Raw genomic sequence first — 72,089 nt, forward strand, 5'->3', positions numbered from 1 at the left:
TTCAGTCGAAATGTAAACAAATAAATGAACTACTTTTAATCTTAAAAACATAGTGTTTTACAAATTAAAAGTGACATTATAAGAAATAATCAAATTTAAATCTCTCTAGATATTTTGTTCTGTAAACTGATATGCACTGACTATACAATTTTAATGGTTTGTCTTCTTTACATCCTGTATAAATCATCAGTGTCAATTGCTTCTTAATAAATGTTTGCGATATACATCTGTAAATTGAAAATATTTATAAAAACGTGTTCTTCTTTATAGAATATGGAGTTAGAGACTGTTATAAAATGATATGAAGTGTTTTTGTTCGAATTGAAAACACTGTTTAAAATGGATGAAAATTCGATTAACCAGTCGATTAATCGATTAAAGTCATCCAGTTAGACTATCAAAATTTTTAGTCGATGGACACCTGTATATTTACGTGATAATCTCGAAATCGGTCCTCAATACACTACTTTATGTAACGAGAACGGTTAACTCCAATACATTGTGTGTGAACTTGGCCGTCGCATATATCGACGAATGCCGAGAGATTGATGGAAGTGAATGACATATGTAGGCAGAGCTGTGACAACGTGTTGTGAAAGTTCAATACATCACTTGGCTCAAATTATGTAAATGCATACAAATGGGCGGTCTTAGAAAATATTTTCTCTCAGCATCTAACCAACTCGCATACTTCAGCTCTTCTGGGAATGCGACAGAAGGCGTCCGTGTCGCACAGACCCGAGGGGCGGGGTGCGATCGAGACATGTCTTGTTCCCTTCTTAACTGCAGACCATATTCCAATTCGATATGACGCAGTGGAGCAATTGTGAAATGAAAATGATTAAGAGAAAATCTCTCCATGACCACTTTTTAACGTGTAACGTTTATAATCGAATATTACACCAATAGAAAAAAAATTAAACCTTTTTGTGGAATGGAAATTATGCTGACGTTTGCGTGAAAATTCTTACGTAATATCCGGTGAAATGAAGAAGTGAAGTTCGCATATTGTGGGGAAGTGTAATAAATCTGCATATTGATGTGGGCAATAAAATACATTAAAATAAATGAAAACCTATTTTGCGTTTTATAATTAAGTGCATGGTTAATTAGAAAACTCGGCTGTAAATCTGGGCAGGGGATAGTTGCGCCCCACGGTCAGATAAAATGCAGCAGATAAAAAAGGGTCCCAGTTTTGTGGGCATAGTTGCACCCCGTTGCCACCAGGTAGAGAAAAGGGACATGGCATAGTTGCGCCCCAATGAAATAGATAGAGAAAAAGACACTACAGAAACTCGAGCCTCGTAATCAACCAACCTTATTGATTGCTTATTCGATTTAATATTCATTATCGATACCGTTAAAATGAACACCATGAAGTTGGCAGTACTTTATTAACCGTTTTTCTACTGTTCATGCAGTGATTATCAATAGCCTACCGTTAAAATGAACACCATGAAGTTGGCAGTTATTAACTATTGCCCACTGACATATTCAAATGAGTGAGCCGTTGGAATATGGGGCCTTAGCAGTCTTGACATTTTATTAGTGATTTTCACACCGTCTGTGGCGTATAGTGAGGTTAATTTAAAACGAATGTTAAGTTTAGTGAAAAGGGTAAAGAGTTAATAATTCACCATGGTTCTAAGTTTCAATTTTCGAAACCCTATACCGTAGGGTTAAGATATCGATGTGCAAACAAAAAATGCAGTTCATTTATTGTGTGTGATCGATAAAAAAAAAGTGTTATTTTAAATAGCAAAATTGATCATATGCTAGGCCTAACCTGATTTCAATGCAGCAATTACTGTAATATTTTAAGTAATTTATTTATTTTATGACAATCACTTTCGTGTGTACTATGCCCATCGGGGCGCAACTATGCGATAAGCATTCTGCTACCTGATTTCTTCGGGGCGCAACTATGCCATCTCCCTTCTGCTACCTGATTTCTTCGGGGCGCAGTTATGCCATGCCTAGGCCTCCCAATTGACCGCGGGGCGCAACTATGCCATACCGGTAAATCTACGTGGTTTGGCAACAGCGCATCGCCGTCTCGTCTACTAAAACACACACGTACTCGGTCTGAATAGCAGAATTCTGTCCCTTAATAAGATTTCCAGACTTTCTAATGACAGGAATTAACGATACGTGTTAAATTTTTATTCACTTCGCAAGAAAACCGTCAAATTTATTTAGAAAATGCAGAGAGAGATATCATTATTCATCAGTTTCTTTAATGTTGTTGTTGTTTAGCCAACTGTCCCAAAATAGATTTGAACCTCATAAGCGACATCAGAGAGAAGGATTTGATTAAATCATCAGCCCTCCAGTGAGGGTAATCACAAGGATCCAGAATACAGAACAGTTATGTTTTTAAGTCGATTAATTAGAAAAATACTAAATTTTGGATTTGGGATGCGCTTGATGCCAAAATGTCATATTGACAAAATTACCTTTCTTGAAAATATAGATGATATTGAATTATATGTAAAGAGTTCCTAAGAATTTGTAATAAGATGTTTTGTATTTGAAAGACTTGGAATTTTAATTTCACTAATAGTTGGTAGGTAGACTGTGGAAGGGAACCTCTCGCTCTAAATAACATGCCTTTGATGACCCACTGATTAACAGGTATGTTACATTTAAGAGGGAGGAAAGGTAGGCATGGTTCATATAAGGCTTCAGTCATTAAGAAAATGAGCAAGGAGATAATGGGATAGGTTGGCCAGTTCCTTTCCCTCTCCATTACATACATCTCTGACTAGTAACACATTACACTAATCAGATTCAAGAAGTATTTATTGTTGTTTCTCCGACACACATCATCAAGCGAGGCGTATTACCTGATAATAGATGTACGTATCAGCCATAAACTCAATCAGAGATAGAATACAGTACAGTATTATATATGATTATTCGGAAGAGTTTATCTTTATGTGTTTAGTTTATTTTTTGTATTGATTATAATGCATAGGAGGTTGCAATATAATTACGCGTGCAAATAATCTTATTTAGTAAGTAATTGTGCTTTGACATGGATGTGGAACAAACGCGTGTAAACTACATGCGTCAACTATAGAAAGTTAATGCAAGCTTGACATTACTCACAAGGGAAGAGTTTCGGTTCGAACAGGAATTTCGTATCCAAAATTTGTATACGGGCCCATCTTTACATTTCTGTAAAGCTCCCAAAAGCATTCGTTTGTGTAATGTGTGGTTTGTCTGTTAGAGCACTGTACAAGTTGAGGGGTGGGGAGAGCACTGCACAAGTTAAGGAGATGGGACACCTTATCCGTAAGCCTAGCCTAGCCTAGAAACTAGTGGGAGTGGTAAAATGTCTAAAGCCCATTTAAGAACATTTTTCTCCAACGTTCCGTCTGAAAATATTGCAGCTAATTAAAAAATGTAGACTGTTGTGTGAGTCATTGAATGCGCACAAGGACACAACCTTAATAAATTAATCATTCCAAGCCTAGGACATGGAATGTATGATCAATCCACTAATATATATATATATATATATATATATATATATATATATATATATATATCCAGCCTCTGGATATCTATTTCCTTAGACAATACAAAATATAGCTATGCTCGGAGGATAACAGATTGCATAAGGACTCTTGCTGAGAATCCAGAACTTAACTTGGGAAATCGAGTGTTTATAATGAAAATGCACTCTGTTATTCATAACCAGTTGTCTGCTCCAGTGTAATGCCCTATGCTTCAGTATTCCTGGCAGTCAACTGGTTACGTGAATCCTGAACAAGTCTCGGATTTCAAAAATGTAATTCAGGTAGCATTTGATTTTTCAGCACTGGAGTGTGGTTCAGAAGATTGTTCAGGTGTTGCTTCTGCGTGTTGTGCTTATTGCTCTACTCCATGCTGTTTCATGCATTTTATAGAGAATCCTCATGTACATTTTTAAGAAGTGTATTGACCAATACCAGCCAAACGGAGAAATGACTGCTTTTACGGTCTTCATCACCTTTGTGAGGTAAGTCTCTGTACAAATTTTTAACCAAAAATTCCTGTTCGAGCCGAAACCCTTCCCTTGTCAGGTGCAGATGGATAAATAATAATATTTACAAAATAGTGCCACGTTCTTATATACAGTTTCCCAGTTAATTATTATTGTCAGGGCCTAATTGCCTGTGGCTCAAAACAGAGGTTCTTCCAATTTCCCTTTTATACCATATCCGTTTCGAAAAATGCTTAGAACTCAGAGATAAATAGCCCAATTGCATGTTTTGAAGTGCTTAAGGGGAGAGGATGGTATTTTTTGGTGAAAAATGAGTAAATTAAAAAAAAATTCTTTAAAATACTCTGTGATATGTGTGGAATGCATAGTATAACATTTTGTGGGTATTTGTGCCCTTATCGGATGTTGGGTCGCCATTTTTAAACGTCCTGCGTTGTGGATTTTTAAATCACTCGCCCACTTTTATTGTTGTTTCCGGTAAATTAAATTTTCAAAAAATTATTTTTCTTTAAAATACTCTGTGATATGTGTGGAAAGCATAGCATAACATTTTGTGAGTATTTGTGCCCGTATCGGATGTTGAGACGTCATTTTTAAACGTCCTGCGTTGTGGATTTTTAAATCACTCGCCCACTTTTATTGTTGTTTCCGGTAAATTAAATTTTCAAAAAATTATTTTTCTTTAAAATACCGTTTGATATGTGTGGAAAGCATAGCATAACATTTTGTGAGTATTTGTGCCCGTATCGGATGTTGAGACGTCATTTTTAAACGTCCTGCGTTGTGGATTTTTAAATCACTCGCCCACTTTTATTGTTGTTTCCGGTAAATTAAATTTTCAAAAAATTGTTTTTCTTTAAAATATCCTTTGATATGTGTGGAAAGCATAGCATAACATTTTGTGGGTATTTGTGCCCTTATCGGATGTTGGGTCGCCATTTTTAAACGTCCTGCGTTGTGGATTTTTAAATCACTCGCCCACTTTTATTGTTGTTTCCGGTAAATTAAATTTTCAAAAAATTATTTTTCTTTAAAATACCGTTTGATATGTGTGGAAAGCATAGCATAACATTTTGTGAGTATTTGTGCCCGTATCGGATGTTGAGACGTCATTTTTAAACTTCCTGCGCTATGGATTTTTAAATCACAAGCCCGCTTTTATCGGTTTCCAGTAACTTTATTTGTTTTGCTACATTGCCAGACAAAAATGGATATAATTTCTGAGCTATTAAAACTACATGCATGAAATTTATAACATACATTCTTTAGACTATTAGGAAATGTTTCTCTGTAACAGAATTTTGTTAATTGATTTCATTTTAAAAATACGTCCGTTTGTTTGCAAGAAAGGAAATCAGAAAATTGTTATTAAATTTTAATTGTTTATTTTACAAACGTAGGGAGTAATATCAAAATTCTGTTACAGACAGTTTGTAGAACATGCTTTTGCAAATTCATTGGAAAAAATTGTTTGAATCTATCTTTAAAAACTGTTTAGATATATCGGCTTTAGTACAATCCTGCATTGGGTATATTTTTTTCAAATTTTGGCCCCAAAATATTTTTTTTTCAAAATATTTTTATTTGGTTGAGTTGCAACAGCTCTGAGCTCTCTACGTACAAAAAATTAATATTTTATACCAAATAGGAAAAAGGTTTAAAAAAATGCCATCCTCTCTCCTTCAAATATTAAATTTTGAGTTATGTAATGTCTTCGTAAGATACATGCATGAAATTTAGAATACACATTGTTTAGTCTATTAGGAAACATTTCTCTGTAACAGAATTTTGTTAATTGATTTCATTTAAAAATACGTCCGTTTGTTTACAAGAAAATAAATAAGAAAATTATTATTCAATTTTAATTGTTTATTTTACAAACGTAGAGACTAATATCAAAATTCTGTTACATACAGTTTGTAGAACATGCTTTTGCAAATTCATTGGAAAAAAATTGTTTGAATCTATCTTTAAAAACTGTTATCGGATATCGGTTTTAGTACAATCCTGCATTGGTTTTTTTTTTTTTTTTTTTTTTTTTTTTTTTTTTTTTTTCAAATTTTGGCCCCAAAATATATATATATTTTTTTCAAAATATTTTTATTTGGTTGAGTTACAACAGCTATGAGCTGTCTACATACAAAAAAATTAATATTTTATACCAAATAGGAAAAAAGTTAAAAAAATGTCATCCTCTCCAATATTAAATTTTGAGTTATGTAATGTCTTCGTAAGCCAGCGCTCTGTCAACTGAGCCATCAAGGCGGCTAACGAGAGAAAGTGGAGAAAGAAAAATAAAATGTGGAGAAAGTAGAAGGGGAGGAAGAGGAAAGAACATGATCTTTAATAAAATTCAGTACTGTAGCGGTATAACAGCGTGAGGAGTGTAGATGAATGTGTAGTCAGTATCAACCCACATCAGCTGGATTATCCGGACGCCTGCTGACCGTTCTTCCGCTGTGTGTTGCGACAGGGAGAAGAGAAAACTTTCCGGCCGATGACATGACAAGACATTAATCTGCCTAAGAACTACGATGTGCCACGTGATACAAACAGTTTCTCAGTGTTACCATTCAAGTAACACTAGTAATAATTTTAACAATACTCTCGCCGAGGTGACATAATCTACACGTACATCTTATGAATAACTGCTTAAATTAAGTTCGCTGACAACCGCTATATATCAAAACTCTTTTCCGTCTTCCCTCTTGCGTGGTCATAGCTGTAGAAGCAGAACTGCCTTGCAGAACTAGCAAGTTGTTAGAAATTCGATCAGGCTGTCAGAATTTGTTTTCATTACATATGCTTATCAGTTATCACATGTAAGTGTAAATTACTAAACACCAGTGTGCGAGAAAGTGTATTTCTGACTGTTGTGTGCGGATACTTCGTAGTGATTTTTTTGACGTAGTACTGTCCTAAGTTTTTCTTTTCACAAAGGTTTGAACGGGAGTCACTTTTATTCATTTATTTCTCATCAATCTTGTCTGTACAAGATGCATTTCAGTTCAAATCTGTCATTTCCATATCAAATACAGAGTAAATATAACATAATAGTTTCACAAGTATTGTCGGACCATCGGATCTGTGCCCCTGTAAGATATGCGAACTGAACCCTAATTCCTTCTGAGCCTCGGTAATTTATTTCTCTCCCTGCATTCCTACCTCTCTCTTTTCTACCTCTCTCCCTTTCTCTCCCCCACTACTCACAATTTTCAGCCTTCTTGCGGGACAGTTTATTTGTACTTGCAGTCCAGTGTTGTCAACTCAACATGAATACTGTAGCACGGAGTGGTGAAAAAAATATTATTAAGCAAGTAATAGCATTTTTCGATGAAGAGAAACAAACAGGTCAATATCTGTTTCCCATGATTTATTGAATTATCGGCTTCTGTTTTTATGTGATTCATATTTGATTCTAATAACATTAATATGTATTCCACTACGTTTATTTTTATTTTATGAGGTACATTTTTATGTAACTACCTCTTTTGATCTCATTATGTACCTAAATTGCATCAGTATGTAATTACTTAATTCTGGTCCAGTTTTATGTTCAACTATGTAAGCAAGTTTTAATCCTGGTTGAGTGTAAGAGAAGGCCTTACGACCTTAACTCTGCCAGGTTAAATAAAGCTATTATTATTATTATTATTATTATTATTATTATTATTATAAATCAGGCAACGAAAAGAGCAGCTGCGATCACAGGTGAGGCTTATTTTATTTAAATTGATTACGTATTAAAATTACTTACTTAACTAATACTGATATAATACAACATTTTTATGTAATTTATATAGGCAGGTTAGAGCGCCTAATAAAGAAAATCAGAAGAAAGGGAGTCTATGCAGGAGATGAAAAGTTAGAATCACCAGGGAAGAACAGACACAGGGAAACTTTAATTCTTGTAGATCATATGAACCGATGTATTTTAAGAAGAAAGATACAAGAATTTTATACCGTGGAGGAAGAAGTTCTGACATTGAAGAAATTATTGAAGGTTACGAGCGAAATAATAATTTCCAAGGTTGGAGAGAAACGCTACGGAAAGTGATTCGAGACATGGGATTTAGGTTTCAAAAATGTAGAAATACAAGATATATTTTGATTGAAAGAAATGATATTGTAGCATGGAGGACCGATTATTTATGACACTGCTTGACGGAAGTTTGGCAACATCCGTATTCGGCAAGGTTCGTGGCCTGCTGTTTGACATGGTGGGAGGAAAGCGGATAGAATGGAGTGAGTACAGGCGTTAACTTTTCCAAAAACGACGACAGCGCTGAAGGGGCACAGATCCGATGGTCCGACAATACTAGCCTATGAACTACTTAATTTTACAGCTCCGCTAATAACAGTTTAGTACTATTTAATACTGTATATCTACCTTACTATACTACACTATACAACACAACACGAATTCAGTAATAATAATCAAGACGGAGATCACTTCGGAATTTGACAGTCTCATGAAAATAGTAGCCTCCTTGATCTAGTATTCCATTTCTCCTCCTTGCATTCCCACTATTATCAATGTATATTCTCCTTGTTGTCCTTGTATTCCACTTGTCTCTGCTTATCTTCCTTTGTTCTCTTTGTACCCCTTGTTCTCCTTCTATTCTTTGTGTTCTCATAATCTCCTTGTATCCCCATGATTTCTTTTGTCTCCCCTTGTAGTGTTTGCATTCCCTTTGTTCTCTTTGCATTCCCCCCGTTCTGTTTGTATTCCTACTGTTATCTTTGCATTCCCCTTGTTATTTTAGTATGTTCCTTGATCTCTTTGTACCCCCCTTGTTCTATTTGTATTGCCCTTGTTCTACTTGTATTATCTTTGTCTTTCTTGTATTTTCCTTGTTCTCCTTGCATCCCCTTTGTTCTACTTCTATTCCCCTTGTTCTATTTGTATTCTGTTTGTTCTACTTGTATTCCCTTTGTTCTACTTGTATTCCCCTTGGTCTACTTGTATTCCTTTCCTTCTACTTGTATTCCCTTTGTTCTACTTGCATTCTCTTTGTTCTACTTTTTCTACTTGTATTCCCTTCGTTCTACTTGTATTCTTTTTATTATACGTGTATTCTTTTTGTTCTACTTGTATTTCCTTTGTTTTACTTGCATTCCCCTTATTCTACTTGTATTCTCCTTGTTTTTATTGTATTCCCCTTGTTCTACTTATATTTCTCTTGTTCTACTTATATTTCTCTTATTCTACTTGTATTTCCCTTATTGTACTTGTATTCCCCTTGTTCTGCTTGTATTCCCCTTGTTCTACTTGTATTTCCCTTATTGCACTTGTATTCCCCTTGTCCTGTTTGTATTCCCCTTGTTCTACTTGTATTTCCCTTATTGTACTTATATTCCCCTTCTTCTGCTTGTATTCCCCTTGTTCTACTTGTATTTCCCTTATTGTACTTGTATTCCTCTTGTTCTTCTTGTATTTCCTTGTACTACTTGTCTTTCTTTTGTTTACTTGTATTCTAGTTGTTTTACTTGTATTCCCTATTTCCTTTGTTCTACTTGTATTCCCTTTGTTTTACTTGTATTTCCCTTGTTCTATTTGTATTTCCCTTATTCTATTTGTATTCTTCTAGTTCTAATTGTATTTCCCTTCTACTTACATTCTCTTGTTCTGCATGTATTCCCCTTGTTCTACTTGTATTTCCCTTCTTCTACTTGTATTTCCCTTATTGTACTTGTATTCCCCTTGTTATGCTTGTATTCCCCTTGTTCTACTTGTATTTCCCTTATTGTACTTATATTCCCCTTGTTCTACTCGTATTTCCTTGTACTACTTGTCTTTCTTATGTTTACTTGTATTCTCCTTGTTCTACTTGTATTCCCTATTCCCTTTGTTCTACTTGTATTCCCTTTGTTTTACGTGTATTCCCCTTGTTCTATTTGTATTCTTCTTGTTCTAATTGTATTCCCCTTCTACTTATATTCTCTTGTTCTGCTTGTATTCCCCTTGTTCTACTTGTGTTTCCTTTATTGTACTTGTATTCCCCTTGTTCTGCTTGTATTCCCCTTGTTCTACTTGTATTTCCCTTATTGTACTTGTATTCCCCTTGTTGTACTTGTATTCCCCTTGTTCTACTTATATTTCCTTGTACTACTTGTCTTTCTTTTGTTTACTTGTATTCTCCTTGTTCTACTTGTATTCCCTATTCCCTTTGTTCTACTTGTATTCCCTTTGTTTTACTTGTATTCCCCTTGTTCTATTTGCATTTTCCTTGTTCTATTTGTATTCCCTTTGTTCTAATTGTATTCCCCTTGCTCTACTTGTATTCTCTTTGTTCTGCTTGTATTTCCCTTGTTCTATTTGTATTCTTCTTGTTCTAATTGTATTCCCCTTCTACGTATATTCTCTTGTTCTGCTTATATTCCCCTTGTTCTACTTGTATTCCCTTGTTCTGCTTATATTCCCCTTCTTCTACTTATATTCCCCTTGTTCTACTTGTATTTCCCTTGTTCTGCTTATATTTCCCTTGTTCTACTTGTATTCCCTTTGTTACTTGGAACATAATTGATCTCTGAACATAAATATGTTATGCGCAGTAGAGAGGAGATTTTACTTTAAAAGCCGTAACGTAACGCAATAGCCCTAGCTATATTTTGGGTTGGTACAGTTACGCGCGTCCAGTACGTTTGCAAGATTAAGCCATTGCGATATAATCCAACAATGTGGCTGGTCGACACAATTCACGAGGCGGATACGAGGTACATTCTGAGGCTCCTATTGCGCATTAACGATTCATCTCGCCATCTTGGGACGTCACTGCCTGTGTGGTGTCTCGTGATTTAAGCCCAGAATGTGTGCTGCTTCAGCTCCTTGTAACTTGTCCAGCACACCTGGGGAGCACCCACCTCTCCGTCCTCCCCACACCCTCGCGTGAGCCGGGGTTATAAAAAATAACATGTAATTGAATTAGCTGAATATGTGTGGGTTCAGGAAGGCTGGATTAAGATTTACCTGCTATCGCCCCTCAATTTACGCTATATTAAATTCCCCATTAACGCGTGTCATTTTAGGTCTTTGCTATAGGTTGTTCCAAAACATAGGATAAACAAACCGAAATGTAACCCACTTAACTACGACTTCTTATAGAAGAGCATCGAAATATGATCTCAGATTCACAGATTTCTTTGTTCGTAAGAGTGTTGATTATAGTGGCCTCTTGTTTCCCATTAAAGTCAGTTTCCTTAATTCTTTTGAGAGTGATTGTATTTTGAACGGTTCCACTGTAGTGTCAGAGTATTATAAGGTGAAACCTGGGAAAGAAAAATAAAGTGAGTCACTTTACCTCCGAAATTATTATAACAGTTATTTTCAGATCCTTATTTGTAGGGTAAATAAATAAATAAATAAATAAATAAATAAATAAATAAAGAAGCGAATAAATAAATACATAAACAAATATATAAATAAATGATCTTTTATCTATTACACAATATAAGATGGAAGAAACGGTATTAAATTCCATCTTAGATTCCTACAAGTGTAACGTACAAATGTAAATCCCGAAAAGAAAAAGTATATGATTATGTCTCGTGACCCAGAACATTGTACGAAATGGGAACGTAAAAATTGGAGATTTATCCTTCGAAGAGGTTGAAAAATTCAAATATCTTGGAGCAACAGTAACAAATATAAATGACACTCGGGAGGAAATTAAACGCAGAATAAATAATATATGGGAAATGCCTGTTATTATTCGGTTGAGAAGCTTTTGTCATCTAGTCTGCTGTCAAAAATTCTGAAAGTTAGAATTTATAAAACAGTTATTTTACCGGTTGTTCTGTATAGTTGTGAAACTTGGACTCTCACTTTGAGAGAGAAACATAGGTTAAGGGTGTTTGAGAATAAGGTTCTTATGAAAATATTTGGGGCCAAGAGGGATGAAATTACAGGAGGATGGAGAAAGTTACACAACGCAGAACTGCACGTATTGTATTATTCACCTGACATAATTAGGAACATTAAATCCAGACGTTTGAGATGGACAGGGCATGTAGCACGTATGGGCAAATCCAGAAATGCATATAGAGTGTTAGTTGGGAAACTGGAGGGAAAAAGACCTTTGGGGAGGTGAGACGTAGATGGGAAGATAATATTAAAATGGATTTGAGGCAGGTGGGATATGATGATAGAGACTGGATTAATCTTGCACAGGATAGGGACCGATGGCGGGCTTATGTGAGGGCGGCAATGAACCTGCGAGTTCCTTAAAAGCCATTTGTAAGTAAGCTGTAAGTAAGTAACGTACAAATAGTTACAATTTCGTTCCCATTTCAACTGTTTTCGAAAACAAATTTCATTTTGAGTAAAAATTTTAATTATGGATTCCATGAAATTGTTCAAAATTATTAATCTTTTTGTAGGGTGGTGTAGAGCAAGCTATTTATTGCCATGTTTAGGTAGGCCTAGCAATTTTGTCTTAAATGGTATAGATTTGGATGAAATATCTGAAAATATTTGCAAATTTCATTCTTCAGATGTTGTAATGACTGTAGAAAGCTGGCAAAACTGCATCCAGAGTACGTCAGGTGGAATTACACCCATGTCTTTGCAAGTCAGTAAAGTCAAGGAGTACAGAGCTACTGTCTTTTGTCTTCTACAGCGTTCTAATGTTGCACTTAATTTTCTCGACAAATTAAAAATATCTCAATAGAGTACAGTAGGTACCTATTAGTAATATCAAAAGATTGTTTCACAAAATTTACTCGTAATGATTTAAACTATAATATGTCGTACTAATTAATTAGTACATTCTTCCTTATTCCGCCCTCTATCTCTCCAATTATCGAAACACATTAGATGTTCATGGTATAAGAAACTTGCTTTGACATGTTTCAAGCATGAAGCAAGGTCACTGCTAAAGACAACTTAGGACAAATATAAAGCAATGTATACAAATTCAGTCAACACAGAAAGGAGAATAACATCCACTTCCTTACTAGGAAATCGAACCTGGATCCGTTTGATTTGTAAGCGGTAAAAGTTATTTAGTGTATAATATGTAATAATAATAATAATAATAATAATAATAATTAATAATAATTATTTATTTATACTGACAGAGTTAATGCCACAAGGCCTTATCTTACACTCTACCAGATCACAAAGTATAGGCCTACAAGCAGTGAAATTTAACAAAATGTTAAGGAACAGAATACAAAAAATAATAGCACAACAAAACCGACACTAAACAATATGAAAATAATACCGTGATAGAATAAAGAATGTAAAATACAAATCTAAATATCGGAATGTAATAAAAGCAACTCAGAACAAATAGTTGACAGGGAAAACGTAAGGGAAAATACAACAATTGGAATGTAATGCAATAATAAAAAATACGTAATTTAAATAAAATCCAGAATAAAAAGGATATGATAATAAATTCATCTGGTGTTCAAGAGAACAGAAATAGGAAAAGGAAGAAAAAGAAATATATATTTTTTACAAAACTATCGGAGAGAATAGGATTAATAATTGAAAGGAATCTGAATTGAAAAAGTGCAGTTTTAGTTTATTTTTGAAACTAGATAATGTCCGACAGTCTCTGACATGCTGTGGTAGAGAGTACCAGAGATGAACTGCAACGACGGTGAATGATGAAGAGTAGGAGGATGTTCAGTGTTCAGGAATATGTTGTGAGCGAGTACCTATTTCGTGATATGGGGACATATTGAAAACGAGAAGCTAAGTAGCTAGGGTTAGAATTCTGAAGAATATTGAAGAGTAACGTGACAGAGTGAATAGTTCTTCGCTCTTTGAGACGGACCCAGAACAGCATATTTACAAAGTGAAGGTAGAGATCCTATTTAAAATATTTCGTCTCTTTTTTTGAGAATAATCCTGCTATCATTCTCGGATTTTGCTTGATGTGTGTTTCCGATGGTATCAGGTCTTATTTTTGACCATGGTCGAATTCCTGGCGGACAGTATTGTCTTGCTCATCCCAAATGGATTGTCCACCAGTCGAGCCACATTTCACATGCTGGGGTTTGCGACACTGGCATTACTCTTGTGGACAGCTGCAATAAAAATGCCTCGTCAGGCACAATTCCCCATTTGTTTGAGCCATTTTCCCACAGGTCTGCCTCACCTCTTGCACAATCCTGATTACTTCTTAAGGAGAGTGAGTTGTCTTGATGTAAACGGACGTATATACCGGAACTTGTTTATACACGTTTAACCTGTACGGTTTATGGTGAACTTCCTTAACAGGCACAATAGGATGAAAACTATCGATAGCTTGGTATCGCAAGAATATCACAAGACTTGGTACCTGTAAAGTATTGATTACTAAATATGAATAAATGGAGACCACAGGAAGAATGATTAAAAAGGGAAGAAAATGAAAAAAAAAAAATTCTTGCTTCTGTCTGGACTGTGCTCTTGAAGGCCATTATTTAAATTTATAGTATAGTTGAATAAATTTATAATTTCTTGTTATTATTTGTTTACATAAATCTATAAATGCAAAATTTGGCCGCGCATTTAAATGCAATTAATTGTGGAGACAACGAAAATCAGGTCTTCTATAAGATATCTCTAAATCAAACTGAAAACTTCGGAATCATATAGATAACCTGTAGTGTATTGGGTTCACACCTCTGATTTAACACAGCAGCAGCCACAAGTGTAGCTCAGTCGGCAAAGGCGCTTGCCTGCCGATCAGGAGTTGCGCTCGAGCGCTGGTTCGGTACCCGCTTGGGCTGATTACCTGGTTGAGCTTTTTTCCGAGATTTTCTCCAACAGTAACACAAATATCAGGTAATCTCAGGTAATCTGTGATGAATCCTCGGTCTCATCTCGCCATCATCATTAATTCCTTCGACGCTAGATAACTTCGTAATTGATACAGCGCCGTTAAATAACCAATTAAGAACACTGCAGCAAGTATTTTTTTCTTTTATTTTTGTTTGTTTCTTTTCTGTTTTTGAGGGTCAAGCGACTACATGTAACATTAATGATTTGTTTATTAAGTTTATTAATTAATTGTCAAATAATTGCTTACTGTAAGATCACTCAATTACTGACATTTGAAACCTTCTTGCACTGAAATGAAACGTCGCAGCCTATTTATTCCTTAACAAAAAGTGTTAAAGAAAAGTAATGTATTCTATTCCAAAGTTTGTCGGTCTATTGTAGCGCCATTCTGTATACCAACCAAGTATAAAAAAAAGTCAGGGAAATATTGCAGAATTCTTTATGGAGGAAGACTATCGAAACTAAACCGTGATATAGGGGGAAAAATTACTTATGTTCTTATTTATTTCTATACAGATAAACGGAGACATATTATATTTCCCAAGTACAGAATCCTCAATACTTTTTAGGATGAACTGTAACTCAGGCCTATGTAAAAGCGAAACACATCTTTCATTTCATCGGAGCTAAACTTGTAACCTTTTAGTCTAAAATAAGTTAGTCTTTGGACAGAAGTAATTTCTCAGAAGAAAATCATTGGTTGTTATTATTATTATTATTATTATTATTATTATTATTATTATTATTATCATTATTAAAAATAAATGTGTCGCGATAACGTGGGCGTTCAGTAAAGTGTGTGAACCACTGACGTAACACACTCGATTTCGGTCAGTTGCATTCCGAGCTTTACTGTTTTATACTACACGCGTATGACTCTTGAAAGAAATCTATTTATAGAAAGAAGATGGCCTTTATGACCCTGCAGTAAATTCTTTGAAGGCATGTGAAGAGGGACAATGCTGTAGAGTTATTTTCTTGTGTTCCTCGCGCCGTACGACGAGACCAAACAGGTAGAAGTAATAAAGTGTAATGATGACAGTTGCAAGATGGGATAAAATATGGCGAGACCAACACAATGCCGCGTGGGGCTTGTTCATGTGTCTCCTAGCAACCGGGTCTGGTAACACCTATCCTTCAGGTTTAGCTTCTCCCGTAAGATTCCGGAAGGCACCACGCTACTGCCCGCGTCAGTAACCGGCTTTTGAAGCTGTGGAAATTAGTTAATAATTTACAGTATTTTTCGTGTTTGATTTTCGTGAACGAGACGATTGCACCCTAGGAAGGAAACTATTAATCAGCTCTAAGGTAATTGTCCCCCAAAATCGCACGTTGTGAGATAGCAGGTAAACAAATATAAATAAATTAGCTGTCCGTATTAACTGTGAAGTTGCAAAATTTAAGTTTAAATAAATGACAAGTCTATAATGAAAAATTGAGTAGCTGCCGACCTTGAGAAAATGGTGTTCATATAGCTGTTGCAGTGTGTTTTGTGCATGACTTTGCTTCGTATGTCACGTGACAGCGTAGTGATTAAAGGAGAAGGTAACGCAGCTACTCCCTTAAAGTACAACCGTTGTTTCTTTGCAACATTAGTTCTAGCTTTTCACATCCTTAGATTTTTGGCCGGATTCATGAACGTTTCTTGAACTTCACTTTCAATTTAATACCGGTAGGTAGAACACGAAGAATTTCTATTCAGAGTTACTTTAGTCGTAACTTAGCGAAAAGCTAGTAAGATCGAAGATACGTGAAGACCAACCTTACACCTCACTCAGTGCTATAATTCGCCTGAACAACTCTGCAGTGCCTGGGAAAAGTGACATAAGTCAGTTTCCACAAACCTTTTTTTGATAATTTATTGACAACTCACGGAACATCTGCTCGCTTGGAAAAAGAGACATAAGTATTTCTCCCATTACAATAATTCATACAGAAAAAAATCAAATAGACATAAACCAGTGTAACTTGTCAATAAATTATCAGAAAAGTTTTGTGGAAACTGACTTACGTCACTTTTCTCAGGCACTGCAGAACTAATGAGACATTTATTTACTGAAATAAAGTTAATGAAATGAATTTAGAAGATGACAATTTCTAAGACTTCATGGATTATGCGTTCTGTGTCATGCTTATTCATTCTCAAGTTATGCCCATGTAATCATAACCTCAGTCTTATCTCCAATTTTACCAGTTTATGTTATGTAAGCTAGTTATAAAGAGTATTTTAAATTTATCATTACCGTTATTATTATTATTATTATTATTATTATTATTATTGTTATTTTATAAAAATCATCATGGGTGTAAATTTCATCGCTACCACTGCAGCAGGTACCCATGGTAACGACAATCGAAGCTTTCTCCTTGGAGAATGGAGCACACATTTTTCATTTTTTCAAACTCTGAATTCCTCTGCAATACTTTCTTCAGTTTTAATGTGACGACTTCGACACCAATTGCATCTTTCAGTTGTAGCAACGAAGATTCCAAGTACTCAATATATTTTGGAAGATCACTGAAATGTGCCTTGAGGAAACAAGGGAGCCATAGATGTTATCACTGCTAAGTACAGATTTTGCCTAGAAACTGACGCAGCCTCCTCCATGTCGAGAGTTCTCTCTCTCTCTTTTTCATTCTCTTTCTCTCTCTCTCTCTCTCTCTCTAAATATATTGATATTTCCCTCAAAAAATCATTATAGGCCTATAACGCAGTAAATAGAGAATAACGCTTGTCAACAATAATTTAAGTTTTTTTTAGGTAGGCCTACTAAGTTCCAATTTAGGTTTTTTTTAGGTTCAAGAGAATTCACATATACGACTCCTACGATCATGATTCGGAGAAGTATTGAAGAAATTAGGAGTTCAGAAGCAAGGAAAACAATAGTTAAAAACCTAGAAATCCAGTCCCCAATCGTGACAGCATGATTGCTGGTACCACATCAGCGTATTCCGAATCTCACAGGACCGGTGGACATCAATGATGTTACGCTGCAGCGAAATAGGAACAAAACTTCTGGAAGGTTCAATGGCTTTCATGGCGGCTGTACAACTTGTTATTGTGCTACGCTACCAAGATTTTGCGAAATTTCCATACTGTCATCTCGTTCAAAGAAAAGAGAGCATAAACAATTTATTTCTTGAACCAGTAGGCCTAGTAATAACTGGTCCGTTGACATGTTCGTTTATAAGCCATTAACATATATTTTGTTTTTACGTTGTGCTCATTACAAACAATACAGCAGAACTAAAGCAGAACACACCGTCATGGCACAACAGTGCACGATGTCATTCTTCTGCTAATTCCCGCCCTATATAAGAACCAATCAGATTCACTGATGGCGGTTGATGGATACTGCCACCACCTCTGCAAGCTGATGGAACCGGTGCGACACCGGTGGAGCATCAGTGACGTCATCGCTGAAATTCGGAACACCGTGATGCCATCAGATTGCTCAGCGCTGAGATTCGGAATACGCTCCGTGTAAACAATCAGATAGTAACATTAACCGCATGCCAACTACCTGCTAAGCTCGGCGACAGTCTTTCGTTAGTTTTATTTGGCTTCTTTTGTTTCGTAGCCAACATGCAAAGCTTCAACTATCTGTGGTAAGAACCTTAAAAGACACTAGTGAATTACTGACGCCAAATTACATGTGTTGTTTTCATGATATTACTACACTTGCAGTAGCGTGCAAATTAATCCGAACACTACATATTTTTACATTTTCTGTCATTGTTGGCCTCACAGCTGCTCATACTGTTTTAATTGACATCTGTAGTACGTGTAATTCCATTGTTGAAGGTCTGTCGTCATTATTTTTTTATAATATGTAACATTTTGCCTGTCATTTTGTACTTATAAGCATTTCAGTTGTGTTGAAGACTTAATACTGCAGTCCTGTGTACATTCTGTCGTCTTCACAAATGGATACAACTCCACGAAAACGGTCTAAAATTATAACATTAGAAGAGCATTCTTCTATGACATAGAGGCAAATTGCTGCAGAGTGTCACATCGGTTTGGCTACTGTTAATTCGATCATAAAACGATACAAGGAGACTGGATCCATGACGCCCCAGAAAAAAGAAAACTGTGGCCGGAAAAGGAAGACTTCACCTGCAGATGATCGTTTAATTGTCAGGAAAAGTAAATTAAATCCTAGACTAACTGCTGTCGACTTAACCCGCGAGTTAATGGCTACCACTGGGGCGAATATTCACGTCACAACAGTGCGGCGTAGGCTTTTGGAAGCTGGACGAAGGGCTCGTAAGCCTATTAAGAAGCAACTGCTAACCCCTGTTATGTGCAAAAAACGCTTAATGTGGGCAAAATTACATCAACACTGGACAGTGAATGACTGGAAGAATGTACTTTTTTCCGATGAGTCTCATTTCTAGGTCCACGGCCACCGTGTTTCTTACGTACGGAAAGGATCCGAAAAAGTAACAGCAGATCATCTCCAACAAGCACCCAAATTACCCCCCCCCAAAGTAATGTTTTGGGGTTGTTTTACACATGAAGAGCCTGGAGAATTAATACCTAACAAGGCAATGATGAATTCTGACAAATATATTCACTTATTGGAAACCAGAATCGTACCCCAGCTGCAAAAAACATTTCCGGACGGCAGAGGTGTGTACCAACAAGACCTGGCACCATGCCATACGTCTCGAAAAACTACAGAATTCTTCAACAAGAAGAATATTCAGGTACTCCCCTGGCCAGACAATTCACCCGACATCAACCCCATTGAGAACTTGTGGTCAATTTGCAAAAGAAGAATGCAAAAAATGGATTGTTCTACAAAGGAGAAGATGATTTCTGCCCTCATTGGTGTATGGTTTCGCGATGAAGAAATGAAGAATATTTGTGGGAAATTAGTGGAATCCATGCCAAACCGTCTCAGAGCTGTTATTAGGAACAAGGGAGGCCACATAGATTACTGAGGTATGTCTTAGATCCTTTTTTTTATCCCGTTTGAGTGTTTTTGCATAAGTAATTACGTTGTTCGGATTAATTTGCACGCTACTGTACATATTTTTTAAGAGTGTAAAGTGACTTTTGCTCCACTCTTCTGACAATTTGTCATAAAAGTAGCCTACATTTTAGACAATAGGGCTTCCGATACTTTCCTAACTATATTCAGGATTCGAACTCGACCATGACTTTCATCCCTTAACTGTTACGTATTGTATATTACGGTGAGATTAAATCATTTCCGACTCTCTAAATAAAAGTCTTATCCTAAAAAAATGTTAATTATTTCTCAAATGTAGCCTGACTAGTGTAAAAAAATCGGACAAAGACATAAAAATGAAACATAAAAAATACATCAGTGCATATCCAATATCGACATTTTCTCGTGTCGTAATTCGTAACCGGTGAATTAAATTCCTGTTTTAACTGCAGGTTCTGATTATGTAGACACTGCGCATGATACAGAGGCTTTCTATTTTATGTCCCCTAATGACAGAATCACACGTACAATTATTCGCTCTGTAATAACACACGTACGAAATAAGGGCGGTGATCAGTAGGCGAAATGTTGCACTGAATCTGTGTGTTTTTTTTATTTGTTCAAAGTAAAAGCAGCGGCGACCTGTTTCGAGCATCATGCCATTGGCTTTAAAAACACTCGTGTACTGTCTTCGGTAATGTTACGAGTACAACGGCAATCCATAGACTGGAAGAGCGTGATTTCGATTCCGAGACGGATAAAATAGTTGTTTCCTCCTTCATATTTGTAGAAACATTGTAGAACTCGATCAGAAGAGAAAATTAAACAAATTTTGATGACCAACGTCGTAATAATCACCATTGTCGTTACAGGTACCACCACAATATTATAATCATAGTCATAATCAACACCATTACCTCCCAAAACATCTTCCATTCTAAAGCATTATTTAAAGAAATCCGTTATCTATCTGCATACTCGACCTAACTACATAAATGACGCTATAACTAAAGTTAATGATGACTTAATTTCAATATCCATATGGTCAAAAACGCACGGACTTCATTCAAATGCAAGTAAATCGCGGGATATCTTAATATAACATCAAAGATCGAAGTGTGACAAACAAAATTTACCACCGATAATTGTAAATAATACTACTATTTCATACAGCTCGACTGTGAAGGACCTTGGCATTTATATGGATTGTCACCTGGAATGGAATGAAGTAGTGAATCACATTTCTAAAACAATATTTTCTATTATTTACTCATTAAAGCGACTGAAGTACTTTCTTCCTGATAGTCCACACCTGTGGAGTAACGGTTAGCGCGTCTAGCCGCGAAACCAGGTGGCCCGGGTTCGATTCCCGGTCGGGACAAGTTATCTGGTTGAGGTTTTTTCCGGGGTTTTCCCTCAATCCAATATGAGCAAATGCTGGGTAACTTTCGGTGTTGGACCCCGGACTCATTTCACCGGCATTATCACCTTCATCTCAATCAGACGCTAAATAACCTAAGATGTTGATAAAGCGTCGTAAAATAACCAACTAAAAAAAATTCTTCCTGATAAATTAAAATTAATCCTTGTACAAACACTCGTGATGCCACACTTCGACTATTGCGATATTGTATTATGTAACCTAAACGCAAATTTGATCAGCAGGCTACAACGTGTGCAAAATGCGTGCGTCCGTTATATTTGCAATATTCGTAAGTATGATCATGTTTCCCCGTCTTTCTAAAATCTTTCTTGGCTAAGACTAAGTGATCGACGAGCCCTGCATTCTCTTATTTCAAATTCTGCGCACCGCTACCCCAATCTATTTGGCTTCTCGTTTTCAAAATTGATCCGCATATCATCAGCTAAGTACCAGATTTCATCATAACAATTTACTCATTATACCCTACCACAAGACATCTTTATATTCTTCATCCTATGCAGTTTCAGTTGCTAGAAATTGGAACTCGCTTCCGAGTGATGTAAGGGGTTGTTGGACAATAAATTCATTTAGGTCAAAATTACACAAATTCTTGCTTAACAGATTAACTACTGATTAATGTTTGTTATTTATAATGAAACTAACATCTGTCCATTCTTATTATTACCATTAATTTCTCTAAATAGAATACAAAATCTCTAATGGCAAAATTTCTTTACATTAATATTCTCATTATATAAATATGTTTTAGGTTTATATATTTTTTCTCCCTATAACATAGTCCTAGTAAACTTATATTAAATTAATTATCATCATTTTGTTGGCTATCTGCACTTAATTATAATTGATTGAATTAAATTAGCTCATAAGTTATGTTACTAGTTTATCTAAATTTAAATACACATTTACTAGTCGTTAAAACTTAACTGAAGAATATTACTCTAGAATCTTTTAAGTGTAGTGTAAATATTCGTAATTTAAATATGTATTGTGTTGATTAAGGCTGGTTGAGTGGAAGAGAAGGCCTTATGGCCTTAACTCTGCCAGCGAAAATAAATCATTCTATTCTATTATTTACAGCTTCAGTTCATTTAGCGAATTTCTTATTAAATATTTCAGTCTTTACTTATTGATGTTCCATGAGCACGAGTATGTAACTTTTTTTGTTCGCCCTGGGTGGCACAGTCGGTATAGCGCTGGCCTTCTGTGCCCGAGGCTGCGGGTTCGATCCCGGCATCCCAGGTCAGGTCGATGGCATTTAAGTGTGCTTAAATGCGAAAGGCTTATGTCTGTAAATTTAGGGGTATGTAAAAGAATTCCTCCGGGACAAAATTACGGCACACCGGCGACGCTGAACCTCGGCAGTTGCGAGCGTCGTTAAATAAAACATTTTTTTAATTCTTTTTGGGGGTGCTAGAATAATTATTATACAAAAATCAATATGTATCTTTTTTCTAGCAATAAAGTGTTATTATTATTATTATTATTATTATTATTATTATTATTATTATTATTATTATTATTATTACGCTCATTTGGGAAGAATAAGAAAAATGCTAGTGATAATATGTTTATAACAGATGATAGACAACATTAAGATATATGGATCATATGAGGATACAAAGAGGAAGGTAGAAAATAGGAAAGATTGGAGAAAGCTGGGTGTTTAGTGAAAGATCAGCCCTTGGGTAGAACCTAAATTAAATGAATATTGTTTGTAAGATGGATACCTGTAATATCGATCAGACTCTGTAACATGAGATATAGTTCCGATTTTTGCCACTATTGGCTTTTTTCTTTTTCTTGTTAGAAGGGAGAGACGGAACATTCCACGCACTACGACCTGAGGTCTATTGTACACTCCCTATATGGAATGAGTTGCGTGCCCCCCGATCCTCTACGCGCACCGACCTAACCACTTGAGCCCCTTAACGACCGGTCCCTACAGCTAATAGAGTCCATGTACCACTCCTGCTTCGGCAATTCCTCCAAGGCTCCCTTAACAGTCCGAGGCGGAAGTCCTCCCGCGAGAAGTTCTGCCCCGGGTTCCTTTGCAGAAGCTATCCATCATCGCACACCATTGGCTTACTTTAACATCGCTTCAATAGTCTCTCGAAAGTATACATTGAGTTGGAGGTTTTTCTGCGTTATTTGTCTGTGGTGGCGGTGGCGGTAGCTTTTATTGTACTATTGTCCATCATATCTTTGTACTTCGTATCTACTGTTATCGTAGGTGTAGGAAAACAGCTATACCGTACCAGATGCTTTAAGCGATTTAAGCGGATATCTCTGGCGAAATATCCACAGAACAAATAATAGTAGAATCCATAAAATCGGTGCTGACGATACAGTCTTCAACCAGTAGCAAAACACTTTGTGGTTATGGATATGAAGGCAGGCTGTGTTAATAGGGAGCGTGCAATTAACTCTGCTACCCACAGTTCTTAATCTTGAGTGTACGCGGCGGTTTCGTGGTTTAGAATAAACGAGCGCGTCTGGATTCATCCTTGTACAAATTTCGACTGTGACCTTGACGTAATATTCTTTGGTTTTTATTGTAATTCAATGAAGAGCGAAATTGCTTTTGTTGTAGCTACAATCATAAGCGTGAAGGACATTTCGACCTAAGACTATGACATTATGAATCATCACAGTTGCAATTGTGGTTTTCATGCCACGCATTAGATCACTTCCTGTTTTTGAGACAATATTTCGTATTCTCACTTATAGTGAAGATTTAGCTCTGGAGAACACTTCAATAACATAGTTACTGTTGAATTTAATTTCGGGAAGGGGCGCCCAGCATTGCAACTTTTCAAATTTTATTGCGCTAACCCTCAAGCTAGGTGCATTCCCTAAACCAACACCAGCTGACTACACTAAGATTCGCTGCGTACGCAGGTTTCGAGCAGGCAACCTCGTCTCGTCCTTTGTCCAGCCCCCTCCGCGCGTCGCCAGCCGACATTCGGAAAATGATAACATAATGGATAAATGTCGACACAACGATGTAGATCAGCGGTAACTAAAACTCGAACGGCAGTGATTAGTGTGATTACACGCGAGAGACAGTCTAAGAAGTAAGGAGACGGGGGAGAAGTACATGGCATGAAAACTACAACCAGTGGTGGTTCGTGTACTAACATTTTCTTCATCAACCTCGCGAATAAAAATCGCAAGCTTTGCTGTATCAGTAATGTCACTATTGGCATCAAGAGCCAATAAAACATATACACAAATTTTCTTGTTTTTTTTTTTTAAATATATATTCCTCATGAACACAAGCAGAAATTTCCTGAATTGTCTTCTGGATATTTAGTAGAGAAATGCACAGTTTTTCAAAATTAATTACCAACTTTCATTATTATTTCAGCCACCTTGATCATTACGCTTTTATAGAACTCTCTTTCTTTGCAAGGTTTAAGACAACGAGCTATTTCGTTCACCACATTTATTTATGTCATCCTTTTCTTCATGATGATGATTTAAGTCTGATTTCAGGTCTTTGAGTTTAATACCTTGTTTCATTATTACACTAACACGTAATATTCAATCAGTTTATCTTATTATGATTATTATTATTATTATTATTATTATCATCATCATCATCGTCATCATCATCATTGCTACTGTTGCTACTGATAAATCTATCAGTTTTGTTATTACTATTATTAAATAAATAACTAGTAAATAACTGATACTAGTCATCAAGGGCCATATTCATAGACATTCTTAGCGCGGGCTTCCGGTGAATGATCAGCGAACTAACATTTTTCGTATTCACAAACTAGTGTTAGCAATGTAATATGAGATGAATTTTGTACAAGTAAACAGTCGATAGCCGGGGCTAGTTTAGCACGCTCGTAGCTCAGGCTAGCGAAATGCCTATGCATAGCACCCCAAAAGATTAAAAATAAATAAAAATGGAGATATAGCGTAGTAATTACTTTATCCTTTAAGGGAAGATGTAGGCCTGTATATTCAGGCACATATATAAGAATTATGGTAACACTTGCTGATAAATAATGATGATGATAATAATAATAATAATAATAATAATAATAATATACCTGTTATGTCTGTGTATTGAGCGTAATGCCCTGTAATGTCGCTTCTATATACTACTATTAACAGAACAGCGAATAAATTCCTCTTCCCATTCAGTATGAAACCTTCTGTCCTGCTCGTAGAGACAAAGGGTTTGTAGAGCGACATAGTACCGACACTGCTTACCTTCAGTACGTGAGCGAGACAGAGAGCAATGTACAGGAAACTTCCCTTACCAGTGTGAATGTCTTTGATTACACGATGTAATCACGATACCTAGTTTGATCACCGCCGATGTAGATGCATAACATGGGGAAACGGGAGAACCCCGAGAAAAACCCACCAAGTGCGACACTTGTCCGCTACAAGGGTCAAAGAAAAATTCTATGCCTGACCAGGACTTGAACCAAGATCGCCTGCGTGACAGGCTGAAGTTCTGGCCACTGAGCCATTGTAAGGGAATGAATTTACTGTTAGCTAGTGTTATGTGATGACAGAGGCGACAGATATTTGAAAGTAAGTACAGTAAAGTGTACCTGTAACGCTTTTGCATGCACGAAAATGACTTTTCACACATTGAATAAACATGTCAGCCACATTGGTTACATGTTTGAGAGTGTGGGGAGAGATATGGGAATTACTCTCTCAGTCTTTTGTCAAACTCTAAATCACACTTAATAAGAGAAGCAGGTGTTACAAGTGAACACTCGAATGTTTTAAACACTTCGTTAATGGGAAGACTTTCTTTGTGTAGTGCATTAAAAGAGTCGTATTCATTTTGTTATACATCCAATAAAGTACTCCCTTCAAAGACTGTTCTCAAATTAAGTCATTCAACGGACACAACGTACAGATAGAACAGTTTATCCTGGAATAACATACAGAGCGTCCAAAATTAAAGTGCTGTAGTAACTTAAATTGAGGAGAGCATAGGGCACATAATTATTATAGATGCTTAATAATAATAATAATAATAATAATAATAATAATAATAATAATAATAATAATAATCATAGGGTCGCTTTTGATCAGGAAATGTTAAGTGAGTATTTGACCTCTCTCCTTCGCCTTTTCCCACGCACCAAGCCCTTCATGTAATTGCTGCTGCTGCTCCTGCTGCTGTGTGCAATTTCTATAGCTTTTTTCTCTCTATGAGGGCGGGAAGGGAACATCCCTGCACCGTGATCTGAGGTCTATTGTGCAACCACGGGATGAGTTGCAAGCCCACCGACCTAACCGCTAACACCCTGACGATCAGTGCCGTCATCCTTTCAAATCCGTGTAACATTCCATACCAACAGCCTCCCCATATTCCTCCTCAAACGGTCTGAGGTGTAAGCCCCTTTCCAGTCACCTCAACTGTCTGAGGTGTAAACCCGCTCTCCGTCGGGAGGGGAGTGGGTTCCGCTGCTGGCCGCCAGCTACAATAATAATTTCTGCAGTTACAATTTTCATTCAATAGAAGCGTTCCATCAGAGAACCCTAAATCAGATTTTAAATTCATAATAAATTTTTTTATCTTCTTGCTAGGTTATTTAACGACGCTGTATCAGCTACTGGTTTATTTAGTGTCGATGAAATTGCTTATAGCAAGACGGTAATTGGCGAGATGAGGCCGAGAATTCGCCATAGGTTACCTGACATTCGCCTTACGGTTGAGGAAAATCTCGGAGAAAAATCAACCGGGTAATCAGCCCAAGCGGGAATGAAACCCACTCCCTGAGCGTAACTCCGGATTAGCAGGCAAACGCTCTACCGGCTGAGCTACGCCTGTGGCTTAGTTTGATTCATTGTAACGTAATTATGTGCCCATATATTACAGGTCATTTTGCCTATTTTATCATACTTAATTATGGCTTTTAGAAAACTTGGAGGTTCATTGCCGCCTCAAATAAGCCCGCCATCCGTCCCTATCCTGAGCAAGATTAATCCAGTCTCTACCATATATCCCACCTCCATCAAATTCATTTTAATATTATCTTCCCATCTATGTTTCGCTCTCCCCAAAGGTTTTTTTGCCTCCGGCCTCCCAACTAACACGCTATAGGCCTATTACTGGTTTCGTCCGTATGTGCTGCTTGCCCTGCCCATCTCAAACGTCTGGATTTAATGTTCCTAATTATGTCAGGTGAAGAATACAATGCGTGCAGTTCTGTGTTGTGTGACTTTCTCCATTCTCCTGTAACTTCATCCCTCTTAGCCTCAAATATTTTCCTAAACACCTTAGTCTGGAACATCCTTAGTCTCTGTTTCCTTCTCAAAGTGAGAATCCAAGTTTCACAACCATACAGATCAACCGGTAACTGTTTTATAAATTCTAACTTTCAGAATTTTTGAGAGGATACTGGATGACAAAAGCTTCTCAACCGAATAACAGCAGGCATTTCCCATATTTATTCTGCGTTTAATTTCCCTCCGAGTGTGTTTTATATTTGTTATTGTTGCTCCAGTATATTTGAATTTTTCCACCTCTTCAAAGGATAAATTTCCAAGTACCTGTTATATAATAATTGGGTTAAATATAGGTATATTACATTGCCTCTCTTACGTTACTTATTTGTAATAAATTTTGATCAAGAGTAGCCGGCTGTATTGAAAATAATTCTGGTTACAAAGGAACTGGATATTGTGCTCAAACAGAACGCTTATTTGCATAAGTTGCAGCTGAATAATCAATAAAAATCTCATTCTACTTTCAGGTTTTATAGCTCTTCTACAAGCATACATGTTCAGATGTTTTCGTAGCCTTTAACACCACGTTATTTCCTGTAATACAATTGTCCGTTGTGTTATATGCCTGTGAAAGAGGTAAGGTACTTTGTTTTATGTATGGACAGAAGAATAAATTGTCTTGAAATCACTAACTGTATTCTGTAAGGATGCGCAACTAGTTAACTACCTGACTTCACTTTGATAAAGCATCTTTTATTAGTAGTAGCTCAAACTTATTTCTACATTGACGAAATTCAAATGTTTTTCGACATATTTTCACTTTAATGTCATTGGCATAATTTCTTCCGTGAGATGAGCACTACTTTGTCCCAAAAAGGAGAATTAAGAGACAAAAATGTTTTAATCATATTAACGATTCAATATTATTTGAGGCAGGTGATTATGTGTAGCCAAACATAGGTTTTATATTGTGTTAAGTAATTCGCTATCATTATTATTACTATAGAAAAGCAGAATAGTGTTACAATTATTTAGCCTTGTCCCACAAAACTCAAACGTTCCTTTTGGGTTGTGCCATGATCTCATCGTCTTCGTCTTCTAGGCCTATTATGAAAAGTAATTTTAGGTAGCGGATCATAGTTTATCCTATTAAAATATTGAAGCCAAATGCACATATATCTGTATACACTGAATCTCAAAATTCATTGTTGGTTTCAAGTGTTTATATATTTTAAACGGAGTAAGGTCTCCTTCTTCTTCTTCTTGTTTTATTAGGCCTACAGCCTGTTCCATCCAGAAATTATGAGTTTCTCCATCTATTTTTCAGTCTTCCAGACGATCTCTTTCCCTCCAAAGTTAAACTCTCCCTTGCTACACGTACAATTCTATCCAATGCCATGCGGAATACTTCTTGGTTCCATTCAGTTTTTCGTCTATCCACCCAGTCATCTATTGCTTGGATATTTAACTATCTTATAATTTCTTCACTTGTAACCTTGTGCCTTCTAGTTTTATACACGAATTTTCTTAAAATATTCATCTCATTTGTCTCTAAAATCCATTTCGTTCTAGAAGTATCCGCTCTTGTCTCAAAGTATAGGTCGATATTGGGCGTATTACTGCTTTATAGATTCTTGTCTTAGTTTCCTGACTTAAATATTTACATATATTAAACATGATTTAAATTAAAAAAAAACAACTTGAATAATTTTCCCCGTACGTTTTTCGAAGTTCTATGTGGGCTCCATTGGTGACTGAAAATGTCTAAACGGTGTTCTATGTCCTGTCACACTGTCACACACATTAGAAGATACAGAATCAACAGCTTCTCTGATTCCCTGCTTCAAGTGTTGAATGTTGCGAATACGAACACTGTGGACGACTTGCTTTAGCATCCTCAAAATAAAAATCCAATGTCAAGTTCGGAGAACGTGGGGGTCATTGATTGCATCCACCTCTCCCGGTCTAGAGCCGTTGAATTGTCTCATAAAAAAACAGTAGGCTGGTCGGACTGAACCTCGTCCATATAGTCTGGAAATAATTAACCGAACTGTAAGGTCTATTATATCTTTGCATCATTCTGATGGATTTCTTAAATTATTTAATCAGCCTATCCCGATGTTTAATTAGTGAAGTGAAATCTGGTTCTCCATCGTAAGTTGCAATTTATAATTGCTCAAATAAATGTTGGTCTGTCAATCGGGAACGCTCTTTACATTTAACGTGTTTCATTAAAAAACAAATGCTCACATATATATGTCGAGCCGAACATTGAAATAAACCTATCACAAAATGACCTAAGGAGTGGATATTTTGAATTGTAGTAAAGTTTCGGGAGATTTTTAAATCAGAGCAATTTTCCCTTATTTAGACTTCTTTGCAAAGTTTCACAATTTTATAATATGAAAGAATGATATTCGGCAACGCATTTTTCTTAACCACTATTAATATTATGGAAAAGTACACGTGACAATGGAGTTTGTATAATGCCTCATTATGACGTTTAGGTAGACGAAGTTTATTAATTTATAAAGGTTTAATAGGATTTTTACTTAGAATAACTATATGATGATTTGTACTAAGATCTTGTAATATAGCTGCCCCACCTTCATTAAATTTTTTAGGTGAAATTAGATTATTAAATGTTTGGTTGGTTGATCATGATTAACTCGACAAAAGAATTTATCTTCCCATTCTTCTACAAATATTCGTTTCGCTTCACTCTTTAAGTTTAATGGTTTGGAAACAGACATGATGATCGTCAGTTTCAACTACTGGCCTATGTACTCTCCCTCTGGAACTGCAAAAGTATGACGTAAGCTGCCACTTGCAGCATGAAATACCGACCGCTGCTCTACAATCTGAGCTACGCCGGTAGCTACCAACGTTTAGAACATTTCATTTTGTGGGTAATGTAATATAACAATATAAATACCCTTGAACGTCAAGTCATAGATGCATTTCCTATCCTACTACTTTCGGAAACAAGCCTTCAATTCCCCAAGGTGAAGCTCACAAATAAACCTATAATACTAGGGTTTTGAAATCCATTAAAACTGATCGACATCCTGCACGTACCAAATATTAAGTATATCGTTGAACTCTGAACCTCCATACTGATATTCATCATAAGATAACTGCTCTACCGCTTGCAGCAGCAAAGTGGTTTTTATTGAGACTGGATTAATAGTGAATCAATTCGTAGGGCTATTGAAAGTATCTATACTGGGATTCGAAGTCACGAACTCACCTTCGAAATAAAAACACAGCCGCCACCTCCGCCCATGTTCTATTGTTCTGCTCTCATTTCACTACAAAGGCATACATCACCTTGTGTTTGTAACCTTACTGATTGAATGCAGCATTGGGTTTCTCACAGCAGAGGTTATCATGCCAATTGCTGCACAGTCTTCGAATGCCTGCCAACAATGACTCGGTACTTTTACGAAGTACGTGTAGCACAGTCAGTTCTGTTTCTGGTTTTTCTGTTTAGAAAGACACGTGACCAGACGACTAGAAAAAAATGTATATACAGCGTGTTCTCAAATGATATCAAGTCGTCCACACCTGTGGGGTAACGGTTAGCGCGTCTGGCCGCGAAACCAGGTGGCCCGGGTTCGATTCCCGGTCGGGGCAGGTTACCTGGTTGAGGTTTTTTCCGGGGTTTTCCCTCAACCCAATATGAGCAAATGCTGGGTAACTTTCGGTGATGGACCACGGAATCATTTCACCGGCATTATCACCTTCATCTCATTCAGACGCTAAATAACCTAAGCTGTTGATAAAGCGTCGTAAAATAACCTAGTAAAAAAAAGGAGATCAGATGAAGTCGCGCATAATTTTGTTATAGCCAGTTCTGCTTTACTTTCTTTCTCCTCAGATAGCTAGAAAGCACTTTTCTTTCACTAAATGAATCGGGGATTCAAAGATTATAAAATTCATACATTTCTTTATTGCGTAGTTCCTTCCATTCTAAAGTATCTGATCTCGAACTGCTCCCAATATTTTTTCTTTAAAAAATGTTCTATTTATTTTCATCTGTTTTTGTGAACTATAACAGGCAAAATTAAAGTATATTACAGTATATTTTATATTTATTTATAATTTTTTTTTTTTTTGTAATTAATTTACTCCCTAATAATTTGAATAACGTACAGAAACATTTATTTGCTTTCTGTAAACAAGTAGAATTAAAGGAAAAGTACTGCGATGGATTAGATATGTGCTAAGAGTTCCAGAAGATAGAAGAATAAAAGGGTGTTCATCCAACCAACATTCTCGTAGCCTTCTGCACGTACACCAAGTCGTACAACAGCAACAACCCACTAATTTCTTCCCTGGGTAACTACAACCCTGCTTTAGATAAGCACAAACGACCTAAGAGCGTACTCCACCATCTAGCTTGGAACGACAACGTACAAGACGAATAGCAACTTGAACACTATACAACCACTTGATTCTACGGACAGACATAAATCTATAAATGCACTAATAATGTAATTGCTCTGTTTCAAGGTCATCACGTTATTGGCTGCATAGATGCTTTTTATTCTTTGTAAATAATTAATATGTATTTTAATGTTGCAGCACTTTAAATGATGATTAAATGACAACCTCCCACCTCAACATATTCAGACCCCATTGTAGCCAATTGGCTTGTCGTCAGCACGACACCTAATCCTGCTCAAGGTTTTTCCGTGGTTTCCCTTGAGTAATAAGACAAATGTCGGGATGAGCCCTAAAAGAAGCGGCCACGGACCACTTCCCTTCCCCCACTCTTTCTCTTCTACTATCACAAAGAACTTGCTAATTTCTTAGATAACCTGTACTATGATAATAGGGGAAAATAAATATACTGTAAGTTCACAGGGCTAACGGCTTCGAAGCTGGGTACCTGGTTCTAATGAAGTGCACTGGAAGCAATTTAACATGGAGGCATGAGATAGTTACTCTGCCTGCCTTAAAAAATCCACTTCAATGAAATCCCCAATGTAAAAAAAAAAACAACAACATTCTCGTGGTCTACCCCTTCCTCTTGTCCCTTCCGCCATCCAATTCAGTTTCTTCCATGGTATTCTGTTTTAAATTTCCATACCAACTCAAACGTTTCCTTCTATTATTTCTAAAATATTTCTGTCGACCTGCATAATTTCGCCGATTCTATTATTTCGGATTTTATCTTTTGTTGATTTTCTTGCTGACCTTCTCCAAAAAATCCATTTCCACTACCACTTATGACTCGACTTGCAGTCTGGTCATTGTCCATGTGTCTGCCCCATATTATGTGCTTTCTATCAGTGCCTTAAATATTAATTCTTTAGTGCGATGCAAAATATTTTTACTCCATAAAATTGAATTCAATATTCCAACAATTCTCTTACCATTATTAATCTTCTTTCAATTTCTAAATTTGTAGTTGCGTTTTTCTCCAAAATTGAACCAAGATATTTAAAGCTTTCAACATTTTTTATATTTTCTGCATCATTCATATTCTGTGCGATCACTACCTGATCATCTGCAACTTTAGATGGTGTAAATAATAATTTTGTTCAATTTGCAGTCTCATATAACGAAAATTTCTAGACCAATTTGTAAGGCACTTATCAATATAGATTTTAAATAATGTTGGAGATAAACAGTACCTTTTGTAAGAGTCCTTTAGAGGTATAACGTTCTTATGACAAAAGGGAACCCATCTTAATTTGGCATCTATTTCGTGTGTATATTTTCGTGATTTTATAATATTTATAATTTTGTTACTTGTATTTGTTTGTTGTAATACTTTCCTTAATAAAATTATTGATGCACAATCATATGCCTTTAATAAATCAATGAAAATCAATGCTAATGCCTGTGATTTTTCACGACTTTTCTCTAGCAATTTTCGTAATACAAATATATTATCTGTATAGGACTTCCATACAGTGAATTTACTCTGTTTTTCTGTATCCTTATATTTAATAATAATAATAATAATAATAATAATAATAATAATAATAATAATAATATCCCAAATATAAAAGTGCATTTTAATCAGTTTTTTTAGAAACCCCATAGGTCACATTACAACAAAATTGAGTTTATTACAAATTAATGTTCTATAGGGATAGATATTGCCTACCATTTTGTAGAAAAATACAAGTCAAATCGTATTTCTGTTGCGACATGTGTGCTTGAAAATTAGTTTTTCGTGGAGAAGGCCCATAAGTCAGTGATAAGGCTGACAGAGAATGAACAAAACTATAGTCAAAGCTGTTCTGTTTGGTAAATTATTTATTTTGTGTCTTAATTTAGGATTTGTTAGAATAAAGTTGCTGTTTTTTTGTTATGTATTATTGTATTAGATTATTTCATGAAGGATTTTATTATTTATGTCCTTAATGATATTTCATACAGGTTAGGGTAAAATTTGTTCACATGAAGCAAAAATTATGAAGTCAGCTTCTAAAAATTGATTTTGAGAATCAAATTCGTATTATTTTTAAGGAAACTTTCAATTATTTCATGAAATAAACAGATTTTGTTAAATCATTACCAGATTTTGCGAAATTCCACAAGTAACACAATTTCATGCATGACTTTTGGTCATATTTTATTAAAAAATATTCTTTTGCATACAGGAATATTCGTTATGTTTTACCAACATTTTCAATTTCAAATATTCCAATTCTTAACCCATGCATTTCTTTTAAACAGTTTTTTGTGTTTCTCCAAAACTTTGTATTTGGTGATTTAATTGTTTTCTTAAAATAAGGATTTATTTCATCATCCGAAAAATAGGATAGATAGTAGGTCTGTTTCCATGTTTCTTGATAGTAGGCCTACTCAATGTTGTAAGAAAATGAGAGGATCACTGAGCCATTATGAAAGTTGCGACGAGTTGAGAAATGCCACCTGCACTCGATCTGAGCCAGCTATTTCAGTCGTGGTCACTAGAATAACATTTTATTCTTGGAATATCGGAGTGTTACGAGGTTTGACAGCAGCTGAAACTACAAGTCGGTTGTGTGCGCGATAGCTATGATGGTTTAGCATTATTACAAGAAGAATAAAAACGGTGACAGACTTGTGCTAATATTTGAATGGGACAGCTTCTGGAATTTGCAAAGCAAACTTGAATCTGAATGTGGTAGATATATTACCGCTAGATCAACATTTGCTCAGGGAGGAATAATGTTTATAGATGGGAATTCTTAACACCGCCTTGAGCTGTGGGCTCGTCAAGAAGTGACACATGAGGCTCGATGCGGAGATTGCCACTAGCACAGACTTTCTTTGTAGGCGACACATGGGAACAGCCAAAGGTTCTTCACAGCTTGACATAGAAGCAGACATCAGTTCTGTAAAGTATAGCTTCCATGCTTTCAAAGTTTCGGAACAAGAAGATGAATGAATGCTTTACATCAAAATCCTGTCATTTTATGCAGAAATGGGTATCATATTGTTACTTTTCATTATGAGCTTCACTTATTTCGAAAATATTTATTATATTGCAAAAAATACTGTTGTTTTTATTTTATCTTAAAGTATCATTAAAAGATATAAGTACCAGTAGCTTAATGAAATAATTTGCTAACAAGCAAACATTATCATAGGAGCAGATAATTTTTTTTCTTCCACCATGACAATAATGTCAAAAGAAGTGCTTATACAAGTTTTGGCCACTCGACAGCAATTACGAGGCCATCCAGAAAGTGATTTTCCCTGGGGCCGTTTACAGAAAAAAAGCACAATTGCATGGGAGGATTATCGAAACATGTACAGCAATTGTTGCGCTATTTGTCAACATATCCGCCACTGGAATTGAGACATTTGTCATAACATCGGATTAATTTTTGTATCTTCGTGTCGTAGAAGTCAACCGCCTCACATCGGAACCAGTGTTTGACAGCCGTCTGCACTTCTCTGTCGATCCCATGATATGACAAAAGTCTCAGTTCCGGTGGGGAATATATTAAAAAATAGCTCAAGAATTACTGTGTCCATTCCAATAAATTTTTCCAATGAAATTGTGTTTTCTTTCTGTTAACGGCCCTTGGCGCACTTATTTTTTACGGTCCTCGTAATTGTGCTCGTGTGGCCAAAATTTGTATAAGAACTTCTTTTGACATTATTAACATACCGGTAGTAAAGGATAAAATTTGTCCTTTTTATCTGCCCCCATCAGAATGTTTGCTTGTTATCCCATAATGTGAAAAATGTACAGTTATTAAAATATAGTCGAAACCGTTTTAAAAGTCCCATCGGGATATATTATATTACTCCTTGCTAGTTTTATGGTACTAATCTTTCCTTGATTTCTAACTTTCCTTAAAAAAAATTGATTTTTTTTTTTATTTTTATGTCATCTGAAACTTGAACTTCCCAGTTTTAAAAAATATATCAGGTTTGTCTCTATGATGTTCTGTTAATTAATTAGCTGAGTTTTTATTGACCGGAAGCACCCTTTCTTTATACCGTAAGTGCAGTTCTGCTTTCAGATGACACAAAAATAAACAAAAAATAACAATGTTTTTAAGAAAATAAAAAATTGAAGGTAGTTGAGTACTTTAATGCAGCATTTGTAAAAATATGGGACAATTCTGTCCAGAATTGAATTGCAGGAGTTATTAATCTGCTTGCAGTGTTTTGTTGTATCGGTATGGATTAGTGAATATACATTCCTCTAATCGTCTTGCAACTACCGACCGGTCTGTGTTTTATTTCCTGTTGACCATTCTCAGTAATGAGTAGTGACATTTTTTTCTGGTATTTACACAATAGTTTTTTTTATCTTGTAAGTGTGAAACTTTTTCAGTGATGGAAGATTATGGAGATTCGTTTGGGCGTGTTTAATCTCTATGATTTATTCTTTCAACTGTTTGTTTCATATACAGTTGCATGAGATGTTTCGCACCTCTATTTGTGACATCGTGCGTGGTAAATGTCCTTCTTTTCACACCCCAATACTTTTGCTGTTCTTACTGTAGGAATGGTGGTGGTAACAATAATTTTGTTAGTGTAATAAATTTGCACCTTCTTTTGAAACTAGCACTGCTTGATCTCCAGAAATTATTTTAAGAATTTAGCACTTACTAGAATTTCAACTTAGTTCTCCCGTGATTTCCTCCTCAGTTACAGGTCTTATACAGGCTTACCGGTACCTGTAGAGGAGTGGACGATTCTATGTAACGGACACACTAGACATTGGCACATTATTGGGTCTCACCTAGTCTAGGGTCAACAGAGAAAAGGGGCCTGCACTGAATTGTGAGACACATATACAAGGGACATCCATCCTTGCTCGAGGTGGAGTTCGAACCCACATCACACCGTGCCGCCTAAAGCATGGTTTCTTATACACGAACTTAAAAATAAATTGGGTGTGCTTAAATGCGACAGGCTCATGTCAGTAGATTTACTGGCATGTAAAAACTCCTGCGGGACAAAATTCCGGTACATCCGGCGATCTGATATAACCTCTGCAGTTGCGAGCGTCGTTAAATAAAACATAACATTAACATTAAAATAAATTGGTTTGGAAGCAATCCCCATTGTAGAATATGAACAATACATTAGTTGTCATTGCAAAATATGGTCATTACATTACATTATCTACTTACTTATTTACTTACTTACAAATTACTTTTGAAGAACCCGTAGATTCATTGCCGCTCTCACATAAACCCAGCCATCGATCCCTATCCTGAGTAAGATTAATCCAGTCCCTAGCATCATATCCCACCTCTCACAGGTTCATTTTTATATTATTCTCCCACGTCTCTATCTCCTCAAATATCTTTTTCCCTGGTCTTCCAACTAACACTCTACATTCATTTCTGGATTCACCCATACGTGCTACATGCTCTGCCCATCTCAAAAGTCTGGATTTAGTGTTCCTAAATATGTCAGGGGAAAGGAACTGGCCACCCTACCCTATTATATCCTGGCCTAGTTACCTCATGAGTGATGTCTTGTTGGTGTTACTTGTGGGGTTCAAAGCTGTCTTCGGACAGTTGACTAAACAAGTATATGTCAGGTGAAGAATACAACTCGTGCAGTTCTGCGTTGTGTAATTTTCTTCATTCTTCTGTGACTTCATCCCTCTCAGCTTCAAATATTTTCTTAAGCACCTTATTCTCGAATACCCTTAACCTCTGTTCCTCTTTCAAAGTGAGAGCCCAATTTTTACAACCATACAGAACAACTGATAAAATAGCTGTTTTATAAATTTTGAATTTCCGTTCTTGAAAGCAGACTGGACGACTTACTTCTCAACCGAATAATAGTAGGCATTTCCCATATTTATTCTGCGTTCAATTTCCTGTAGAATGTCATTTATATTTGTTACTGTTGCTACAAGGTGGGCATTAAATTAATGAATTTGAAATATATGAAAACAGAAATGAACTTATAATAAAGTGAGAGAACTTTTAAGCGGAAATTAAATACAGGGCGATCCGTTTGGGTATGGATAAAATAAAAAAACGTAAAACATTTACTACTGAACTTAATTTTTTTAAGTTTATGCATACAATACTGAAAGATGGGAGATTCCTCAGAGCTCAACATGACCTCCATTGCGCACCCTGCACAACTCATAACGGTGATGCAATTCAGCCCATGTTCTTTGTAACATAAAAGTGGTGATTTGTTGAAAAGCTTGAGTAATTTTTATTCTCAGATTATCAATGTTCCTGGGTTTCTGTGAATAGACAATGTCTTTAACAAAACCCTACATGAAGAAGTCAGGAGGGGTTAGATCCGGAGAGGTTGGGGGTCAAAGCTGCTTCTCGTACTGGGTTTCGTTTGCGACCTCCTGCATGTTTTTTTTTTTTTTTTAACACAGAACCTGTTTCTACAAAATGTTCGATACTACAATATTATGGAATCGTATTTAAACTTAATACGCACACCATACTCACATCGAAATTCCCTTTGAACTCTTTTAACACTCTCAAATTTAGCATACCAAAGAACACATTGTGCCCGCTGTTGATTTTTAGTAGCCATTTTAATCATCTATGATTTTTATTTGTCCTTTTAGATTATGCATTGTTGATTGTCGTTTATGGAAACTCTCATATTTTAATCATAATATAACCAGCAAGAAGTTTTTCGTACTGTCATAATACTCGTAGCTTCATAATAATAAATTAATATTATCCATACCCAAGCGGATCAGACTGTATATTGACCAAACTGATATGTGGACATAAATGATTGGAGCTTGTCTAGGAATAAAGTGTCTTGGAACCATAGAAATAACCTACTTCTCTTTACTCGTGGTGGCACGTCATTAAGAGTCGACACAGTAGATCCAGCCAGTTGGTTAGTCCAGCGTCACAGCTTTAGTCTCCAAGGGACAATGAAGGATACAACAAAAAAGAGGCAAATGATAAGGATGTTGGGCGCAAAGTGTATAAAAGTCGCAATTAGTATAATTTATGATTGTGTCCTCGATGGTCACCGTAGCGTTGCGGGTCTGCAGGTCCGGTTCATATACGCAGTTACGTTAGCCTCATCTGTGTATCAACTGCTGCAGTTCAAGAACAAGGATTCCGCAGGAAGTTCAAATTCGTTGTGGTTCCAAAAGCCGGGATAACTTTTCTACATTGTGAGGACGTATGTTGTAATTCCTTTACATTTAAAATATTTTCAAGTCAACCGTTGTGTAGTAACGGTTAGCATGTCGTCCGTGAAACGAGCGGACCAGGATTCATATGCTGGTTGGGATGAGTTACCTGGTTGAGGATTTTTCCGGAGTTTTCCCTCAATCGATTAAGACCAAATGCTGGGTAACTTACGGCTCTGGATTCTAGACTCGTTTCGCTGGCATAATCACCTTCATTTCACTCCGAGGCTAGATAACCATCGCAGTTGATAAAGCTTCGTAAAATAATCAAATTAAAAACATTTTCATATTATACTATGTTTGATTTCTTCAGTGACCTCTTACAATTAGTTAATTTATAAATAACACGCAACTGATTCACAATAAATCTCAACATGTTAGGCCTATTATTATATACGTTAGGCCTATAAGACGTATACTTTAAATCCCCAACTGAATATTCGGTAAAAAAAAAATAGATTTTGACAAGGAGGAAAATATAATAGTTGAATATTATAGATTTATTAATTTGTCTTACAGAATAACATCTGTAATATTGACAATTAATATTTGAGGAGAAAAATTCGCTCCGGCGCCGGGGATCGAACCTGGGTCCTTGGTTCTATGTACCAAGCTCTCTGACCACTGAGCTACGCCGAATTAAATCCACAGCACCGGATCGAACCATCCTCCTTCAATGTTTCCCTTTGTGGCCTGACTCCAAGTTAGGCATATATATGTTGACGTATATGTCCAATATCAACTGCCAAACAAATCACTCAGCCGAGTGCGCTCCTAATATAATGGCAGTTGATATTGGACACATATGGCAACATATATATGCCTAACTTGGAGTCAGGCCACAAAGGGAAATATTGAAGGAGGAAGGTTCGATCCGGTGCTGTGGATTGATTTCGGCGTAGCTCAGTGGTCAGAGAGCTTGGTACGTAGAACCAAGGACCCGGGTTCGATCCCCGGTGCCGGAGCGAATTTTTCTCCTCAAATATTAATTGATAATAGTTGAAGTTTTCCTTTTCTTACTAACATTCAGGAACAGATAATTTTATGTACCATAATCTATTAAATGGAACATTCGCCTTTACTATTTTTGGAAGACAATGTACAGTATTGGCAAAAAAAAAAAAAACCGGAGCGACCCTTGTAGCTGATTTCAGAGCCTTGTTCACTCAGAGCACGATGGACTGGTAACTAAGACTTTCGTGGTTCGAATCCTGCCTGGGAAGGAAACTTTTTTTTTCCTTATTCAAATTTATTCCCAATACTTTTCGATTGCAGCGATATCTTACTACTTAAATAACTTATTATTCCCAGAACATGAATTTTACCAGCAATCGAAAAGTATTGGGAAGAAATTTGAATAAGGAACAAAAAAGTTTCCTTCCCGGCAGGACTCGAACCACGAAAGTCTTAGTTACCAGTCTGTCGTGCTCTGGAGTGAACAAGGCTCTGAAATCAGCTACAAGGGTCGCTCCGGTTTTTTTTGCCACTACTGTACACAAAATATTTAACTTCCTATATAATCTGTGGTATCGTTCGGATCGGAATTTCCGGATCTAGAAACTAATTTACATTTTCTTTAATAAGAGTACATAAATTTATTGGTTATTTAAGGAGGTTAATATACAGAAATATCATTTTGAAAACCACAAAGAAAAACATAAGAAATTGTAATAATAATAATAATAATAATAATAATAATAATAATAATAATAATCCGTGGCGCTACAGGGCGAGGCGCGGGTGACATCCATAGGCCTACTCCTCGCTATACTTAACTGAAATCTATTGTTTTAGTATGAACTTCCTACCTATGCCTATAACCAATAGTTACTTTTAGTAGATTTTGATTATCTTTGTATAAAGTTTGGAGAATCTAAATGCATTTTTGAAGTTCCACCCCACAAAATAATGCCATATTGAATAGTGGACTGAAGAAGATTGAAATAAAGTGTACAAGAATAATGACAAATTTATAAATTGTTTTACGTAATTTGCTGCATAGGTAAGAAATATGAGAGTACCATTTTCGGTGCTGATCAATAATAATGCCCAAATACTTCAGAACTGCAGTTTTTTCAAAAGGGAGAAGAACTATAATTTTATTAGAAATGAACAACGATCTAGAAAGCAAATAAACAGCTCCTCCAAAACCAAAAACCCGCACGACAATGTTGTATACGTTGCGTCGTTGACGTAAAGACTGCTTGTGAGTGTTTCGAGACGTCGAGATTGATCACTCCCGAAGTCCCGAACGTTAAGCAGCCTTGAATCGCCATAGTTGTTTATACCTGACTGAACTTCTGTCTACTTTGGCAGCTGTTATATATGTATAAACAATCAAGTAGTCTATTTGAAACATCATATCTACCTTTCAGTGTATAATAATCCGTTCCCCAATATTTATTTAATTACTACGCCCTTATTAAAAGGCTAGGAATTTTCTTTTCATATGTTTGGTATCAAGTGTGCAATCTCAAGTAAAACGATATTAACGTTATGTTTTATGTTTCATAGAAATGCAAATTTATTTGAGATTTTTTTTTATTTATATAGCCATAGGTGATATAATGTTATTTTAGTGTGGACAGTTGTGTTCGGATTATAATTTATGTGTTTAGTTTGCATAGTTTTTTGTGGATGTTTAGTTTGCATAATTTATGTGTTTAGTCTGTATAGTTTTTCGTGTTTAGTTAGTACAATTTTTTTGTGTGTTTAGTTTGTAAGTGTATAGTGTAAGCTCTCTTGGACTGGCTCCCCAAGTGTAGTAGACTTTCAGCTCACCCTACACTCCTGTAGGAGGCCGCTTCCCTTATGGGATTTCAGGCTTTTCGTATTTCGTAATATAATGTAATTGAGCCAGAACATTTTGATAACTAAGATACTGTTCTGTTTTATCTTTTTGTCTCATTTAAACATGTATAATGTTATTTAGTTCAACGATATATGTTATTTGAAGTTACGAAATCTTTCCACTCCGACCAAATGCTATTTCGAGAATGATGAGCAAGACTCGAAGCGCACGAGAATGACGAGATGAGACTCGAAAGATAAATGCAACGAACACAGCGAGCGAGAACGGCAGTTAGTTTTGTTCATCTCTTATAATTATGTATTTATGAACTTAAATTCTACGACGATTCAAATATTGCTGACCGTTAAATATATTTATTGAGAAGAAATAAATTAAAACACATCATGGATACGAATGTACATTACAGCCTACACTAAGAGTATTTCTCGTTCATATAAGGTGGAATTTCTTACCACAGTTAAAAGAAACTGGTTATGTTCACACTGTACGTCCTATATTTCTTTTTCGGATAGCGATCGCAGCAATAAATATGTTTTCAAAGGTAGGGAGGGTCACGGCAGGTTAACACCTCAATGATGCAAGACATTTTTTATAAACCTCAAGAGACTTCTGAAGTATTGGATCATATATTGCGCCGCATGTGGAAGGAACTAGGTCTTCATGGTAACAGTATCGGGTGTATAACAAGACGTGAGGAGAATTCATACCCTACAACCAGTAGCAGATGACGACGTCAAAAGACTGCCTATTTTCAGAACAACTTGTATCCTTTACGGGGCCAGAGATCACCAGCACTGAAAAACAACAAGAACTTTTTGAAATGAAGAGATAAATAAGATGGGAACTGGGACTCTGGTTTCACGCGCCAATCAATCGAGGTGAACGACATTGGTAAAAAAAAAAAAAGAAAGAAAGAAAGATTCTCGCGTGGTGGGATGCTAGATACTTAAGTTCCGTGTTAGGTTCCGTATTTTATTACGTACGTGAGTTTATGTTATGCTTTGGTCGTGTTTCGTGCAGTGGGAAGGTTAAATATTTGCACTTAAACTCTATAAAATAGTAATTAATTATTATTTTAGTGTTTTTGTAGACGTTAATTAACTTTTCAAGGTTCTACAACAGCAAGTCTAAATTAACAAGGAAGTGCATCTTGTTACGTCAGATCCTGTGTAAATGTCTTCAACAGTGTTTAGATTCTAAAGGTCGTTTATTATAATACCATAATTATAGAGGACTTTTCTTGGTAATGTTTATTTACTAAAAATAAATTTCTATAGGTATAATATGTAATTAGGCGCTTACAACTGTCATAAAATATATTTTTGGTTTTCATATCATATTGTAATATAGGTGAACTGATCAATTAAACAATTAGGCCTATACAGAGAATAAGAGGTATAAGTGCCGTTCTTTTCACAGTCGTCGGGGACGGTCTACAGGATCAAAAAATACCCATACAACATAGGGTCAAAACTCAATAGTTTTTCCAGAAAAAAAAAATATATATTTCCTTATTTTATTTGCGTTATACTGCTTATATCGTCACTAAATTTACGAAAACAATTACATCAGTAGACACATCTAGCAAAGAGTTAATATTAGTTTAAATAAATATTTGTGTGTTCTATTACGCTTTCGTGAAATTAAATAAAATTGCACGCTTAGATTTGTTAATATTCTGACGTGAGAGATGTTTCTACGTGTTCAGAAGGCAGTACTCTGCACAGACGTAAGTACGAGTCAGCTGAGTTCAAGCTTTCTGTCCATAGCTCTACTGTCGAGCGGATGGCAGTTCAGTACAGGGTATTCGATAAACAACTTACAATGCCATTTATGTTTAGGAATATCATATGTTATTAATATAATATGTAGAAAGTCGTAATTCAAGTGAGGCAAGAAAAATGTACCGTCAACGTTTTCCTCAAAGAAGGTTACCTAATCGACGAACTTTTGTAGCAGTTTCTCAACGATTATTAAAAACTAGAAGTCTCTTACCCCGTTTCGAAAATCACACAACCAGAAATTTGTTTAAAAATTATACTGCTTTACGGAAGTGGGAGAGATTAAAATGTTGCATTAGAAAAAAAATGTGTGTGATTTTGTGCAGAAAACCATTATTTTTTATTTTTTAGTCCTACAATTAAAAATGGAGCAATATTATTATATAAAATGTAAATTTACAATAATGTTCTATTAATGAAGTTGAAAGTTTGTATTTGCTGCTCGTTTTATGCCAACAACACTATTGTCATGGTCTTCTCCTGCGTTAGAACAGAGCATCTGTTTTGTACCGGTATGTCTATACCCGCTTGAGCTGTACTGTGTACTTCTAAACCTCCCTCCTCCCCGCTTGAGCCGTACTGTATACTTCTAAACCCCCTCCTCTCCATCCAGGAACGTTGCAAAACGTCTGATATTGTAAACTTTAATAATTAGTTAAATATTGCAATTAGAAAAAAATTATAAGAACATATTTTCTTCTTCCTTATGACATGAATAATCAACAATTAAAACGATGGCACTTATACCCATTACACTCTGTATATTCTAGAATAAAGTATCATGCATGGACTCGCGTTACGGAAAGAACTCTGGTTCGAGTTCTTATGGGAAAGAAATTTTCTCTTGTGCCTACTCAGCAACGTATGCATTTGGGAAGCTACGCTGAGTAGAGGAATCCGGGTTCGAAAATCAGCTACAACGGCTTGCATCATAGTGCTGACCACAAACTGATTAACCAAATGAAATTAACAGCCTAAGTAATAATTAAATATAAGTAGGAGACTGTCCTGTGCCGTAGCTACGTGGTCTAAAGCACCATGCCTCGGAGTAGCGTCATGGAACGAACACTGGTCTAATCTTCAGAAAGGAAAACATTTTTTCAAAAAATTTTGGTACCCATCCAGCAACGTGATGAATTCTGGGAATTACTGTATGCAGCGCAAACCAGCTGTAACTGTTTGGCGGGGGGAGGGAGGGAGGGAATCATCGCGCCAACTACATGTTAACTTCGCACTGGTTGGTTGGTCGTTCACCATCTATTAATACAACATATGGACGGGAGACCAGTAATGGCAATACTGTTGTCGTCACCTTTACAATGTCCGAGAGTTCTGATTGGCTAGTTGGCAGGGTAAGTTCACTTTACCCGAGCTCATGACAATGACACACACAGCTTTTTTTTTATGGTTGTGGACGAAAGTCGTGCTAAAGTTTTACATCGTATTTACCGTGTTCGTTACAGCGATTCAGAGTTTTATTTTGTGTTTGTGTTGTAGGATTTGGCTCTCCGTTGGATGTCGCGCGAAGGACTTTTTTTCTAGCAGCGACAGTGCTAATTTAAGGAAATATTTCGGGTCAGTGGGCTACGATGTGGGTAGGGTGATGGTGATGGTAGAGCAATGGGGGAATGGGACAGCAGGTGGAAGTAAAGTACGGTACTGTCAGTGCTACAATGTGAACTACAAACGTCATATTACCTGCTGAAAATCTGACAACGGGTGTCTTTATGAAAGATTGAATCAAAATTGGAAATAAAATAGGCAAACTGTGTTTGTTATTTTTAAACCAAAAATTTTCTGAACGACGAAGTCATTGTTGTCCTTCAAGAAGCTCGTTCCTGGCAATTTCCATCGTGACCTTAAAATTCTACTGTCTCACACAGAGACTATTGTTAACCTCCATTCTTCTCTTGTGCTTTGCTAATTGCTCTTTCCTTCTGCTTCCTCTTAGATGTTGATTACTTCCATCTGCGCCATATGTTCCGCCCATCTTAATTGCTTCTGACCATAATAATCTGCTGTTAAAGTTTACATCGTTAACTGAAGTAATATTCAGGCAACCTGTGCTGTGGACATGTGTAGATAGAAACAATCAAATGCACTCCAGGGGAGAGGTAGAAATTTATATCTCTTCAGTGTTTTGTTTATTCTAGCCGTTGTAACTATGACGACATGACTTTCGAGAAGGAACAGAGAGTCTAGTTAAGAAATAGAAAAGGTACAAGATGAGTTGAAGAAAAATAAGAGGGCGCAAAGTAAAAGAAGGGAAAATAAAAGAAAAGGAAGAGAAGATGGTGGTGAGAGGAGGGGAAAGATGAAGAGTAGGCAAAGATCCCCCAGCCCCGAACAGCTCTCAGTATCGGACAAAGATAGTTTTTGTTATGCCTGGTAGATAGTAGGCCTAAACGGAAACTATGTATCGTTATAGAGTATTTGTTGATTCACTGCATTCGACAGGTTGAGACATGTGTTATACGTCTACAGTAGGCTATGTGTGTGTTTTAGTGCGAGGCGTATGTTTTCCAAGTGCTATGTCGTATTTTCTAATTTTCTACTGTCTCTTGAGGTGACCATAGCATTTGTTATATGTAGTTATTGGATTGTACATTGAAAGGCCTACATACTATAGGCCTATAATTGGTTTTTATTTGCGATTGACTATGACTGGAAGCTAGAAATTTTAGGTCAGCACGAGGGTTGCCAGATGTCCCGATTTGGCGGGACATGTCCCGATTTTCATATGAAAGTCCCGAGCTCCCGCTTCGATTCGAGGCGGGACGCAAAAAGTCCCTCCTTTAGAAAATTAACGTCACTTGTATAATTGTATCATTACCTAGTAACTATTTTGTCCTAGGCCTAGATAATTACAACAAATTTAAATTAATTTTCTTAACAATATAGGTTTTTATATTGGAAAAAACGAATATTTGGCAAGTGTAAGGTTTGTAACAGCTAATTCAGTGGTGAATATGATATTTTTAAAAATTTAAAAAGAGACGTTCATCCCAAATGCATGGCAAAGAGAATGGACAAAAGCTTGTTGAATATGCTAAAGTCCAGTAATAAATATGTAGGAGGCTCTGAAAATGTATACTGCACGGTATGTCAAATTATGGGTTTCCAGCAATAACAAGTCATAAAGAAATATGAATTCAGGTTTCAGTAAATTTTATGTTATTGTTATCAATTAATAAACATTGAAATGTAAATATTTTGTCACATCTTGTGCCGTCTTTTGGAATTTGTGCTTTAGAATTAATAAAAAACAGCTGGGGAAATCTATGAGAAAACCTATTACAATTAAGTCATTAAGTTAATAATTTGGCATAACATATTACCACAAGCCCTTCAGAAAGACGCCAGAGAAATGTGATGTAACTTACAGCCAGATAAATATTGTTTTGTGTTGCAAACATGTATCTACAATATGTTTTTTTAAATTAAAATCTCAATTTTCATATTCATATTAATTTCTTCAACTGTATGTAAAGGGATATTTTTTATTTCGTTGTTTATTTATTTTTTTATAGTGATGAAAATGTCAACTCTGCGCATATTCATACCATTTGTTCTTTAAAATAAAACGTGAGTACTATTATGATGAAAAATGTCCCTCTTTGGTAGATCTAAAATCTGGCAACCCTGGTCAGCACGCTAATCACCCAGTGTCGGACAGTAACTATTTTCCCAGTACCGGACAAGAGAATTTCATTAAGGATAAGATTTCATAGCCTATTTATTATTTCAAGCTCTTTGTTCTGACATGGAAAATAGTAAGCGAGGTAAATGGGAAGAGAATATCAAATGTTCATTGCAGAAAGTTATGGAAGAGGGGATCACTAACAGAGAGGCAGCTGCTCATGTCTCTATTCCTGAAAGTACCTTAGGAGACATAATTAAGGAACTAAAATCAGAGAATTCAATTACTACAATGCAAATCTGGCAAAGAAAATGGACTCATAAAAGAGAACTATCGACTTTAACGTAAGATGAAACAGAATGCATCATCTGTTTGGAAGCAAGTGATGAATCCTAGATACTGTGAACTTTATGTGCAGATTGGGCACATTTGGACGGTACAGATTCGATAAACATTGATTGTTTTGTATGTGATCATTGTCAGTAAATCCAATAATTTTCCCACATAATAAATGTCTTCAAGTGGTGTGGCAAAGGATTGTTGTGGTATCAAAAATGTTCACTTTCGATTGAAAATGCTTTTATGCTAATGATTCCTTATTTTTAATTGCTTGTATTTGTTTTAAATTGTATGACAAATGGTGTTTACTGTATGTTCGATATGGGATCCATTTTTTTTCTGTCCTGTAATATCACGGTTGTTTAACTTTAATTGTTTATGTAATTTGTCTTAACCGTAGGTCATTAAATTCATGGAGATTGTCAGAGTAAAAGCGAATTGATCATATTTACAGTACTATTATTGCAATCAGTTACTTAAATTTTCCTCAATTGTTGAAAAGGCTTAAATGTCCGGTACTGAGAGACCTTCCCCTATTATAGTGAACCAATGAGGGGAAAATAAGAAAACAGGAAACATGTAAATGGACGTCACATTGAGCACCTCCTACGAACAAATGTTCAGATCTCAGAAAGTATGTGTCATAGGACCCATGTTTATTAGACATTGTTTTCTTGTTTTGTTGCATACTGTCACCTCCTAAAATATTGGATACTTTTTTAAACATTCTGTATATTTATATATATACTTACTTACTTACTGGCTTCTTTTAAGGAACCCGGAGATTCATTGCCACCCTCACATAAGCCCGCCATTGATTCCTATCCTGAGCAAGATTAATCCAGTCTCTACCATCATATCCCACCTCCCTCAAATATATTTTAATATTATCTTCCCAACTACGTCTCGGCCTCCCTAAAGGTCTTTTCCCCTCTGGCCTCCCAACTAACACTCCATATGCATTTCTGAATTCGCCCCTACGTGCTACATGCCCTGTCCATCTCAAACATCTGGATTTAATGTTTCTAATTATGTCAGGTGAAGGATACAATGCGTGCAGCTCTGCGTTGTGTACTGTAACTTTCTCCAATCTCCTGTAACTTCATCCCTCTTAGCCCCAAATATTTTTCTAAGAACCTTATTCTCAAAACCCTCAATCTCTGTTCCTCTCTCAAAGTGAGAGTCCAAGTTTCACAGCCGTACAGAACAACCGGTAATATAACTGTTTTATAAATTCTAACTTTCAGATTTTTTGGCAGAAGACTAGATGATAAAAGCTTCTCAACCGAATAATAACATGCATTTCCCATACTTATTCTGCGTTTAATTTCCTCCCGTGTATCATTTATATTTGTTACTGTTGCTCCAAGATATTTGAATTTTTCCACATCTTCGAAGGATAAATCTTCAACTTTTATAGTTCCATTTCGTACAATATTCTGATCACGAGACATAATCATATAGTTAGTTTTTTCGGGTTTTACTTCCAACCCTATCCCTTTACTTGCTTCAAGTAGAATTTCCGCGTTTTCCCTAATCGTTTGTGGATTTTCTCCTAACAATTTGACGTCATCCGCATGTATATATATTTTTTTCGACTTTAGCACCTAAAAATCCGAGCCCTAATTGCCACCTTCATTTCACTGAGGCTCTAGATAACAATAATAGTTGAAAAAGCGTTGTAAATAACCGATTTTAAAAAAAAAGTGAAGGACGTAGTTGTATATCAGAAGAAGGCAGAAAGAATAAGGGAAACGATTAAAAATCAGAAAATGAAGAGAATAGATAAAAATTTATGTTAGAGAGAGAAGAAGATGAAAGAAGCGAACGTCGATGAGAACAGAGAATGTAGACTAAAGACTTCGGCTTGAGAGAATCCGCGGAGCTGCGAACCATCACGTAGTAAACACACAGCGTACAGACAGACCGAAACGGGATCGAGTTGTGCACCATTGTGCTAAGTCAATACACGCGATCGTCAATTAGGAGCAGATTCCAGGCATTCGCAGAGTCATTCCACTTAAGCATCTTCAGTGGTGCGGCTAATATGCGAATCATTCTAGACTACAAGGAATTTCCTCTCATTAAGCCTCCGACTGGAAAAAACACTATTTATCTCACAGTTCTTGCTTCATTAGAGATACAGGATTTTTTATGCAGGCACTATGTCATGAAGTACCAAGCTATGTCAAAGTTTCTCTATTCATCAAGGAACAGGGATTCGATGGCCGATGAAGCTGAAACGCCATGGTTGAAGAGTAAGTGTAGACAGAATTTATTTTTGTTTGGCCATAACTTCCAGACCCTGTAAAATTTGGTACTGGCTGGTTCAGATAACATCTTCTCCTGCTAGTACGAAGTTATACTTTCATACCGTAGCCTACTTTCTGTGTAAAACAAATATAGACACAGAAATCTTTACTGAAAACTATTATTATTATTATTATTATTATTATTATTATTATTATTATTATTATTATTTTTAATTACTTAAAATGGCTTTTAAGGAACCCGAAGGTTCGTTGCCGCCCTTACATAAGCCCGCCATCGGTTCCTATCCTGAGCAAGATTAATCCAGTCTCTACCATCATATCCCACCTTCCTCAAATCCATTTTGCGTGACGTTGAGAGTACATAGTACCCTTCATGCGAACCCATAACCAAAAGTGACAGTTTTCAGTCGGGCGAAAGTGCCGCCATGGAACTGATCCATTACGTCCAATCCATCTACCGGGATATAGCTCTTCGTTTGTTCTAGATAGTTGCTTGAGTAGCGTATAACGTGTCTCCCGTGGGTCAACTGCTGCTTGATGGCCATTGCAGGTCCCCACCACGACCGTTTAGCAATGTTGTCATATCTCGATAACGGAAGCAGTTCCGACTATAGTTCGTATGAAATCATTTGTTCGTTTTATAGCGTGGTATGCTGAGTATCACTTTAATGTATACATAATTGCCGATCATTCTGAATAAGTATAATTAATAAGGGTGGTGCTAACTACATCTGCCCTTAGTGTAAAGGTCAAGACAACAAAGGAACTGTACTTTTCACCTTCTATATTTAGTGTGCACCTAAAAAGACGTATATACGAACACCTTGTCCAACATATGGATATTTTAGTATTATTCAGGATGCCGGATGCCGGAATCAATGTAGACCGAGACCTTTTTCATGATCGTGAATAATCAGAAGCAGTTTTATATCTTAAGAGGAGATTCCACTGAAAGTAAAATAATGAAAATGTTCCAAAAATTTTATTGGCTATTTCACTTCTTTAAAATGTTTATTTTCATACCCCAAATGGATTTCGTTCAATTCTGATTAAAATATGTTTCATTCTTTTAATGAAGGCTGTAAGAGGGCGTGGTATTTGAAGAGCTGTCAGAATTATTTTTTCTTCAAATAATCCTTTTTTACAAATTTCTTATTACAAATCTAATAACTTTTTGTTGTAAAGTTGGCTTCCTAATGTTACTAGATGAATGTAGCGGAGGAAATTTTAATTTACATAAATATTCATTTTACTTTCAAGTCCTTTTCCCGTAAGTTAATTTTTTTTATTCAACACCAACTTTTTTATGCTAAATATCAATCTGGATGAAATTTTTACTGCAAGTGTTTATGAGATAGCTGATGGTTTCTGTGCATTTATTTTATAATAAATGCTGCTAGTTTATTTTATTAATATTCTTTCATGAATTATGGAAAAATAGTATTTAAAAAACTAAAAAAAGTTGTTTGAAAGCGAATAAATGAGGTATTTAATAAAATGAATGCATAGAAAATATGTTTCTGTATGTCTTGTGAATGTAACCAGAAAAAAAAGGGAGCTTAAAAGTTTAGATATTCTACTAAGAACTGGGATTTGAAAATATTAAAAAAAATATATAAAAATAAAAAATAAAAAACCAAAAACATTTGACAGTTCAAAATTCGAAATTTGTTAATCCTTTACAAAGGAAACATGCTCTCAGAATTGAGTGAAAAAATGATTAGGAAAAAAGTTGTCATTTTTAGTGTGGTGTCCTTGGATTGTAACATTCAGGTGTAAGTTTTGTTAAAGTGTTTTAAATTGCGTACAAATTATGATGGTATTCTTTATATGCCATTAGTATCTAATAAAGGGCACTGAATGACATTGTACACGTCCAGATAATCATGAAAAACTTGTTTCCTTTTCATAAACATGTATACTGTAATAAAAATAGGTTCCGTATATAGCAAAAAATTATTTATGGGACACTCGGTATATGAAGGTTAATCTGTCAAGTTTCGAAACGATTCCACTCAGGTACTTGGAGGGAGTAATTGCAGTACATCTATCATTTTTGTATTGACTCCACAGCAAGGTGGATGCTGTGTAGGAGGGTTAATTAATGCTTCCTTGTCTATTAGTCACAGCGTGTCAATTCTGAAAAGATCATTAAATTTTATGATCTGATACTCAATGCAGACATAGGCCTATTTGTACCAAATAAAAAAGGAGAACTTGTCCAAGTGATAACTTAAACATGAAGAGAGAGCGAGAGAGGGAGAGAGAAAGAGAGAGAGAGAGAGGGAGAGAGCTGTGAAGGAGAGGGATGTTGGTATAATTGAAAGTAACAGCGTTCGTCAATTCTTCAGTAAATTTCATCGCGCGCTGTAGATCGTTGCACTGATCAGTTAATCTGGAAATTCGAGTTTTTCTCATTTCTGCATCGCACTACTTTCTAAATCAGCGCAGTACACCTCCAGGCAAATTTGCGATGCGGATTTATATACGTCAAAACGTTTTCATACATCCGGTTTTTTTCTTGTTTCTTATCTGCCCAGGATTTTGGTGTGGGTGCGCCATCTGGATCGTTAGTCATTTGTTAATTTTTTCTCGTTCATGCTTCTCTCTTCTTCTTCTTCTTCTTCTTCTTCTTATTGTTATTATTTATAGCAGGAGGTGAAAACGTGATATCAAGTTACACTCTCCCCCACTCCAAGATCTCTAGAGACGTACATTTGGATCAGTTAAAATAAATAAATTGTCGTCAATCATTTAAACAGTTTAGTGGAAGACTGAATTAACTTGTGTTCGAATTTCATACTCCTTCTCTTCTAAAAAAGCTTCTAATTATTTTTTTACTATTCAAGTAGGCTATACATTCCTTCCCTTCATATTATTTTGGAGCTGCCTATGGGATTATTGAATTATTATACAACCACAGTCTAGTATATACAGTCACGAAGCTCAATACGTAGTAAATATGCATCCATAGATAGTTGCTAACCACTAGGATCGCTAATATCGCCTCATTAAGACAATGCGAAATAATACCGGCACAGTCTATTGTTCCTAGCACCCTCACAACTCAAGCTTCGTGACTGTATATATTAGACTGTGATACAACTATAAACGGTGTATAGTAAAAGCTTACAATGTCATAGAAATATCTGCGTGAGTTAGTTCACTCTAAAACTGAAGCACTCATTCCTGATCTTGTTTTGCCGACGAGTCGAGACATTTCGGACTTGCACTTCCGAAATGTTGAGCTGCTATGTAGAGCGAGTAGACTCCCGCATTTCACTTATTACCTGTTTTCGTCATTCAGAGGTTGGACCGGTGGGCGGGTTCAACAGAACAGGTTATTATGCGTCGTTTGCTGATACGCATATAGGGAGGTCGCCCCATTCGTCTGCCTCTTTGTTGAGGAGCCGCAACATGCCGATCGAGCTATCGAGAAATGCGAAATTTATTGGAGTTCGTAGTTCGATTCAAGCGTTCATATATTGTTTCACCATATCCCTATCTGTGTTTGTCTGTCCATCTGTCCATCTGTTCACCTACCTAAATCTATATTTATCTCCATCTCTTTCTATATCCTGGTTGATTGGAAGAGAAGGCCATGAGGCCTTAACTCTGCCAGGTAAAATAAAAATTATTATTATTATTATTATTATTATTATTATTATTATCATCATCTCCGTCTCTATGTATGTATATATGTATGTATATATGTATGTATGTATGTATGTATGTATGTATGTATGTATGTATGTATGCATGTCCTGAACAGTAAAGGGTAAATTCTTGGGCACTTTTCCATCGAGAAAATTCCCCGGAAAAAATTTTTCGGGAATATACTCCAAAAAATACCAATGACCAAAATGAAACAAAAAGTTATATTATTTAAATGACTGTGTCAAGTACAGAATTTTCCCATGTGTAAAACACAAGAAACCATTAAATAATTGTTAACTGTTTAACAATTTCACAATTTTTTTCAATTGATGAGCAATGTTATTCCTATTTCAGATTCTACTTAAAATACACAGAGTAAAATATAAAATATAGACGTCGACCTAAAAGATCCCTGAACTATAATAAACATATTCAGTATAGTACAAATTATTTTTTATTAAATAATATCAAATGATGTAGACTTTAGAGGATAGTTCATATTACAGAAACAAATCTTCGGATAGTTTTGATAAAAAAATGGTTAGAACTAGATATTTTTTCAAGATCTTAATATTGAGTACCAACAAATTCATGAAAAAATTCATAGACTTTTTTACTGTGCAGGATATGTATTTAGAAACAGACTGAACTCTTAATTTTTATGCAGTTGATTATTTATAATAAACCAAGGACCGTTAACGGCAAAAAACTTGTTATAATAATAATAATAATAATAATAATAATAATAATAATAATAATTGAAAAATAATGTTTTCTTTGTTTTATATGTTTGTTTCTTTTTTCTTGATGGAATTGGGGAATAATCATGCGATTAACGTCAATATTCGATACATTCCATGTTTTCTTTGAGTTGTAACTTTTATCATTTGCCAAAGTGAAGAAAATTGAGAAAAGTAAAAAAAATCCAGTCCGGGAATATTCCCAAATAAATTTATTCTCGCGGGAACATTCCTGTTTGAAATATTTCGGTTGTATTAAATTGGGTCATATTAATATTTCCATAGTGGGGAAACTTTAGCATGTCATATTGATATATAAATCAATTGACATACGACAGACACAGAATTATAAATATGAAAGATGCGCATGACGAAAGGCTTGGTAGATGGACATAAAATTACGGCACTTAGTCGTATGATTGGAATTATATTTTATTCAATCTTACTTAAATGGTAAATTGACAGTAGAAACTGTAATAACATGAAAAAAATTTATTCAGGATGTTCGATGTCGTATATTAATTACATAGTGTGTTTAATAACATATGGAGCCTATTTCTTCCTACATAAGCATTGAAAAAAGTTCACATATCGGCTCTCATTCATCCCATGTATCCCTGTTGCCGAGTTAAAGACAACTGAACAAATGTATAGTATTGCAGGACCTATTGGCTGGCCTAAATCCATTCGACATTTATTTGTAGAGCCTCTTAAAAACAATTTTATTGTTTATTTAGAACCCGTTGTTAACATTGAAGTACTTCGTCAATGCATTCAAGTTGAATGCCAGATTATCCAAGAAACATTGAACATTTTTTAAGGAATACTGCAATCTATAACACGACTGCGGTTTGCATTCAGGCTGAAGGTTGCTATTTTGAGCACTTTCTATACCAACAAGCAGATCCGCATTACTGATGTACAAACATGACTATTAACTTGGAACCAAGATAAAATGGGAGAAATGCTTATATAAAGTTTTTGCATTCTTTTTCTGTGTCCTGTTCACCGATGAGATAGGTCCCATGAAACATCGAGTATATAATTTGTATTATAACGTAGATTTTTCTTATTTCGACTGCCCGTCCGCTGTTCAGTTCAAGATAAATTGCTGCATTTTTACTCGTTTGAACATCTTCATATTCTCCACTTAGTTTTCCGCTTTATTCACTGCAGTATCTGCAATATGACAAAACATCTGGAGCAAGGAACAGCTGGGCGGTAAATTCGCATGAAGTCATCTCCATTAGGAAAAAGGGTCTTTTAGTGATGTAAATCTAGAATACGAAATGCACAAATGTAGATTACTTTATTTTCTAAAGAAGACATAAGTAATGGTCCTCGGTGACGTATAATTCCGCTAATATTGAATTCACTGGCATGCACTACTTAGGAAGAGCATGTAAATCATAAAGATGTATTCACAAATAATATTTTTTCTTAGTGGGTTATTTTCAAATATAAATGACACTCGGGAGGAAATTAAACGCAGAATAAATATGGGAAATGCGTGTTATTATTCGGTTGAGAAGCTTTTATCATCTAGTCTGCTGTCAAAAATCTGAAAGTTAGAATTTATAAAACAGTTATATTACCGGTTGTTCTGCATGGTTGTGAAACTTGGACTCTCACTCTGAGAGAGGAACATAGGTTAAGGGTGTTTGAGAATAAGGTGCTTAGGAAAATATTTGGGGCTAAGAGGGATGAAGTTACAGGAGAATGGAGAAAGTTACACAACGCAGAACTGCACGCATTGTGTTCTTCACCTGACATAATTAGAGACATTAAATCCAGACGTTTGCGATGGGCAGGGCATGTAGCACGTATGGGCGAATCCAGAAATGCATATAGAGTGTTAGTTGGGAGACCGGAGGGAAAAAGACCTTTGGGGAGGCCGAGACGTAGATGGGAGGATAATATTAAAATGGATTTGAGGGAGGTGGGATATGATGATAGAGACTGGATTAATCTTGCACAGGATAGGGACCGATGGCGGGCTTATGTGAGGGCGGCAATGAACCTTCGGGTTCTTTAAAAGCCATTTGTAAGTAAGTAGTGGATTATTTTACGACGCTGTATCAATATCTCAGTTTATTTAGCGTCTGAATTAAATGAAGATGAGAGGAAACGGTACTAAGGGATATGCCACTGCTATCCGACAGCTATGAGTAGTATGAGATGAAGATTAATGCAAACAAGACGAAGACAATGGTTGTCGGAAGAACAATAAAGAATGTAGCCTTGCGAATACTAAATGAGACAATAGAGCAAGTGGACAGCTTCAAATACTTGGGGTGTACTATAAGTAGTAACATGATCTGTTGCCAGGAAGTCAAAAGGAGTATAGCATTGGCAGAGGAAACTTTTAATAGAAAAAGAAGCATCTTCTGCGGACCTCTGTAAAAAGAACTAAGAAAGAGACTAGCGAAGTGCCTTGTGTGGAGTGTGGAATTGTATGAGGGAGAAACATGGACATTACGACGAAATGAAGAGAAACGAATAGAAGCATTTGAAATGTGGATATGGACAAGAATGGAACGTGTGAAGTGGACAGACAGAATAAGAAATGAAGCTGTGTTGGAAAGAGTGGGTGAGGAAAGAATGATTCTGAAACTGATCAGGAAGAGAAAAAGGAATTGATTGGATCACTGGCTGAGAAGAATGTGTCTACTGAAGGATGTACTGGAAGGAATGGTGAACGGGGAAAGAGTTCGGGGCAGAAGAAGATAGCAGCTGATAGACGACATTAAGTTATATTATATGGATATGCGGAGACTAAGAGGAAGGTAGGAAAGTGGAAAGATTGGAGAATGCTGGGTTTGCAGTGAAATACCTGCCCTTGGGCAGAACACTTATGTATGTATGTATGTATGTATGTATGTATGTATGTATGTATGTATGTATGTATGTATGTAATGACGGTAAAATGAGTCCGGGGTCCAGCACCAATAGTTATCCAACATTTGCTCATATTGGGTTGAGGGAAAACCCGGGAAAAACCACAACCAGGTAACTTTCCCCGACCGGGATTCGAACCCGGGCCACCTGGTTTTGCGATCAGCGCTAAACGTTACTCCACGGGTGTGAACTTCACAAATACTGAAATGTAGGACTTCGCAATGTCGCTACTTTCAATTGTTTACGTCTTCGAATGTGGTGCTATTCGGCGGTTTACGGGTCGGCTTATCATTGTAGCAACAAAGATTTGGTCACTTCATCGGGTTTTTATGTACCAAAAGATCCAGAGCTAATTGTCTTTAATTCTCCCTAATGGCCTTTTCTCCACGAGAGTAAATATAATAAATAAATGAATAAATATACGATGATTGTGTAAGCCCGGCGGATGGCCTGGGTGGCATTCGTGAATCCGACACTGACAGGCGGGCCATGCTTCCTGGAATCTACAGATAAAGTCCCACTAGCTACTGACGAGCAAAGGCCCGGAACCCCAAGCCCTTAGAACCTAGATCAACATCGAAAACCCGTACTACTGCCAGACTCCACCCCAGATTATTTTTACTATTACAGATGATAGATGAAATGAGGTGAAGTGAAGAGTGTGGGGGAAATAAAAAAGAGGAACGGGAGTATCCCGAGCAAAACTCTCTGCAACGTTTGTTTTGTCCACTACAAATTCCATCCTAACCTGACCGAGGATCTAACCCGGGAAGCCAGGATAGAAATCCAGCACTGTAACCACAGACGTGTAAAAATGCAAAGTTTTGTAGGCTAGAAAAATATTCAGTCCTTTATTTGCTATTGAAAGCAGAAGAGATAGCAAGTTTCAGCTGAGAACGGACGTATACTTAAGAAGTACAAGTTTATCGATAATCCTAGAGTCATCAGACAACAGTCTCCATTAAGTCTCTGCTACTCATTTTTCAGTAAACATTTGCAATGTTCTTAATGAACATTGTAACATACTCCGTCTTTAAGTGTGCTTACTGTTATAACTTATGAGTAAACATATTGTATTTTCCAGACATGTTTGCAGACTAATAAATCTTGAGGAAGTAATCTCAATGCATTGGTGAATATTGTGACAATGTTTTCTAAATGCATAATAGCTGCATTGTTTACTGTTAATGTTTATCATGTACTTGGCTTCAACATCTGACAGTGGCATCACTTACGCGTGTAATATTATATTCTGATCCTAAGTGCATTACAGTCCCTGCGGTAGCAAAGTGTTCTATACCTTCGGCCTGTCTCGTAGGCGGTCCAGGTTCGAGCAAAGTTCATATTGACACTTGTGGCAGACAAAGTCGCAGAAGGAGATTTTCTCGGTGTTCTCCCGTTTCCCCGTATTAGGCATCTACATCATTCCGTTAACATTTCTCCAGTGCTTCATTCCATAGCATGCCCCTAACACGCAGACACGATTTGTTTGTTTATATCCTTATCCGTTGCATTACCTGTATTCGGCATACTATATACCCAATGCTTCTTTAACTTCAGTCTTTAGGTAGCTGGAATACGAAGCCTAATAATAATAATAATAATAATAATAATAATAATAATAATAATAATAATAATAATAATAATAATATTATTATTATTATTATTAAATGAATAAGTCATGAATAGTTACCCTCATTTAAAGATTAAGAAGATTAAAATTGAGATAAAACCTAATAATTTTATCCTTCTAGGGAGAAGATCTAAAAATATCAATATTCATGCACGTACAGAAAATTATAGAAACACATACTTGGTGGTCAGTAGTAATAATAATAATAATAATAATAATAATAATAATAGTAATAATAATAACAATAATAATAATACATTATTCAGCGTGACAAAGAATGTTTCTATAGAGGGGGATTCATTATTACGTGTAAATACTTTGTGTGTGTAATATAGAGGTGAAACTAAGACTAAAACGTTCTATACAACTTTTTCTCAAAACCTTTAATTCCAGAGTTAACGCCATTTTGCGTGGAACTTGCGCTCCCAAACAAAGAAAGGATAACACACCAAATGTAAATTAATTATCACTTATGTACAGGGCATTTGAACTTCAATACAAAAACAACCAAAGTCACTAAACCCATATCCTCGGCAGTCCACTTATGCACGTTTTGTGAACTAAAACCAAACACAGCAAAGAATGTAAAGCAATTTCTTCTAGACTTTACACATTTGCACAATTATTAGTGCAACGCATGTTCAAAGTGCTATCCCTCAACCTGAAGACATAGGCTACCTGTGCTCGCCGTCTTAGTGATCTCTGAACGTTACACAGTTCGTTCAACTCATTACGAACAATTCCACACGCATGTTGAATTTTCTGTTGTAGTACTTCTACGTTAGGTACAACAGAGTCATACACTAACGACTTCAGGCGGCACCAAAGGCAGAAGTACAGAGGGTTCATGTCCGGTGATCTGGCTGGCCAAGGACTTGGCGCTGCGCGGCCTATCCATTGATCTGGATACACAGCATTAAGATGCGCCCTTACATTGCAGCAGTAATGCGCAGGAGCACCATTGTGCATAAATCATAAGTTCACTCAAGAGGGATATCATGTAGCAGACCATGAAATTCAAGAATGCGCGGTAGATTTCCCCAGTCACCCGCGGAGATAGAACTCGAGGTCCGAGTAACTGATTCCCCACAATACCACACCAAATGTGTGGGAGAACAGTAATGCCTATGCAGTTACTACGACGTAGATGCCATCTACTGGAACTCTGGAATGAAAGGTTTTGAGAAAAAGTTGTATAGAACGTTTTAGTCTTAGTTTCACCTCTACAATACACACACAAAGTATTTACACGTAATAATGAATCACCCTGTATATTCCTAATTGAACCGTTGAGCAAAGTAAACATATTAAATTTTGTCCGACAGAACAACAAAAAAGTTCTCCTCATTCTTTACGAAACCACCTCTTCTGCTTGTAGAGACAGAGTTTGTAGAGCGACATGATACCGCCACTGCTAGCCTTCAGTACGTGAATGAAACACACAGCAATGTACTGGAAACTCCTCGTACTCGTTTGAATGTCTGTGATTACACGATGTAATCCCGACACCCGCTTTGGTCATCGCTGTAGTAGACACAGTGGAGCCTCAATTGTAGGCAGTTTGGTTTTAGGCAGTTCGATTCTAGGATGAAGCACATCGACTCAGAGTTCAGCCATCTTACAGGTTCCGCAAGAACATGTTCACTTTCAGGTTCTCATTGTATATCGTAATTTTACCAACTGAGAATCGAGACAGTTTTGTAAATTAGATCGCAAGAATATAGCAAATAGATTTATTAAAAAAATAAATTTATTGCAGTTGAATTTAAACATCTCATAAATAAATGGACGATTATTAAAACATGGAAAATTTTAAACTTTTGTGACGTATTTTACATGGAAGAACTCTACACTCTAGAGAATTAAAAATACTCATAAATAAAATAAAGTTAATTATTGCTTTGTGCCACCGCACAAATTATACTTTCTCTATATATCACAGTACATAGACTACTGATCGTTTTGAAAGAGCGAATAAAGCGTATAATCTGTCCATTGTTTGTAGCTGGTCTCGTTATTATACTGTTTTTCTATTTTCAAGAATTATTGAACTGGAAATAGTATACAAATCATTGTTTGCCAGTGATATTCCTCTTCCACTTCGCTAATGTACTCTCTAGTAGGACAGTTCCATAGCTAAACTTGCCACACTTTCACCTGTCTTTAGTCTCTCTCTCTCACAGCGAACTTAGTTTTCATCGAGTATGAATTTCTTTTTTCTTTTAAGCGTGGTAGCGCTCAATACGAAACACCCGTCTACTACCAAGAGACAACTGTACACGAATACCTCACCTTCGTTCACTTACTCCCCACCCCCTACTGCCTTATAGACAGGCAGCGCATTTGTGTTTCCAAACGTACACCGGATCGAGTAGTTTCTTCTGGTACATCTATTACGTCACGTGGATGGATAAGCAGAGTAGAATTGTAAACAGGCACGAATAGACTATGAATCATAGTACAGGGACATCATTTTATTTTTACAAACATTTTTAATATTAACCTGGCTATACCTTTGAATTAAATTTGAGAACCGAAAACACCGTTTGCTACCCCCTTCCATGACTGGAGTTCGATGATACTGACGTAATATACAAACAAATCACTTTACTAGGTATAGGAGGGAAGAAAAGTAGTTCATCCATTTACGTAAACTAGGAAATATCACGCTTTTGAGTTTGATAATTTTCATTAGGTTTTTGTTTAATCAAAATACAGTACAGTATTAACAATGAGTGTTTTACTCACGAACTGAGCTGTCCATGCGGACGTATTCATTATGCACTGTATATATTATACTTTCTACAGCACATTAGCGTACAATATAGAGAATGAAGTTAAATTGAAAAATAATCATAATATAGACATTTAAACACATTTTTGAAAGTGATGGCCGTTCATTTCGATACAGGCTTCAGTTCTAATGTGCATATTATCGCAATATAGACTCTTTTACTTAATTCCAATTACCAGTTTCGTCCTTCGTACCAGTAACTCATGTTGAAATAATTCTGTACCTACTCTATAAAAGTACCTTACGTACTGTAAATCCAATCTTCACTTCTATCCGATCCGAAAAGATAAAATTACTCAGACATGCTATCTACTGTCCGTCCAAGTGGTTATGTCGCAGGATCGTAGAAATCACGTGACAGTTAATTACTTAACGAGGCCCTTTTATTTAAGTTATTTTAAACAATTATTGTTTGGGTATAATATTACGTAGACGTCCAATTCCTACGAGAAATTAATGTTCTCAGAAAAGAGCTAAAACAGCCCAGCCAGTAGCCTTTACAGAGAGGCGAATAGAAGCAGGTGGAGGAAACCGGGATGTGACCTAGGCAAATGGACGACAGTACCTGTACGAAAATGATTCAATATTGAAAGCTCTTTCGTCACTGGAAAAAGCGAACATATTTTTGGAACGTACTGTTTACTATGGGCTACTATGATTGTATATGCGATCTTGGATCTGTGTGGAGGACGGTTGAACTTCATTTGTAGAAGGGGTGGGAGTGAAATACATTAAAGAACTCAGGTACAATAAAAATTGTCCCTGTACTAGTTCAGTATTATCATTGATCTAATTATATTTCCTGATATTTTGTGTTTATGTGGTTAAAACGTAGCTGGACAGACCATTTCAATTTAGTAGCAGTCACACTTACAGTTGTCATGCTCCATTATAATTATGTACCGAACTAGGTTATACCTTTCGTAGCGTCCTGACGTAAGCATTTAGGTTAGAATTTGAACCCTGAAACTCCAGAATATACTAACCGATAACTCTCCTAACTTGTTTGGGAACGAAAATGCGCTGCCTGCTTATAAGGAAATTTTAAACAAGACATTTTCCCTGCCTAAAATTGAGGCTCGAGTGTAATTAATAGATGACAGTTACGCACATGGTAGTAATATGAGACAAACTGTCCGTATTAACAATTTTCCTCGCCAGAAATGTAACTCTCCGTGGCTGGATTCAAACCTAGACCACCTGGACAGATAGTAAACGTGCTTGTCTTGTGCACGTTAAGAATTGTCGGTGTAAATCATACAGCGGCACGGAAGAAACAACAGAGACGCGCTGAAGCCGAAACTGACAGACAACCGGTAAGCGTGCCGGCACGTAAACCTCTATAAACATCGAGTCTTTAAGTCTTGTGATGTTGACGGCCACCCCGCGGCCCGAAAAGAACAGCAGTGACCTCTGAGCTCTGTTCACATATGTTTATTGCACATAAAATTTAAGAACGGAACAATTGAATATGTACCGATGCACTGGGACCATTACACAGTGGTTACTGTAAGCTACTGAAAGCAAAGGTCAGAAATATTTATTTCATGCATGCCCAGGTCTATCGCCTGACTGCTTCAAAACAAGGGGACCGGTTTTCGATTCTCGGTGTGTCAGTTTTGTTGTAATAAGGGACTGTGAGATTGATTTTCTGCTAGTGCTTGAGGTTTCTTTTTCAATTCTGTTTCACCATGGTCCCATTATCGTGGTCCAATCACGGCTTCAGTCAGTTGACAGCTTCTACCCTGAGAGAGCAGTGTCTGATATCTGGCAGATCTTGTGTTACGTACAGCGGAGAAAGTGATCATGGAAGTTTATCCAAAGTTAGGAAGGGTTAATCGATTTCTCTAGACATTATCTTTGCATTAATGCCTTACTGTAGAGGTCCAACTGTAATAAAATTATTCCCAGCTGATAATTGCTGTATACACAGACTGACAGAATACAAAAATCATATTTTAATACTCTCTCAGAAAACGTGCATTTCAGTGAAATATTTCTTTTTTTTGCATGAACTATAGTCCCGTCGCTCTAATTCCCGGCAGCCAATCACTTTACAGGTCGGCTACATTTAAACGTGTGCGTCTAGTGATTCGCTGGTGAAGACGTTATGAATTTCCTAAGGCTCGATAAATACTTAATATAATCGCCCGCCATTTTGGCTCTTTCGTTGGCGTTCGCAGAAAGTACACGAGGATGTTATTTGCCGCTCAATTATTTGCTGAATTACAGTGCGTTTGATTTATTATCATAGGAGCTACGACATGATAATGTTTAACGGTGTGACAAATAGATTCCTCGTCTGGTAGCTCGGCAACAAAAGAACAAAAATGGCGAACGATACTACCTACATAGGCTTTATAGAGGCTTCACTTCCTAAGACGTAAGCAAAGAGGAGGAGTCATGCCGGGAATAACAGCGTCGCGACTATAGTATTCACTTATGCCCTTGTCCAAGTGGTTAGACTCTCTGTCTAGTCTCGAAGCATTTTAACCACAACTTCAACTTAAACCATCTGCGCATACGTCAGCAGTTGAGAATTTCCAGTTCCTGCTCTTAATGACTAGATCTGGGCATCGGAAGCGCATCCAGACTCTAAACGGGGACGCTTAATATTCATCCGTTACTGAATCAACGCTGCGCGGTGTTCGGCGGGGAAGAAAGGGGATGACGAGAAATCGTATGGCTCCCCGTGAGAGAGTAGAATCCGCTCTTGCTGCCCAGCCCTCTAGAACCAATTTCACTCGTTCCGAACGAGTTCTAAATCTGTTCGAAATCAATATTATAGTGTTTTTGGAACGCACATTGAACTACTGCGCAGAATCGATTCTGAACCGTGCTGAAACAAACCTATGCCATTACACTTTCTTGTTACATACAACATGAGATAATCGCTCTGAAAATCTGAAGGGTTATTTTGCTTCCACCCTGCAAAATGATCATAGTAAGAAAGCAACAATGAAATGTTGTGGACAAATGCATAGAAAGGCAGGGACATTACTTCAAATATATGCTATAAATGTCTATGGCGGTCCCTCTTTTAAATTCAATACTATGTACAGTGGAATCCTTCCGTTGGAAACTTGTTATGGAAACTTGTAATTTGGAAAGCTAGCTGACTCCTCCCACTACAGGAACATCACTCATTATGTTACTGATAAGGCGATCGCTTTGCTCATGGTCGACGTTGACATCAAAATATACAGTAAAGAAAAATAAATAAATAAATAAATAAATAAATAAATAAATAAATAAATAAATAAATAAAATGTATTTCAACTTATACATGAAAATATTACAAACTTACATAAGAATTATTTTAGCATATAAATTTGCACACATACAAATATAAGGAGAAGATTTTTCAATAACACATAAAAATATGAGAGTAAATAATTACAGTGGTAACTCTTCTAAATAAAATAATTGTTTTAACATTAACGACAAAAATATGTTTAAATAATTTAGGCAGATATTCTTTCATAATACATTTACTCAGAAAAAAATTAAGTTGAAACATATAGGGAATCTGCTGCGTTGTCCCTTCAACGCTTAGAGACAAGTATGTAGGCATACAGCGTTTGTACTCACCCTGCTGTTTACACCACGTTCTCTGTCTACCAGTCACTGAGTTTATCGTTCGGCAGTGGTTACATCGTCTAGGTACGGGCGGGCACATAAGACCAATAATGTAATAAACAGTACGTACAAACGTATTAAATGACCTTTGATTGGCTAATAGTTTTTACCTCCATTTATAAATAACGAAGGGACTCCACTGTATTTCATGGTCGAACACGTATTTCAAGATAAAATCAATGGATAGAAAATCTTAAACATAAAACTAATTGAAGAATAAATAGGCCTATCAGGGTATAAGCATAATCGGAATAGCTCTATGTAAAGCTTTGTTGCATGTTGAGTTTACAGGCACAGTTCGAGAAACTTCCAATCTGATTTCTTCCTTCCAGTCATTGAGTACAAATTGTAAACAGTGGCCACAGAGACTACTGGTTGCCAAGGAGTGATTAATGCGGAACAACAAGAGCAGCTTGCCCTCCCCGTGGGTCGTCTAAGATTTCAATCAGATCTGCATTAGATAGCTGCATTCCTTTTCTGGACCCAGACCTGTCCTGATACTCGTTTTCGTTTGATTGGCCAGTGTCCGGCCCCAGCTCGTCCGACGTGTGCGAAAATTGACTCGATTTCGGGAAGTTGTTGTCGCGGTCTCGTTTTGGGAGAAAGTTACTTCGCAGCTGACGCCTCTCACAAGACATGCATGCAGTTCGGAAGTGCAGATAACGAGTCTGCACACGTAGAGCGGGCTCATTTCAGATGTCTCCGCGGCTAAGGCGGCGTTCCAAGTTTGAAGGCGATGTGTTAATCACGCCCAGAAACGGGGGACGTGTATAAAGGATTCTGTCGCCAGAGGCGCATCTACGTATTCCGAGTAATACATCGACTGACTTCAGATGTAAATTAAATGTAAAAGACATACTCGCAAAAACCGGATTAATTATGGTAAATGCTGCCATCGTAACACGATATTAAATTAAAACCATTGTCAAATGCACACTGAGAAATTAGTACTTTCCGTGTCAACCCTTCAAGTTGAAATTCAAAATATCGAAGTAGAATAGTACGTAGAGAAGATAAAGGTACTGAACGTATTTTCAAACAGTATTGACCATTTTTTGAAACTTTGCCGGCCTCTACCGTCCATATGCCTGGGGGCAGAGGGTTGTCCTTTATACTTCAGATAGAGTTCGAGGAACTGTATTCGCCGCACTTATCAGCTTTGTGCTCACTGTACAGACCGATTATTTAGTCCTGACAGCTCAGCGATGCGAAAGAGGGGAAGTAATAGGAGTAGTGGAGAGAGCTCCAGAGTAGAGATAAGGGCGAGCGGTCGGTAAAGGAATGCAGTACAGCTTAATTATACTATAAACATACTGCTCTACCGCATGCATGATATCCGATCGCTCCGAAGGCAAGCGAGTAACTAACCCAAACACCTCTTGGCGTAACTAAATGGACTCGCCTGACCCAGGCGCACATCTCCGGTGACTGTCAAGACTAAATAATCGTACTGTACATACGGCAGAGTTATGGCGGCGAGAATATTGGCGGAATAGCGGTTTAAAGCCTTGGTATTTTTTTTCTCGAAAATCAGCTTGTGTTCGGGATTCCCATTTTGATGCTATTGTGCCCGAAATAAGTCAAAGGAGAATACAACACCGCATCCCGTTCCTCGATATGGCCATAAATTTTCCGGAGATTTTTTTATGTATTCCATTTCCGGCCATCATTTTTACGCCAAGATAAGGCTTCATTCCTGGAGTAGGCTGTAATCTATGTGACATTCGTTAAAATAGAATGATAAGTTAATTAATTAATTCATTCATAATTATATGCTCAAAGGCAGGTCTTTCACTGCAAATACGGCATTCTCCAATCTCCACTACTTTTGTCTTCTTCTTAGCCTTCGTATACAATCCATGTGTCTTAATGTTGTCTATCATTTGATATCTTCTTTCACCCCGGACTGTTCTCCTATTCACCATTCTTCCCAGTTCATTTTTCACTAGGCAGTTTCTTCTTAGCCAGTGACCCAGCCAATTTCATTTTTCCTTCCTGATTAGCTTTCAACATTGTTCTTTTTTCGCCCACTTTCATTTCTTAATCACCACAGTCAAATCAGGCTAATTTGCAAACATATAATTTTATAAGACAATGATGGTGCCGAAAATTGGGTACTGACCAAGCAACTACGTAGAAGAATATAAGCGGCGGAGATGAGATTATCGAGATCTCTTGCAGGTTACAGATTGAAAGATCAGAAGAGAAATAGTGAAATTCGTGAAGAGTTACAAATACAAAGTCGTCTTGACTTCATAGACTCTTCTAGACAGCAGTGATACCAACATCTGATGAGAATGGACATAAACCGCACTTCTGTACAGATGTTCCTAAATCAACCAATTGGTAGAAGGGAACTTGGCAGGCCCAGAAAGGGATGGAGAGAACAGTTCTGAATTCCTGGAAATGGAACAGACCTAAAGGCCTAAACCACGATGTGTTTGATGATGATGATTATCTATATTTAAGTACAGAGCGATTATGTAGTCCTGATAGCTCAGCGACGCGAAATAGGGGAAGTAATGGGAGTAGTGGGGAGAGTTCCGGAGTAGAGAGAAGGGCGAGCGGTCGGTAAAGGAATGCAGTAAGGCTTAACTTTACTGGAAAGACAACGCTATACCGCATGCGTGACATGCGATCGCTCTGACTGCAGGCAACAGACTAACCTGAACATCCCTTTGCGTAACTTAATGGACTCGCCTGACCCAGGCGCAGATTGACGGCGACTGTCAGGACTAAATAATCGTACTGTATGTCTATTAGTGTTTCATGACGCTTTCATAGCCCTTTTAGGAAATGAATAACCTGGGCAGCTCCGGTGCTTCTCTGCAGATCTATGAGTCTTCTAGAATTTCATCATCGCTGTCATCTGCCAAAAGCGCGAGGAATTCCCACCATGTAGGACGATCGATTTGGCGTCATGCAAACACAAGTGGTAACGTATTTTTCGAGACGAAGATGATAATGAGAGGAGAATTCCAGAGTTTTTGGTGGAATGACGAGGAAAAATGTTATGGCTCCGATAAAACCTCACACAACCTTGACTTTGTACACAAACAGAACACCACCATTATCGTAAGCCAGTGCTCTGCCAACTTAAATACCAAAACGGTTTAAAAGTCACAGATTGCTGTTACGTCACTATCCGTTATTTATCTACCAATTATAACACACCCCAGTGACTGCTGACAAGGTGAGCATATGAACATTTTATATTTTACCTAGATATGTGTAAGGGATTGATTTACTAGCGAGATACTTTGTATATGGATTTGCTTGGCAATAACACATTCCCGCGTTTTAAATTTTCCGACCGTGAGAAACGTGTTACAGACTGACCAAAGTAGATACAGCACTGAGATGCGCAGGCCGAATGCAAACGTTTTTTAATTACTTTGAAGTGCGCCGAATAACTTTTAACGGCCAGTAAAGAAAACTATTAAATCTCTTCTTACAAGGTTATAAAATTGTTTGATGTTGGTCATTAATTTATTCAGCATTTCTTTGTTTGTCATTCCTTCTTGCTAATTACTTCGAAGGAGAGTACATTAAAGTCTTCCTCAAAGAAGATTCCAACATGCTTCGCTGATGAATAAGCTGCATATGTTTGTTGTTTATTATTTTGGGTATGTGAGGAACGGAGCCGACTTGTGACTCGGAAGAAGATTCGAATCTCAGTAGATGCTATGTGGTTGGTTGAGAGTAATGTTTATATCATAAAGGATGTTGTGTCAAGTGTGCGATTATTTAAAATCAGTGGAATTTGTGATAGCGAAATACTGTTTGGCAAGATGACTCCCAGAATTCATGGTGGAATTGCTAAATACGTCTTACATTTGTAGAAGAAGCCGAAGGACAAAATCCAGACAGATAACACAAACCCCCCCTTCCCCCCCCCCAAAAAACAACTTTTTCCTGGCGTTTTGGTTTTTAGAAATTTTCTTGGGGCTTTTGCTGCTCTGATTCAGAAGACATCGTATGAGCTCTAGTTTCTTATATATATTCTTATTAGAGGACTTCGCCGTCCTCTATTGAATATTGTGTTGTAATCAATGACTTTGTGTAGTCATCACGTAGATTACTTATTAATGGAGAAAAATTCGTTCCGGCATGGGAGCCGAACTCACGAACCTCAGTTTGGCACGCTGAGTGCTCTTATCATCTGAGCTATGCCGATACCCGATCCGCAGTGCCGGCCAAACTCTCCTTCTATTTAGTAGATAAGGTTGAGTTCTTGAGTTCAATCAAAAATATATAGCCTATCTAATGATAACCACAAAATATGTAATGCAATTCCATGCAGTAGTTCTGAGAAAATACACGTTTTATAACGAAAAATGTAATTAGGAAGAAACTGAGTATAAAGAATGGAGCAGTCACTTAGGAATGTCAAATTCAATGGGCTGTAACTAAAATTGCACCGTAATGAAGATATCACAATAAAACAAGTTGTGCAGTAGTGGCAAAAAAACCGGACCGACTCTTGTAGCTGATTTCAGAGCCTTGTTTACTCCAGAGCACGATAGACTGGTAACTAAGACTTTCATGGTTCGAATCCTGCCTGGAAAGGAAACTTTTTTTTGTTCCTTATTCAAATTTATTCCCAATACTTTTCGATTGCTGGTAAAATTCTTGTTCTGGGAATAATAAGTTAATTAAGTAGTAAAATATCCCCGCAATCGAAAAGTATTGGGAATAAATTTGAATAAGGAACAAAAAAAAGTTTCCTTCCCAGGCAGGATTCTAACCACGAAAGTCTTAGTTACCAGTCTATCGTGCTCTGGAGTGAACAAGGCTCTGAAATCAGCTACAAGGGTCGGTCCGGTTTTTTTGCCGCTACTGCACATGATTTACCAATGTATTTGTGACCTGAATCGCAAATAAAAAATTCGAAATTTCATGCCTACATGCATGTTAACTCCATCTTAATTCGTACGAGTTTTAACATAGATATACAAAGTGATCCGTTTGGGTATGGATAATATCAATTTATTATTATAAAAATATTATGATAGTATGAGAAATTTCTTACCCATAATTTATGCTTAAAAGATGGGAGTTTCCTTATATCGTAAGAATGAAAATCAATAATGCATAATGTGAAATGAAAATCGAGATGACTTTAATTGCTACAATTTGCCCAACGCTATGGATGTGTTGCAGTTGTTTCTGTTGTCACAACTTGAAGACAACAATATGAGCATTGTATTCCAGGAAAATGGTGCACCACCTCACTGGGCATGGGAGGTTCGTCATTTGCTAAAGTTTTCAATCGTATGTGGTGTGGTCGTGATATGCCAATTGCTTGGCCCCCATACTCCCCAGATCTAACCCCCTCCTGACTTTTTCGTGTGGAGTTTTGTTAAAGATACTGTATATTCACAGAAACCCAGGAACATTGATGATCTAAAGGTAAAAATTACTCAAGCTTTCCAACAAATCACCCCTCTTATGTTACAACTGACATGGGCTGAATTGCTTCGCCGTTATGAGTTGTGAAGAGTGCGCAATGAGGGTCATGTAGAGTTCTGAGAAATCTCCCATCTTTCAATGGTGTATACAAAAGTTCAAAGTTCAGTAGTAAATGTTTAACAGTGTTTTTAATTTATCCATACCCAAACGGATCACCCTGTATTTTATTTACTGGTTCACAGTACTGAGGTTATTTACAATAGTAATAATAACGCGAATCTGTAAGAAAAGCCGCAGTCTCTTTGATTATCACAAATTGTTGTAGGATCTGCGGGAGAATCAACGTCAGTTTCTTTGCCAAACGATCGTCAGCTGACTGGACCCCGACTCAGAAGCTGTGACAAATTCTGTGAGAATGCTGAAAGGTTAGCAGCGTTTAGCGAGCCCAGATTATGCGGGTCGTCTTTTTCTTTTAACGGTGAAGGCTCTTTTATTTATTTATTTTTTTCGAACTGACCAGGAAGAAGTTGAGTAAAGTGGATTAAATTGACCTCTTTGCTCAATGTAGGAGCCTGACAGTCTGCTATAACAGAGTCAAGTACTGGTTAAGTGACTTTCGCATTTGTATAGGCTACTGGGAGTGGACATCGTCGAGGAGTACTTCACTTGACTTTGCGCAGTACGTTAACTGAAAAATTATGCCATTATGTTCGTGCAAAATGTATGAGGCCTTAGATTCGCATATATTTTCAAGGAGATGGACATATTTCTTAATGCTCTCTTATGTTAACGCAAACTTGACGCTGTGGTAATAATTTTAAAAGTTGTTATGAATCTCACTTTTCCTAAATATGGAAGTATAGAGAAATTTGTGACTTACAGACCATTTATGTATAGCTTCTCCTTGGTAGATTTACAACTAAAGTACAGTGAGTGGCTGACAACTGAGAGTAAAAATAAAGTTGCGTTCTATTTTGAGAGCTCTCTTTTCTGCCTACTGATTCATCGTGCCCGCTCCTTATATTTTATATTTTATTCCACGCACATTGCATTCTGAGACCTATATTACACTATCAAATTTCTGTGTCACCGAAGTTTGATAAAATATATATAATAAAATCTTTTAGGGGAGAGTTGAGTAGTATCGGACATCGGGTAATATCGGACAGTGATGCTTCTTTCATCTACCACCAGATGGTAGTAGCAGTGTTCAGATGTCGCATACAGAAACATAACCATGTCACTTAGGTACTACCATCTGGTGGTGGATGAAAGAAACATCATTGTCCGATATTACCAGATGTCCAATACTACCCAACTCTCTCTACAGTGTATTATAGCATCTTTGATCACATCTAGCTGTGACATAATTTTGTGATAAAAGTTATGGCCATCATCATACCTTTAATAAAACCTGTGACTGAGAAGAAAGAAAATGGCGGACATTAAGTACACATGGTCTGTGAAAACC

Source organism: Periplaneta americana, chromosome 7, assembly GCF_040183065.1.
Source record: "Periplaneta americana isolate PAMFEO1 chromosome 7, P.americana_PAMFEO1_priV1, whole genome shotgun sequence".
NCBI lineage: Eukaryota > Metazoa > Arthropoda > Insecta > Blattodea > Blattidae > Periplaneta > Periplaneta americana.